At 50.4% G+C, this 70,150-nt stretch overlaps 1 protein-coding gene and 1 pseudogene across 8 annotated transcripts; one reads left to right on the top strand and one right to left on the bottom strand.

The window, feature by feature from the left end:
• The window catches only part of LOC150011874 (ferritin light chain pseudogene), a 7,758-nt pseudogene extending 803 nt beyond the window's left edge, over window positions 1–6,955 (bottom strand).
• Window positions 6,956–19,078: 12,123 nt separating this feature from the next.
• SMUG1 (single-strand-selective monofunctional uracil-DNA glycosylase 1) lies at window positions 19,079–69,887 on the top strand. Of its 8 annotated transcripts, none has more exons than XR_016510477.1 (7): window positions 25,726–25,781; window positions 29,352–29,653; window positions 30,691–30,810; window positions 58,948–59,032; window positions 65,870–66,017; window positions 68,541–68,631; window positions 69,371–69,887. XR_016510477.1 is itself a non-coding variant. In XM_090273302.1 (6 exons), exons 2-5 carry the CDS (start codon window positions 29,363–29,365, stop codon window positions 60,910–60,912), a joined length of 723 nt encoding a protein of 240 aa, XP_090129428.1. In that variant the 5' UTR covers window positions 25,726–25,781; window positions 29,352–29,362; the 3' UTR covers window positions 60,913–60,955; window positions 61,455–61,818. The 8 variants fall into 8 exon arrangements, 6 of the variants coding, with proteins under 6 accessions (XP_090129426.1, XP_090129428.1, XP_090129427.1 ...); XR_016510476.1 differs by having other exon boundaries at window positions 30,691–31,008; XM_090273302.1 differs by lacking the exons at window positions 65,870–66,017; window positions 68,541–68,631; window positions 69,371–69,887 and adding exons at window positions 60,884–60,955; window positions 61,455–61,818 and having other exon boundaries at window positions 30,691–31,008.
• The last annotated feature ends 263 nt before the right edge of the window (window positions 69,888–70,150 follow it).

Here is a 70,150-nt window from a genome sequence, read left to right as displayed (position 1 = left end):
GTCTGTTCCATCCAAACCCAGTTGAAGCAAGAGACAGATCCTAGGACCATGGAGAGCACTGTCAGAATCCAACTCTTTTTGACATATCGTAAGCATTTCGCGAACTATTCCATTCAATCATTGTGAAGCCCCTATTAAGTGGTAAATATTATTGCCATTTTACAGTTGAGGAAACAGCCTTAGAAAGAGGAACTTAATTTTTTCCCCAAAGGTCATACTGCCCTAGAGTTTGAACCCAAAAGAAATGGGAAGAGGAGCTCTCCTATGGGCTCACGGATGCCATGTAAAAGCTGCTTGGGACCAGCAGAGCCCTGAGTATCTTCTATATGTGTAGCCATACTCTGGCTGCCTGGGAAAATTGCAGCTTCATTAATTCATTCACTCCTTCAGTGTTTCATGTCCTGGTGCCAGACTCTGTGTCTGGGGACTGGGACACAACAACAAACAGACACGGTTCCCTGTCTTAACTGAGCAAGCTCCACAATCTGGTGGGTACAATTTACCAACCATTTATGCAGTAAGTGCTAATAGATACCGTTACAATTTGCCAGAGGTGAGAGAAATGAGGGAGCTCTCCCTAGAGAAGGGAATGCTTTAGCACTGATTTAAAAATGTGTTTGTCAAGCAGACAAGAGGGAGGGGCAATCCAGGTGGAAACAAGGTGCAGGTAAGGGCCAGAGGGAGAGAGCTTATTGGGAATTTAATGAATCTCCTGCAGTTTTGTGTAACTGAAGCACAGGCTGTGGTGTGCCTGGGTCTAGCTATGATGCAGGAGGTAAGACTAAAGATCAAGAAAAGAGGGATGCCGCCGATGTAAGGGGCTTTCCTTATAAGCTTTATTCTCAGGCCTTAGGGAGTCCACAAAGTTTTAAGCTGTTGAGAATAATTAAACCCGTTTTTTCAGCAAGGTACCCTCGGAGGCAGGACTACCACTTTATAGAGGGTATGCACTAGTCCTGGCAGGAAACTCTGACCAGAAATCTGGCCCGGTGGAGTCCAAGAGAGGCAGAGCAAAGGGGATACGGGGTTTCAGGTGAAGCCTGAGGCTGTGCAAGGCAGACCGATGCCCTGAAAGGTGGCGCGAGCCCGAGGGAGGCGGGGCACTCAGGGCAGTGCCTGTGGCTGCTCAGGGAGGCGTGAGAACCCGTCGGCACCCCGGGCGTGAACAGGCGCAGCGGCCCGAGGAGAGAGCGTCCGCCATGCGGACGCAGCCGCCTGCCATGAATTTATGGCCCAAAGCCGGATGCAGCTGTGCGCAGCTGGTTATGCAAATATATGCAAATTTGCGTTTCCTCGGCCAAGGTTTGGTCGATAGCTGCATCAAAGGGTGGGGGAAGGGGCGCAGCACTGTTAGTGCTCTTCCGCTCCCCAAAGATGTTCAGACAGGGAATGTGTGGGGTGCATCTTCTCTGTCCTGGCAGTCCCGCCTTGGGACCCTGACAGTCTATAACGACGAACGTGGAGCCCCTTCCTGTTCCGAATGATCTGTGCACTCTCACTCCCATCCAGCCTAAGGTGTGGGCAGAAGGACAGCCCGTGGCGCTGACACTACTTCAGCCCCCCTGTTGGTGAGAGCTTCCTTCCTACACTGTGAGAGGGAAAGAAGCCCCAAGACAGGGTCTGATGATCCCACACGTCCTCCCTCACCCCAGGCCCAGAGAAGTCTCTCTCCCCACCACCGGGGAAGAGGTGGGTTGGAAGGCCTGTCTTCTTTTTACCCCTTCATTGCCATCCTTCTTCGTGCTTCTCATCAGCTTCTAAAGAAGTACCTCCAGAAGTCTCACCAATTACACCTGCAGTTTCAGTTTTCCTTGCGGTTTGGCGAGAAGACTCTATTCTTGAAGTTCCTGTGGTTGAGTTCTGAGGGTATGGGAATGGGGCGAAGGATTTCTGGGCACAACTAGCCACCAAAGCCCCTTAGAGAAAAAGTTCCTATCCCAGGCAAGATCTTAGAAGGGAGTGTGGGCTGGGGGGACTGTCATCTCCCGACTCTGGCCCCCTTTCCTTGTTGGCTGTTCCCACAGCAACCACAAGGGGTCTTCCTTGCGCTAAGAATGGGAAATTCTGCGCCAGGTTAGAGTGCTGCGATGCAGGGGCCCCTGGCGCAATGTCCTCTCTGCGGTCACCGAGCACCCAGACCCGCCCTACCCCGGTGGCTTCACTCAGTTGCGGTCGACCTTCAGCTCTCTGACCCAGAGCTCCGGACTGGAGATTAGCACTCCTGGATGTTCCTCTAAACCTAGGGAGCAACCAGAGGGCTGGGAGTCGAGGGGAGGAACTCCGAGAGGACACATAATAGGCGCTCAATAAATGTTTTTGAGATGAATGAACGAGCGTGGCAGTGTCCTGTTCAGAAGCTGGGGGAGGGACGAGATGAACTAGAAGCGATGGAGCAGAAACCGCCCCCCCAAAACAGGGGGGCACCACAGGGGCGGTGCAACTCCCTACCAGGGAAACTAAGGCTATCTATGGGCCCAGACGTGGGAATTGGGTATCGGTACAGCTGGAAAGGTCCAGCAGTGAGGGGAAATTGGAAGAGAGGTGACGGCCAATCAGAAGACCATCTTGAATTACCTTGACTACAGAAGGAGGAGAAATGAAAGATGGGGACCCCTAAAGGGAGGTCTTGACAGGATGGAGAAGTGGGATATCAGCGTGAAAAAGGCGCTGGAGGTTTAGATTGCTTAGCCAAAAGAAGGAAAATTAAAGCAACCACTTTCTCCTGTGACACCAGAAAGGACTTACCCTTTGGAGTCAGACGGAGGTGGGGTGGGGTAGGGGATGATGTACGGGGGTGATGACGTAGTTCCCAGTGGCTGGAGGTGAATTACCTGAAACCCCTTTACCATGGAAACCTGTCAGGGGTGTTGTGAGCGGTAGAGATAATGTACATAGTTAAGGATTAGACACAGTTGGTGGAAGCCTAAGTAGAGGCGGCAGCCCTTCCCGCACGGAAGCGCCTGCGGGGTCCGAGGAGTAGGCAGCCTCAGACCAGCTGCTCTCACTTTGACCGCCCACTGGGAGAGACACCTGGGTGGCCCCGAGACACTGTTCCCCTTCCCCCACGCCAGGGCCTTAGGGGAGAGGGGTGGGGGAGGGTGGGGAGGGGAATCTCTCCCCAGCTGAATGGGGCTAGCTGCGTCTGGGTGCGTCCGAGTCCCAGACCGTACGCTGGCGGCACAGACCCCCTCGAAGATCATACGTGGGCTCTCACAGCAAGTCGCCCACCCGCACCGCACTTTGGCGTGTCCAGGGCACTTCCTGAAATGTTCTCCCTCTACCTTTCCGGAAGCTTGTCCCGCTCTCGCAGCAGCCGGCCTACCGGAGTCCTCTCGTTCCTTTATTAATAGTTTCCCTGGTGACCATTCACCTGTGAATAGGAACCACAGCTTGATTAGCATACAGTAGGGGCATCAATATAGCGTTGGGGTGGAGGCCTGGGTTTAATTCTTGCATTCACTAACTGTGTGACCTAGGTTTGAAGCCTCCATTTCCTCATCCTGTGAAATGGGGATTGTACTCCTGTCTTGTTAGGTTGAAAGGAGGACTGCGTGAAATAATGGAAATGAAAGCATTTTGTTTTATGCAAATGTGAGCTATGGGAGTTCGAGGCACGCAGACACACCCGCGTGCGTAGGCATAGGTACGCCCACATTTACACACATGTTAAGGCTCTTGGAGGGACCAAGTCCCTGTCCCTGGACGTGATCAAGCAAAAGCTGGAGAGCCAACTGTCACAGATGCCAGAGAGGGAACCCAAGAGTGCGACCGGTGGCCCCAGAACTGACTGTCCCAAACCAAGGATTTTCCAGGGCGGGTCCTTCATTCCCTATGGGATTCTGCGTGTAGCCCAGCGGGCTCGGATCCAGAAACCCGGAATGGGAGACCCGGCTGTGGGAGCCGCGAGTCCGGCCTTGCGGGGGCGGACCCCCAGCAGAGGGCGCCCAGGCCAGCGTAGCCTCCTCGCTACAGCCTTCGCAATAGCCTTCTCCAGGCCCGGCCCGCCTTCCGCGCGCCCTCTGCTGGCCACGGGGGGCACGGCCGCGCAGCTCCCTCCCCTGTCTACACCAATGGGCCGGTTTCTGTGCATCTGTGTTCTCCTGTCCACGCACCCCCGCAGAAGCTGGATGGAACCCAGACGTCTGACCCTCCAGCCAGATCTGGCTCTAACTCTCCCTATCCCTCAGCGCTGTGGGGTAGGGTCCAGCTCCTCGCCACCCTTCAGAAGTGTGGTGGATCAAAGTCCCAGGTTTCTTCTCCATCTCTGCACCCACGCTGGATGGTGGCAGGGTAGTTGGTGAGGAAAATCTCAGCAGCCTCGTGTGTAGAGTCTGTATCCACACACTTATGGAGGATTGAAATCCAGCCTCCCCACTCTCAGCTTCTTGGCCACCGCCAAGTCCCAAACTCTTCGTCCTTCAGGATCCTCAGCTCTGACAGATTTCAGCCTTCTGCCTGGAGCCCCTGACTACAATCTCTCCTCTGCACCGTCTCTTTCTCCTACTTAAATCTCTAAATCTCTAGTAGCTCCTCATTGCCTACAAGAAAAGGCCCAGACTCTGGCTTAGGTTACCTCCATCCTTTATGATCCGGTCTCCTGTCTCATCAGGTTGACTCCCTGCCTCCCTACTCACAGTTCTTCAGACATATCCAGCTCTTCTATGTGTTTGTGGCTTTACATGGAAAACTCCTATGCATTCCTCAAGGTTCAGTTCAAATGTCTCCTCTCTGTGATTTTTTTTTCTCTGACATTCTGGGCAGGCTGCTTCTGTGTTCCTGTGGACTTGATACACACCTCTTTTTTTATGGCACTTATGCTGGGGCATTATCTATTTACAAGTCTGTTTTCCTTCCACAATTACTTGAGCTCCTCTAGGGAAAGGTCTGATTCTTTTTCTTTTTTAATTCTTTTTCTTTTTGTTGAATTTGTTGGGATAACATTGGTTAATAAAATTATATAGGTTTCGGGTGAAGGCCCCATTCTTATTTGCCCTTGCACACATTGACAGTCTAATAGAGGTTTGCTCAGTGATTGACCAACTTGTACCTCAGCCTCAGTCAATGAGAATCAGTGTCTTATGTCTGTCTCTGGGCCTAGAACATGGCAGAGACCCCTGCCTGTTTAAAGACTGACAGGACATGCCAGTCATCTCCTTCGCTCTCCTCTGGGGCAGGCCTCAGCATTCTCCCACCCCCAGGAGATTATCTGTCCCCTCTTTCTCCCTGCTTTTCAATTTCAACCCTACTGGGAGGGGTTGGTTGCAGACCCTCTAGGTTCTAGAGACCCAAATCTAACTCCAGTTAGAGCTGTATTTCTCAAGATCCCAGAAACAGATGGTGGGGCAGCAGGGGGGACTTCTCCACCCTGCAGAGTTCTGGAGACACCCCCACTGATTCTTGGACCGCACCCAAAGTCAGCCCACCCCTTCACCAGAACTTACCTAGTCCTTGCCCATCTAGCCTGGGGCTTGGGGGCAAAATCATAAATCTGGGAGACAAGAGGTGAGATAAAGATCATTTGTTGAAAATGGTGTCATCAATCATTTGCTAGAGAGACTACATCCAAGAATTCCCCAACCATGGGTGCTTAGTTACCCCCACGCTCCCTGTTATGCTCTCCCCCACAAAAAAGCACACACCCCCATCTGGCCTTCCTGGCAGTTCCTTCCAGGACTTGAGGTTCCCTGATCAGTTAGTTTCAATTCTTCCCATTTTGTTCTTAGACCCCCAGGCCTTCTCCTCTTCTACCTTGGGAGGGTCTCAGGGTGAAGTCCCATCCCCCATCCTTCCCTACCCACATTAATGAGCACATGTTTGAAAGAGCCTGGAGGGGAGATTCCCAAACTCCTAGTTGTAGAGTTTCAGGCTAAGGATGAACAGATAAATAATGACTTGCCAAATTAATTAATTATTTTATTAGCCTGAGTAATTATTAATCAGGTCATTAATCACCCAGCTGTGTACTATGAATAGTAAATGAGTGGTGGTGGTGGGGAGCAGGGTGGAACAGGTTATGGCTCTAAGGTCTGGCAGCATCTGGACCCTCTCCTGGTCCTAGGCAAGTCTGGGAAAGTGTATAGGCCCCATTCCCCCCACCCCTCCCTGCTATGCTTAGGGATTAGGAGCAGAACAGGTCCACCTGGCCCATTTGCAAGGGCAAGTACCAATTTCGTCCTTCTCTTCCCGACTTCCAGAGTTTAGATAGATGTAGGATGCAGAGGCTGGAACATGCACACAGAGGTGAGAGGGAAATGAAGGGAATTTGCACTTGGGAGTGTGTGTGTGTGTATACAGCGTGAGAACAGGGCAGGACCCAGTGGGGAGAGGAAAAGACAGAGCCAGATGTCTAGATGTCCCCACAATGTCAGCCTGACCCATCAGTTGATATGTAAGAACAATACAGGGATTGACTCAGAGTTTTGCCTTTGAACCTGACATTTTGGGACTGTGTAGATGTAATCAGAGAGGAGGAGAAATAGAGGAGGTTAGGAGCCAGAAGAGTGGGGGAAATGACAGGATAAAATGGAGTGGAGGGCATTGGAGAAGAGGAGGGAGGGAAGGATGAACATGACTCTTCACCTTTGGATTTGGGACCCTGCCAATGCCAGAATTTCATATTTTTGTCTTGTTGTGGTGTCTGACAATTCCCTCCTGAGCCCTCTTTTCCACACATTCCACTCAGGGCCTCCTCTCTCCTGAGGTTTGGAGTGGGCCTCAGCTTCTGAATTTTTCCCCTTGGCTATCTCCTGGGAATCTATCCACTGCCCCGTGGGGTTGGAGGTAGGGGAGGCATGAGGATAAAAGAAGAAGGTGAAGTAGTGGCACATTACACTTGTCCTTGTCACCAGGAAGTCATTCTGTAAGTCTCACCTCCATCCTTCTTGCTGTTTGGAGGTCCCATCAACTTATTCTTGTGTGGTGCCTCTTCAGACAGCAGTAAGCTCTTGTCTCTCATGTTGCCCCTGTCCCCAGGCCTCCTTTTCTTTGGGCCAGGTTCTCCTGAGTGCCCTTCCCCTCACTGCTCACTTGGGGAAGGGCCAGTGATCATATCTTGACCACCCTGGTCCCTTTGTTATAGCCCTTTCACTTTCTGTTTATAGTGAATTTCACTCTTTATTTACAGTAGGTCTTGCTTTGTTTATGACCTGCTTGAGGTCAGTTTCATTGTGTATCTCCAGTTCCTCTCCCATGCACTGTGTTTATTTCTCCTCTTGGCGCCCTCTTTGCAGGCCTTTCCCCAAGACCCTGTTCTGATGGGGCACAGGGTAGGGGAAGGTCTGTGTCTGAGAACCTGGGCCCTGCAGCTTGAGGAGATGGTGGGTTGAGAGGGGGTTTGGGGTGGTGGTGGCTCCTACTCTTGGCCTGGGGAGGCTGAATGCAGGGATAGCTCCCCAGGGAGAGGAAGGAGTGGGAGGTGGCCGCTGCATCCTGAGGAGGCTTTGCAGGAGAAGAAGCCCACACATGCCTAGATACCTGTTTGGGGATCAGGCTCTGTGAGAATATGGACACCCACACTCCTCAGGTCCTGGCCCCTGCAGAGCCTGTCCACTGGGCATCCCTGTTCAGTGTATCCTCTCAGCAGAGCTCTGGGGGCAGGGCAGGGGGTCAGATGCAGGGGCAGCTTCTGACAAGACAGAGCCTGTCATGAGATAAACACAAACACAGGGCCTGGAACCCAGCCTCTTGTTTGGAATTCTTGACTGCAGCTGGGTAGGTGGGTGAGGAGGAGGGAGCAGTTGATGGGAAAGGGGTTGGAGAGGGGAGAGCAGACATACTAGAGGGTCTGGGGGTGCAGAAAGAGGGGACCGCAGCCCGAAGCCCTTGACATTGCTCAAGGACTTACTGCCAAGGACTATGAGAAAAGGTCTAGCATTGAAAGTCCCCTGAGACTGACCCAACTGCTTATGGAATCCCTTAGTGGTGGGCATGGGTAGGGGAGCAGAGGGTGGGGCGTTCTGCAAATTCTCTGTGTCTGGAGGTCAGGAAGGGGGATACAGCCTAGTTTTAGCCGTGGTTATAAGTTCTTCCTCTTGTCTGACTTCCATTCCTCTCTTTGTAAGGGACTGAGGGTGTAGGGAGGGAAGAGTGAGAGTGGAGGAGGCCAGATTCCTTGTTCTTCCATCCAGAATCTCCCAGGGAGTTGTTCATCTTCAGCCAGGTTCTGAGCGTTTTCTGGAAGACACTCCAGGGAACCGGCTTCAGCTCTGCCAGAGTCTTTATCTTGCCTGAAGACAGGCTCAATTAACCTCTTCCCATCCTTGGGGTATGTGGGGGCATCCTCCTCCACCCATAGTAGCCCCCCTTTCCCTGTGTCTCTGGGGCCATCACAGATATTTTTCCCTTCTCCTTGTCCTCTCTGCCCCCAGTCTTTGTCAGGCTGGGACATCTCTGGAAAGGAGGTATCTTATATTTTTCTGTTGCTCCCTTGTCCTGAACTCTCTCTCTCTCTCTGCCTCTCTGGGAAGTCCTTCTTCAAGGCCTTCCTGCATATCTCCTCTTCCATTCAGTTTCATCTACCCAAACTTTGTCTTCGAACACAGGTGGCCTAATCCCTGATTTCTACTCCAAAACCTCCCTGGGCCCTATTGCTCTTGGTCCTTTCCGGGATTCCATAGAGCTTTTCCCAGACTCTTGGAACCCTGGAGAGAACTTCCCCACCTTCCTGTGTCCCCTCTCCTTCCAAAGTCTCAGATTTCTAGGCTGCAGAGGGGAGAGGAGTATGCAGTTCTTCCCATTGACAGCAGAGGGCAACACACACAAGCCCAGGAGGAAGAGTGTTGGAGGCTGAGGGGCCTGGGTCAGGTGACTCTGGTGAGAGGTGGAACCGAAGAAGCTTGTAGCATAGGTGGTGGTTTGGGGGCTGAATTAGTAGAAAATTCCAGGACCACTAAATGGGGTTGAGATGTCTAGTTTTTTGCCTTATTTACGAACTCTCTAATAGCTAATAATATCACCTACATTTTGGGGCTAACACTTTATATAGGATGTCAAATTCTCAAGATGACCATGAGGTACTATTATTTTCACTTTACAGAAGGGTAAACTGAGACTGGAGAAGGTTAGATTATGTTGAAGCCTGTGTCCAAGGTCACACATCAAGGAATTGGCAGAAGTGGAATTCAGTGGTCATTATGAGGTGGCCTAAGCCTGGGGGGTCTTCCTCTTCCTCCCAGACACTCAGTAAGGAGCCTGGAAGGGGCCCTCTTGGCGCCCACCCAGCCCCCTCCTTCCGGCATCCAGCAGGGTTCAAAGGAGGGATTGGGAGGCTGGGCTGGGGACCCCTGCCCCCACAAGCCTCTCTCAGCTTGGCCAGATGCCTTTGGGGCCTGGAGACAAGGGCTGGAGAATGGGGCTACCATAAACAGTGTCCGGCTGCACTGCAAGGCTGTAAAACCAGCCCAGCAGAGGATGGAATGCGGCGGGATCCAGGAAGGATTTTCCGGTAGGGTCTGGCCTGATAGCATCTTTGGGGCCCTGGGGTCAAAGGGGAGCCCGCCTCCCTTCCCTCCCTCTCCTGGCCATCCTGCTGCTCTCTCCTGTCCTCTTCACTACCCCCTCCTCTCCCATGTTTGTGCCGTGTGTCTCTACCTCTACTTGGTTCTTCTCTGAGTGGTGGTACAGCCCCCATGTGAGCCCACTGGCTATGTAACCTTGGGATTTCTTTGCCTCATTCCTCTCATCTGTAAAATGGGGAATCATGTTAGTGTCTATCTCAAAGGCTAGAGGAGGTAATATTTGTAAAGAACTTAGGGCGGTGCCTAGCTCACATAAAGTGCTGTCTCATTGTCTGTTAATATAACAAGTATCAGTGTGTTTGTTTATTTCTTTTTCTTCCCCCTGCTGAGGGATCCGCGTTAGCCATGGGCTTTATTTCCCTGATTTCTTCCCACAACCTTCATCTGGATCCTGGAAGGGAAGTGACTGAGGAGGAGGATGGATCTAAGGACGGCGTGCATGTGGAATATCCTACCTCCCATCAGTCCAGGTTCCTAGACCTGGCTCTGTAGACCAGGCAGTCATCCCTCTTTTAGCCAGCAGGGGGCAGCAGATGCCCGGACTGTGATGAGCGGAAAGGGTGTGCCCCAGCTCACCTGGCCCTGCTGAGAAAAGGCGCCAAGCACTATGAGCAGAACCCAGTGATTGTGCATCTGTGGCAAGGCCAGGTTGATTCCCGGGTGACTGTCTCCTGCCCCTGTGCCTCTGTATGTGTGAGGGGATGTCCTGCCCTGTGGTTACCCAATGTTGTGATGTGTACAGGACAGGTGAATGTTTTAGAATAGCCCAGAACCAACAGAGCAGCATGTTAGAGACAGAAGGGACTCAGAGATTGTCTAACTGCCCAATCGTCTTCAGGTGAGGTGGCTGAGGACCAGAGAGGGCAAGCTGCTTGTTCGGGTTTGCACAGTGAGTTTACCACAGAGCTTTCAGGCTCCTACTCTGTTGCTCTTAGTGTGTGTCTGTGTGTCAGCATGATCTCAGTGTGTGTGCTGTTCCATTCAGAAGCTTGGGCTTCAGAAATGCCTGGTCGGTCCCCAGCCGCTGAGGCTGCCTCCTGGAAGTGGTCCTGTCTTCCTCTTCCCTGGTTCCCCTTGCTCTGCCCTGGCCTCTTCCTCATGGCCCAGCTGGAAGAAGGAGATTGCCTTCTGCCCTAGAATCTAGGTCTCTGGAGATCAGAGCTCTCATAATAACAACAGTAAAAACATTTGTAAAGTGGTTATTGCCTCATGCATCAGATCGCTTAATTACTTAATCCTTCAACAACTTTACAAGGGACACACTCTGATTATTCTTAATCTACACATGAGGAAATGGAGGCACAGAAAGGTGAAGGACCTTGCCCAAGGTCACACAGCCAGCAGGTAATCGGCTGTCCCAAGGAAGTTCTGAGCACTAAGTATAGGTATCAGTGGTGCAGGTTCTACCCCAGTAACCACTCCAACTGCTTACTGAGTGCTCACCTGTCTGGGCTCTAATTCTTAGGATAACCTTGCAAAGTGGGTTTGTTTTTTTTAAAGATTTTATTTATTTATTTTTTAGAGAGATTGGAAGGGAGGGAGAAAGAGAGGGAGAGAAACATCAATGTGTGGTTGTCTCTCGCACGCCCCCAACTGGGGACCTAGCCTGCAACCCAGGCATGTGCCCTGACTGGGAATGAAACTGGTGACCCTTTGGTTTGTAGACCGGTACTCTATCCACTGAGCCACACCAGCCAGGGCATGAAGTAGGTTTTATTGTCACTTTGCAGATGAGGAAAAGAAAGCTCAGTTAGTAAGCAGATGAGTCATACCTCTGTCTGGACTCTGTGTAAAACCCACACACTTAGCCATCTGCTGGCTTGGTGCTCTCAAACTTTACATCACCTGGGGATCTTATTAACATGCAGATTCTGTTCCAGTAGGTCTGGGGCAGGGCCTGGGATGCTGCATTTCCATAAGCTCCTTCTGGTGGTGCCAATGCTGCTGGTGCATGGGTCATGCTTTGAGCACTAAGGGTCTATGGCTCCTCCAGTCCTGGCATGATGGGCTTTCTCTGGGACTCAGTGTCTCCTAAGAGTCCAGATTCTCAATTCAGGCTCCCCCACCTCCTGCCTAATACCATCTCTCAGCACTTGGCTTCATGGTCTTTCCCAGTGGAAAATGAGGAGAAAATCTTAAGGACCTCCTTGTGTGCCCCCTATTTTTAAACAGCTGGGGAAAGTAAGGCCCTGGTAGGGGTGGGTCCTTTCTCAAAACCACAAAGCACATTTGTGGCAGATATGGAACTGGAACTCATATTTCTGACTTCCAGTCAGGTGTCCCATGCTTTTCCTGAAAGGGCCTTGTGTGCCCTAGGGATCCGCAGGGAGGCCCAACCACTGGGCAGTGGGAGGGCTGGGGGCTCCCACAGGAGGCTGCATGATGAGTCCTTGTTGCAAGCCAGTTGCCATCTTGGCATGGGTGCCATCCTGTCTCCTTTGGTGTCTCATTCCTCCCCTCCCTTCTTTGCTTCTTGCTGTACCTACTCTCTATGCCCTGGCGTCTCACCTTATCTCTGTGGCAATCTGGTTGACTCTATCCTGCTGGTTCCCAGCCTGCCAGCATTCAGAGTCACAGGTGTGACTTTGAATGGCATTGACCAGTTTGCACGGACAGCTCTGCTCTCCCTTTCTCCTGTTCAATCTGTCCTTCCCAAGATCTCTGCCCTTCTGGCCTTCTGCAGCAGAAGTTTGGGGCAGACAAACCTCCTGAGGCTGACAGAGGGGGCCTGCCTATCTGGGAGGCCTAGAGCAGGAAGGTGGGTCCCATCCTGGCTGGATGGGAACCCCCAGAACCTCACCCTGCATCCAGCAGCCATGTTCAGGTTGACCTCTTTCCTGGCCTTCTGCTGAGGGTACAGCAGAGCACCTATGAAGCTCAGTGTTTTCATGCCACCAACGCTGCCTGTCCTCCCAAGATATCTGCTGACCTCGTGTGTTTACCTGGAGAATGAGTAAACCAGCAAGGAAGCCCATAGCAGAGCTGGGTCCTGCAGCTCTCCTGGCCCCAGGTGGGGCTGGCTGAGGAAGGACTGGGATCCAAGGCATCTGGGTCCCAGCTCCCTATAGGACTCAGACTAGAGGAAACCAGAACATGCTGCTCTCCTCCTGGCTTTTCCCCAGGTACTCTAGGGAAGTTCCTGCCCCCCTGCCCCATCCCCCGACCCCAGGGTGGAGGTCAGGAGAGATTGACTGATGGAGTCATTCATTCTACAAATGCCTATTGAACACTTCCCACATGGTTGGGGCTGGGATGGACATCAGATTCTCAGGCCCAACTCAGTTTCTGGTGAAGAAAGAAGAGGGATTCTTACATGGGCCAAAGAAAGAGAGGGATGCCCCTGTCACATTAGAACTGAGAGGCAAGGCCAGGAAGACCTTTTCTGAAGCTGGGTACTGAGGAGGCATGCAGGAGAAGTAAGAAGCCTTCCATGCCTGCATGTGTGGGGTCCAGCGTGCAGATCGGGACCTGGGCAGGTTGCTCTGCTTCTCTGGGCCTAATTTCCCTCCCTGAAAAATGACAGCATGAAGCTAAGTCAACAGGTCCCTCCTGCCTCCTGCTCTGCTTCACTGGCTCACTGCTCTTGGGAGGAAGCCACTGTGTTGCCTTTCAACAGTGCCAGGCACTGAGATGCATTCATTTAGACCCTAGACAGGCACTGCTACCTCCATCTTAGAAAGGTAAATGAAGCCCAGAGCTGTTGTGCGGAACAATCCTGAGCTTTTTCTATTTTAGATCTTCACCACTTCAGGTCTATAATTTTTTTTCTCCATTCTCTCTGTGTTGGTTTCTCTTCTCTTTATGGGCAAGACACTTCCCCTTTCCATGTCCTGTCATCTTCCCTTCCTCTTTCTTTCCTCTCGCTTCCTGTCATCTCTAGTTTCTAACGTTGGAACGTATTTTCAGAGAATGTCCTCATCAACCCTTTTATGGGAGTCCTCCCTGACAACTGCCCCAAGTCCCTCCTCCAAGGGTAGTCCATATTCCCTGTCCCTCTCTCATGGATAGGAAGGGGAGAGGGGCCTAAACATCACCTTTCTGACTGTCACCTTCCTTACCCAACTCCCTCTTGCCTCCTGCTCCCTCCCTCTCATCTATTGCCAATTTTTGCCCCTCCTTCTTCTATTTGTTTGGTTTGCAACAGGGGCAAAAAAACCAGAGTAATCCCCAGGGAGAAATCCTCTCCGATCCCAGCAGGAAGGATTGAGATTACATGCTGGGAGAACTTTCAAAAAGACAAGGAGAGCAGTCCTGAAAGGAGGCCCTGGATCCCAGGGAAAAGCCTGGCCTCTGTCCAGGCTTGTGATCCTCTTCTTTTCCCTAGTTCCTCCTCTTCACACCTCCAAGCCCTGTCCTCAGACCTCTTCATGGGTGCTGGGGGAGGGGCCAGTGGTCATGGGCTCCTCAGGGCCCCACTGGTGCTGAAGGATGGGCTGAGGCACCCTCCACTCTGGCCGTGCCCGTCGCCCCTGCTCTGGTACCAGTGCCCTATCTACTCCAACTGTCCTTCCCCTTTTCAGGCCCTTCTAGTCTTTGTCCCCACCCTGCCCCTGGAGTCAGCTGGTGGGTGTGATGAGCTCTGGGCTGCTGATTGGGCCTCTCTCCCAAGGTAGGGCACAGAGGGCTACCTCTCCTGGGAGGGGCGGGGCTCCACCGCTCAGGGGGCTGGGGGCAGAGCTGCCTGTCTTGTCTCCATGTGGCCACAAGGAGGCACCGGGACCAGGTTTTTCTCCTTTCCGCTGGAGCTGCAAGGATTCCCAGCAGCCCCAGCACCCTGAACTTTTCTGGAAGTGCTGGCCATCCTCCTGCAGCTGCCACTGAAGGGTCTGTGCCAGGCTGGGAGGCCGCCGGAGGGGATGTAGCTTTTGCCCTTCATAATCCTATCCCAGAAGTAACTCTCTTCTCTGTCAGAAAGTCCTTCCAGCTGTCTACCCTCCATTTCTATTGCTACTAGGGGGAAGAGATGAGGCTGAGTGAGCTTCCCCTCCTCCTCCTCCTCTTATGCATTACCCTTTTTTCCTCCCCCGAGGCTTGAACTAAAGTATTTATTCTCTTCCATATCCCCTGGCAATAAAAGCTCAGACTTTGCTCTGCCATCACAGCTGAGGATTGGGTAGGCGGCAGCAGGAAAAATGTAAGCTATGCATTTCGGAGGGACTTCCTGACAGAGAAGGACAGGAACCACTGGGTTTGGCATCTGACACAGGGAAGGTGCCTGCTTATCTTGGATGGAGCTCTGGTTCTGTGTGTTAGGGAGAGGCCTCTGTGATCCACAGCCACCAGCTACACTTCCAGTGGTTAGAGAGGAGGGCTGGGCACAGTTACTTGCCACTTGCCCCTCCAAGCCTCAGAGAACCATGGGTGTTGCTGAATCCTTGGGCTTCAGGGATGGGAAGAGATCTGTGTGGGGCTTTTCAAAGAAAAATACCTCAGCCACTCCCTCCCCTGTCTGGTGATCACTGGCAGAGAGGGAAGGATGAAGTGACAGAGCACTTTTCTGGATCCATTTTAATGTCTCTTCGGAGCCCATTAGGTCGCTATATTCTTACTTTGAACATCATCAACCTACTAGGCGAAGACTAAGTTGAGGCGGGGCGGGAGGGGGGCCTTCCTGGAATGGGAGGTGACACCACAAGTTGACATTCCTCCACAGGGCGTAGAAGTGATTGATCCCCTTCTGCCCTCTGCACCTCAACTTTCCAAGTGGGATGTGAAATTTCATCTACCTTTTCTGGCCTGTCTTCAATGCTGAGAGGGCCCTGGGCTTGTGCGGAGAGAGGGGTTTTGCCCACCTCGTGGAGGCAAATGGCAGACCTCTCTGCCTCAGTCTCTACATCTGTAGGGTGGTAATAAAAACTCCTACCTCTCAGGTGAGCTTTGTGATGTAGGGTATGTGAAAGGATTTCAGGGCAGTCAGCCTGGCAGGTACTTCCATTTTCCATATCCCTCCCCAGCCTCACTTTTTCTTGGAGAAGGGAAGATGTGCCCATTTCCCAGACAGGAAAATGGGGGCAGGAACGATATTAAGGCCCAAGGCTGGGGTCTCTGTTGGACATGCTTGATGATCAAAAGTTTGGGTTCCTTCCTTTTCTTTGCTTCTGTTTCCTCCTTCCCTCTTTCCTCATTGCCTTTCTCTGACTCTTCTCCTTTCTGTCCCTCATTCCACCTCTTTAAAAAATATTTTATTTATTTATTTTTAGAGAGGGGGGAAGGGCAGGAGAAAGAAAAGGAGGAACATCAATGTGTGGTTGCCTCTTGTGTGCCCCCAACCGGGGACTCAGCCTGCAACCCAGGCTTGTGCCCTGACTGGGAATCAAACCAAGGACCCTTTGGTTCGCAGGCCGGCCCTCAACTCACTGAGCCACACCAGCCAGGACCTCACTCCACCTCTTCCTTCTTCTCCTTCTTCCCTTCAGTCTATTTCTCTGTTCCTCTACCTTCCTCTATTCATTCATTCATTCATTCATGTATTCAATCAGCATTAAGTTAGGTGAAAGGGATTCTTTAGAAAATTGAGAAATGCACATCCAGCACCCCTGGGCTGTCTCCTGGCATATTGGCCCAACTTCTTGGTCTTTGTTGACTTCCCCAGTAGGTTGATGCCACTCTTCCATGGGACGGGGTTGGGGAAGGAAGGTGGTAATGAAATTTGGTCCAATTAAACAATGTGTGCTCTGGCGAGAGAGCTGAGCAGGACATGATGGTCCCTGCCCTTGAAAAACTTGCAATAAAGGTGGGAGGCTGGGCTGTCAGCAGCAGTGTGATAAGTGCTGCCTTGGAGGCTTAAACATAGTACTGGGGGCCCAGGAGGAACATCAGGGAAGACTTTGGAGGAGGTGATAGTTGAGCTGGGTTTTGAGGAATGAGCTGGAGTATTCCCCATTCATAATGGGGTGCGAAGAAAGGCAGTCTTGTCAGAGGGACCACCAAGGGCAAAGACATGTTGCCAAGAAAGGGCAAGGAGAATTAGGGAACTTCCAGTAGTTCTGTGGGGCTGGAGCCCAGGGAAATTGTGGGAGACTAAAATCCCAATCCACAAGAAGTTAAGCAACAATGTTTTAATGGTTAGCTCACTGGCTGACAAGAGGGTTCAGAACAGGGCATTGCTCTTGGTCAAGTGAATGACAAGGAGAGGGTAGGACGAGAGACATTGAGAAGAGTGCCCCAGGCTTCCATTTTCTTCCTGCTTGTTGCTTATACTGTCCTGGGAAACTGCTTTACTGATATTGGGTCTCAGTTGCCTCATCTATAAAATGGGGATGGTGTTGCATCATCTACCTGAAGATAGATAAGGTAAGACAAAGTGTGGTTCCTTGAGGTGCCTTCCAGTGTTGAGAACTGTAGTTCTTTGATCACTCTGGGTTGTGTGGCCAGGGGAGTCTTCATGGAAGAGGAGGGCTTTGTGCCTGACCTTAAACTACATGAGTGTTGAAGTAAAACAGAGGGCTGGGAAAGGCTGGGGGAAATGTGGGGCAAAGGTCAGAGGTAGGACAGGGAAAGTGATGTCTGGAGGATGGTGTGTAGCTGGCACATGGAGGAGGGTTGGGAGGCTGGCTCTAGGAAGTGACCCTGGCAGGGCAGAAATGTGACCTGTGCTGGCAGGAGGTGTGGGAGAAAGACTCATGGACACCAGTGTGTGAATCCTGCCCTCACTCCTGACCCACCCTGTCTGCCTCCAAACACCCCCCCACCCGCCCCCCAGCCAGAATAAGCTGGAGGGAGCCCAGATTTGGAAACTGAGAATCAGGGACGTGCAAATGAAATGCAAACAGAATGCAAACTAGCCACTCGCAGCTAGACCGGCTGCTTGAGGTCCATAGGGTCTGAGGTTGAGTCACAGGAGGGTGGGGCAGAGAGTCCTTTTGCCTTCCCTGCTGGGGCTCCTCCTGGCTCATTGGCTGAGCCTGGACTGATGATAGGAGGACAGTCTTGCACTGCTCTTTCTCTTCTGCAGGCTTGGGAGCTGTCCCCTGAGCTGGAGCCCTTGTCCCTTCGGTCCATCCCTGGAGGATTGGCTGGGTTCCTGTGGGAGCCTCCCAAAGCCCACAGGAAGCGTCTGAATTTCCCTGAGGAGAGTGAAGGGCAGGTCGGAAAGATGGCCTGAGATGTAAGGAGTGGCTGAGATGGGAACACAGACAGGGAAATTGACAGGTAAGGGACAGGGCTTGGAGAACACAAATTCCCAGGAAAAAGGGTAGATTCAGGGCCAGTGAGTAAACAGCCCCAGAGACCCTGAGAGACACAGTCCAACAGAGACCCTGATTAACAGACACGGATAGAGCCCTACTCATGTGCCCAGCCTGGGACACACAGTACCAGTGCCTCTCTATCAGCTTCCTCTACTCTGTCTGCCTGTCCCTGGCTGATGGTCCCTTTGTCTGTCTAGCTGTTTGTTTGCCTGTCTCTCTCCCAGCTCCCTCTCTCTATCCCCCTGCTGCCTGTCTGTTAGTCCAGACCTCTGTATCTGCTGCAGCCCTCAGCTTTGGCCACCTCTCTCTAGGGAGAAAACTGCCCACTGGGATCGTGGGACCCCCGGGCTTTTGCCTCCCAGTCTTGGACAGATTCTTGCCTTTCTTTCTCCTGAATTTGTCTCAGTTTCCTCCTTTCTAGGTGGCTCATCCTCTGCCTCCTATCATGTTGATAAGACTCAGAAGTATGAGCAGGTGACTATATTTATAATTGCTCAGGCTTTGGAACAAAGAGTTTAATTCATTTGAGAAGCAATACTACATTTCAATCTTCTAAGGCCAAAGCAAGAAGAAAATAATAGCTGCAGCATGAGGCACACTGGTTAGGTATTCAGAGGGACTTCCCCGAAGGGAGGTATGAGTAATAGTACAATAGGTCAGCTAAAAGAGATAAATAACCACATTTATAATCTCCCATGGAGGCGCCCCACCGTGGGGGGTGGGGAGATGGGCAACATGACTATTCTTAGTCTGTGTAGTCTAATGATATTGTGAGGTAGCAGGGATGTGCAGGAAAAGGCTAGGGTCTCAAACCCTGCCATCACCTACCCTAGGGTCCCACCTGCACAACCTCAAAGGTAGCTGCGGAGACGGCCTGAGGGAAAAGGGGTGTGTGGAAGAAGTGCTATCTCCCCACCTCCATCCTGTTTCCTCACCATCTTCCCAAGCTCAGGACCACCCCGCCCCCCCTCCGACAATCCATGAGAGATGGCTGCTGGGGACGGAGTGATGTATGTAATGCAGATAAAATGTCAGCAATTCTAAATGGGTCCGGAGATGCAGCCGTGGGGGGTGGGGAGGGAGAGAAGGCGGAGCAGGGGGGAAAGAGGAAGGGAAAATGAGATGTGGGTCCTCACTGGACCACAGCAGGGGCAGACACCCCCCTCCCTCCAGCAAAGGCCAGAGGAGGGGTGGGCCAGGCACAGAAGCCCAAATGAGATTTTGAAGAGGGAGATGGAGGGTGGGGGGTGGAGGAGAGGAGGAAGCGGGCGGGGGCAGCGGGGCCGGAGCTGCTGATGTATAGCGGTTTCATAACTTCCTCAGTATTAAAGGCAGGTTCATGGGGAGGGCAGCGCCATTAATCACCAAGCTGAATGGGGCTGGGATTTGCTGAGAGGCGCGCTTGCTGTCTGCTGCGCCTGCCCGGCTCATGGCGGGAGGGGGCAGGCAAGGATGCCCCTCTTGAACTAGGGGTAAGACCCCAGGAATCTATTCTGGGTATTGGGCAAGTGGGTCCTTGCAGTAAGGAAGGGAGGGGGACGCTGTGGTCCCTGGCAGGAAGAAGGAAAAGGATGAGGGTTGTGACAGGGGCTAGGGGAAGTGGGATAGGGGCTGGGGAAATGATGGGGGCAGCAGCTGAGGGGATCATTGGGGAGAAAAACTGGGGAGGGAGGATTGTGCATTTGAACGTGAAATTGATCACATGTAACTATAATGCAAATGACATGCAAATGAGCACAGGATATCTCTTGGTCCATAGCTCAGGCGTTCTCTTTCTTGGACTGAGAATTGGGGCCAATTTGCATCCAGTTCCATGCCCACTGTCTTGTTTCTTCTTCTTAACATTATCAGAGGGAGAACTCAAAGTCTCACTTTTAAAGGTGATGTTGGAGCCAAGGTGGGCCTGGTTCTCTGGGCTCCCTGGGAAAGGGTGAGGCCACCCCTGGGAATGTAGGAAGCATCAGGAAAATTGACATGCCTGAGTGAGAGTGAGGGAGCTGAGTGGTAGGACTCCTGAGCTCTGTACCTGAATTTATGGGGGGTCAGAGAGGCAGAGGCTTAGCAGTGAGGCAGAAAGATGGAGACAGACAGACCCGCAGCTTCAGAGATAGATCCTGAGCAGATAAGATGAGGATGTGTCCCATGTCCTGTGAGGTAGGCATTGCCATCCTCTTCCAGATGAAGAATGAAATGACTAGCCCAAGGTTCAGAGAAGTAATGATATTTCTAAATTCATACTGCTGATAGGTGCCAGACCCCCATCTCCAAGTTTCCTTGAAAATTCAGTGTGCCTTTCAGCCTACCATAAGAGCGTGTCTGAATGAGATAAACAAAAATAGAGAGCAGATATTCATCTTGTCAGCAGGCATTTATTGAGCACCTAATAGATACAAGACAGTGGACTTGTGCTCAGGAGACTGAGTGTTGTTGACCTCTTAAAATACACGGTCTAGTAGGTGCCATAAGGCACTTTAGCAATTAGTGAAACACTTAACAGTTGGGGACAAGGGTCACAAAGGAGGCACAAGCAAAGGAAAGATGGTATTTGATGTGGGCTGGGGCGTGGGCAGAACATATTCAGTGGCAGAGATGAGAAGGCAAGAATGTACCAGGTAAGGGGGATGAGATGGGCCTTTGTGCAAAGGCAGGAGAGGATGAGGAAGTGGCGTTTTCCAATACGTTGGAGCGCAGAGCGTGTGGAGAGGTGTGAGGGAGGTCAAGCTGAGATGGTAAAGGTCAGGATATGAGAGGGTTGAGAGGCCAAGCCAGGGACGTGGATGTTACCTGGAGGTCAGCTGGAGGTAGAGAATAAGGTAAATCATACATTTGATCCTTGATTCAGTAAACAGGCATTTATTGTACACTAACCGCATGCCAGGGCTGCCCTAGTAGCTCGGGATGCGCAGATCAGATGCATCTCTCCTCCAGGGCATTCGGTCAGCAGCAGTGTCCTCATCAGTACATGGGGTACAAGAGTAGGTTTCTCACAGTGTTAGCATGAGGGTTAAGTGGGAGAATCCACATCAAGTACTTAGGGTGCTGTTTGATGTAGAGGAGCACTCAGTAAAGGTTAGCTATTGTTATCATCTTCACCCTTTTGAAAGGTGTGGAATGGAGGACAGAGGCAGGGAGAGCGATCAGCAGTCTGCTGGAAAACTTGGGGAGGGATAGAAATGGGGCAGTGTGCCTGGCTGGTGGGGCTCAGTGGATTAAGCGCTGGCCTGTGAACCAAGTGTCACCGGTTCGATTCCTAGTCAGGGCACATGCCTGGGTTACACACCAGGTCCCCAGTTGGAAGTGTGGGAGAGGCAACCACACAGTGATGTTTCTCTCCCTCTCTTTCTCCCTCCCTTCCCCTATCTCTAAAGATAAGTAAAATCTTAAAAAAAGAAAAAAAAAGAAGAAATGGGGCAGTGTGGGTGGGAAGGAGACAAGTGCAAGAGGGCTGCAGGGGCAAGGGCTGCAGGGGCAAGAGAAGGCAAGTGACAGAGCCTGAGCCAGGGGCAGAGAAAGTGTGGTCTGGGAGCACTGCAGGGCGTGGGGAGAGCAGGCCTGGAAAGACTCGTCCTTGGTCAAGGATGAGTTTGCTGGCAGCACAGGGTAGCGCCTGGGTGGTGGGTGGGTCGGCTGGAAGCTGGGTTTCTTGGGTCCTCATCCCACTTGGCTACTTGGCCTCCCTCCCAGACTCATCTTGACTCCTCTTCTCAGTTACATAATTTGGCTCAGTCTGTGGGAGATACTCCTTCCCACTCTGCCAAACATGTAACTTTCATCCTCCTGCTGCAGGATTGGGGACCACTCTGGTCTCTTTGGCTGTCTGTCTGTCTGATGTCTGTGTGGTCCCCTCAGCATAATTGCTCTGGATAACTCTAACACCACTCAGACAGATTGGCCAGCCTCCTGGCCCGACATCTCCCACCACTGCATCAAGCCAAATTACTCAGCCCCCCCAGCCCCGGGCTCTGGTGAAATCCGATTAGCAAGGAGAGAGCTGTGCTGAGCTGACAGCTCCTCCGATAATTGCTTCCCAAGTAAGCGATGCAAATCAGCCCATCCAGCCCATCCCTGCTCCTCTCCTGAGGACCCAGGCATCCAGGTTCCAGGAGGGGGAGAACAACTAAGTTGGAGAGACTTGGAAGCTGTCACCTGCCTCCAGCTAAGTGGTCATCAATCCATAAAGCTGGTCTGTGTTGCCTTGGGGTTGGAGATGGGGGTACTGGGGTGGTTAGGCTGGACTAGGGACTCCACTGGCTCTGCATTTCTGTCTTAACTGAGAGTGTCACTCTTCCTCTCATTCCCTCCCCTTGGACAAGAATCCTATGCACCCGTTACCCAGTAAGCTAGATGAAGGCAGAGATACAGAAGACACAGAGACAGGAGATGGTTGAACCTATTGAGGAACAAATGGTTGTATCCACAGCCTGGCTCTCCTGGTTTTCTAGTTCTAGGAGGGAGGTGAAAATGTGACCTGTAGAACTTACGGAGAGCTTTCTCCATTTGTAAGTCTGCTCTTTACCAGGCTGGGGGAAATACTTTGAGGGTTAAGTTCCCACAGAGCTAGGATAGGGCTGTGATACCATGTATCTTGGGAAGCTTGGGGAACCTGATCAAAGCTTGAGACTTCGTGTCTGTACTTGGATGCAGTGGCCCTTGCTCATCCCATACATCAGGGACTTCTCTCCACTTCCCTAAATTTAAGTCCTTTTACAGGCCTGTTAATGTCTCTTCCTTAACACCTTTCCTTTGTATATTTTTACCTCAAGATATCTAAAGATATCTAAAGATATCTTTATCTTTATTTCTTTCTTTGACTCTGTCATTCCATCTCTTGCTGATCTTGGAGACCTTAAAAGTATTTTCCTCAGCCCCAGCTGGTGTGGCTCACTGGATTGAGTGCAGGTCTGCAAACCAATGGGTCACTGGTTTAATTCCCAGTCAGGGCACATGCCTGGATTGTGGGCCAGGTCCCCAGTTGGGGGCATGTGAGAGGCAACCACACATTGATGTTTCTCTCCCTCTTTCTCTTCCCTTCCCCTCTCTCCAAAAATAAATAAATAAAATCCTTTTTTAAAAAAGTACTTTCCTTGCAGTCCTGAAAGTCCAGCCCCCAAGCCTAGCCCATAGGGGTCACTGTCTTTGTGGAAATAGCCAGGGATGAGTTGCCCAGTCTTGTCCTCTGTGCCCATGTATCTGATGTGGCTCTATGGCCTGGATCTTGAATCCTCAGATTAGCATCTGCCTGAGAACCTGGCACATACATGGTCATAACAACAACAATTAGCCTCATGGAGCATTAATTCTGTGCTAGACACCATACTAAGCACAGTATGTAGTTGAGTCATTTAATTATCACAAAAGAAGACACGGATTACTATAATTATCCCATTTAACAACTGAGTTAACTGAGGCACAGAGAAGTTAAGTAATTCGTCCATGGTCACCACTAGTAAATTGCCAAAGCTGGGATTCAAATCCAGACAGTCTGAGTCCAGAGCCCACACTGTAAAGGTCTCTGCTATGTTGCCTCTCCTCTTTAATGCTCTTTTCATGTTCATTGGGCTGACTCAGAAAGGGTAACCGCCCAGTGTAGTGGAACTGGGGGAGATGGTTACGCTGAAAGTCAAACAGGAAAATCTTTGGGGTTCCCAAGCCAGAAGTGGTGGGAGCTGACAAGGGTGACACCTGGTATTTGGGGAGGGGAAAATATGGCTCTTACTTCTCCAACCCCAAATATCTTTTTCTGCGTTGGAGCCAAGCCGCAGACAACTAACTCTTTCCTACTCTGAGAGCATGGGGGCAGGGGAAGGGCTGAAAGATCAGCCTAGAAGCCCGAGTTGGGAGTCAGAGCTATGACCTCCAGAGGCCGATAGATGGCGCTCATGGCCCAACACAGCCCAGCCAGCCCATGGAAACCAAAGGAAAACAAGCAAGCAGGTTAACCCCTTACCGCCTGGGCTCTGGCCCCAGGAGCAGGCTGGTAAGTGTCCGAGGGCCTTGACCCAAGACTGGCTGGCTCCTAGGGAGTGACCTAACTCTCTAGACTCTTTCCTGATTACAGTCTAAGTCTACTTCTGCTCACGCATCACAAGGCTCTATCCATAAATCAGTCAGCCAGCCCCTTGGAGACTTCCCAGAGGGCCAGGAGTCTAAGACATGGATGGACAAGGCAGGTTGGGAGGACACTGCCTCAGTCCAAGTTCATCTCTCAGGCTTTGCCTCTTGAAAGTTTATGGGTATCTGTTTCTAAGCAGTCCACACCATGGAGGCGTGGAGCTCCTCACTTCCATCTTCCCTTAGAGGGACTTGCTCCGTGGGGAGGAGCAGCATGGACTAAAGGCAGAGAAGGGCCCCAGACCCCTCTGGGGTCAGGTATAGGGACTCATTGTGGGTTTCCCAAGACTCACTTTCTTCCTGTGTCTGGACTCCCTACCTCTGGGCTCCCTGGGGTGAATGGGCTTTTGTGGACAGAAACAGTTATCCAACTCTTTCAGGAAGCTGAAATTAGGGCTGATGGTTTAGGAGGTCTCCTCCTGTTTGTCACTCATTCCTGTCCTGTCAGAAGCAGAACCGAAGTGGGGAGGGGTTGCCATGATGAAAAACTGAAAGTGCTTGGCAAGCAAGTGGCAGAGGGGTGGGGAGGGCAGGAGGGTTGTCTAAGGGGTGGTGAGGCTCCTAGAATTCTTAAACAGTGTGCCGCCTTCCACACTAATTTTTGTTCAGAGACACACAAGTACATAGATCTATAGAGATAGAGGAGCTTGAGGGGGATGTCAGTTCTAGAAGCTCAGGATATTCTTATTTCAGTCATTCCAGAGAAAGAAACAGAGACAGGAAAACATGTACACAGAGATTCAGAGACACACATGTTACAAGAGACTAGGGATAGAGATACATTTATATGGGGAGAGAAAGGCAAAGACATGGAGAGGGGGAGAATCTGGCACAAATGAAAGCTCAGGAAATAATGGACATTGTGAGATAGATGATTAAATCAGTTTCCAAAGTCTTGTAAGGGTGAGAGTGGTTTCTCACCTTTGGCATCAGAGGATCACAGCTCATAGTTCCCTGAAGCTTCTGCTGCACCCGTTAATTTTTTATCTATTGGTAGGAGAGCAACAGAAACTTGGGAAGGGGGTAGCATCCTTGTTCTCTCACTTCTTTCTATTTTGAGGTTTATTGGTCTCCTTCCTTACTTCATGCAGGGAGACCTTGCTTCTCCCTGATCTCAGTCATGGCTGTACTGACGTGTGCAGGGGGTGGGGATGGAGGAATTGAGAGGATAACTGATTTCAGGGGGTTCCAGACTAATGAAAACCTTATAGTCAGCACACAGAAACAGACCCAGAGAGAACAAGAACAAAACTAGGAGTGGTACAGCTTTGCACATTGATATTGGGTGGGGGAGGTGGGAGGGAATGGACTGTTAGGTGTAGCCATGGGATTGGAATGGGTTAGAGAAGGTGTCCTGGATATAGTGTATGACGGGGAGGATTGAGAATGATTGGAGATTATAGGGCTGGGCAAATAGAGTAGAGGAGGGAGAGAAGTCAGGGGCTGGAAGAGGCATTAGTAAGAGTTGTTAGGAGGTGACAGAAGTGCCTCTGTAGATGTTCTGTGTATATATATATATATATATATATATATATATATATATATATATATATATAGTCCTTGGAGGGCTGCAAAGGAGAGGTTTCGTACCTGGGGCAGCAGGAGGGCTACAGATGGTCTTTAGCCATTGTTAATACCCTCAGGTGAGTTGAGAGGTTGGGGATGATTGATGCTCCTTGATTCTTAATCCCTTTGGGAAAAGTGCTGTGGATGAGTTTCGGAAGGGCGATGCCCTCACTCACTTCTCAAGTCTTCTTGATTTTGCCCTGAAGGATTAAATAAACTACAACCCCCAGCGTCGCTTAGCGCTCATTTACCACGCTTTCCGGGGACTTGAGTATTTCCGGCGGAAGTGACCGGGGCTAGGCCAATCTCATTCCCTAAACAAAGTAGACTACGAGTCCCACGGTCCTCCGCGTCCGGGGGCGGGGTGAGGAATCGGAAACCGAATGGGGAGCTGGAGCAGGTGAGGAAGTAGGAGGCTGTGATCCTGGGGCACCAGGGGCTGGCTCAGGGCTCACGGGGGCTCTGGGACGGCGGCAGGTGGGAGTCGTGTTGTCTGTGTGTTGGGGCCCCTCGCTCTGTTTGTGGCTCGCCCCAGCGCAGCGGGCGCAGAGCCCAAGGAATCGCCCGGAGCACTGCGGGGACTAGACTTTCGGCGGAGCCCGTGGGCGGACGCGGGGGTTTCTTTTTTCTTTTTTTCTTTTCCTTCTTTCCTTCCTTCCTCCATTCCTCCCCTCTTCTCCTTCCCCTTCCCTTCCTTTCATTCTTAAGTAAGCTTTAATTTCCTTGTTTCACAAATACAGTTAGCTGAGTTGGTTGCTCGCGGAGGTTTCCTATGGAGCCTTAGTCGTCTGCCCCATTGGAATCAGGAGAAAGGATTAAGTGGTATTTTCAGTTCATGCTCTATTAGTATTATTATTTTTTTAAAGGATTTTCTGATTGTCCCTGGGTTCCTGGAGTACCCGTAAGGGACAGGTCGCTGTCCCTAAACTTCCTGGACTTGGTGTCATAAAGCCTAGGTCGCCAGACTTATCACTGGACCACCCTCTGCTTCCTCTGCACTTAATGTAATATGACACTAATTTATAAAGCATATATGTTTCTTACGTCTCTGGCTCTTGATGACTTTAGATAGGACTTTCAAATTCCTCTTCTGGACTCTTACTACAGTATTTTGTTCAGGACATTAAAGCTCGAATCACAGTGTATTACAGTTGTTTATTTGTTTTCTCAGTAGTTTATGAGCCTGGCCTACATTTTTTTTTCATTTTGGATTTCTTCCCCACCAAGAGGAAGACTATTATAGTACCTATCATGTAAGAGATTCATAAATATTGGAAAACATAAATGAGTTTACTGCTGGCAGGTGGAATTTCTCATTTTCATCTCATAGATAGGGGAGTTAAATGACTCTTTAAGAGTAAAATGACACCCAGCCAGTGGCTCTTGCTATCAGATCAGGTTTTGAAACCCCAAAACACTGAAAATAAGGCCTTGTTACTTTGTGTACCCTGAGCCTTGCTGTCTCCAGCATAGATCTCTAAAGATCAAAGGTAGGTCCAACTTAAGGTTTGAGAGAGAGAGTCCACATCTGGAGCAGCAGATCCACTAATGTTGATACTAATGGAGATGCAAAGCAAGGGCCCCTGAGACATTTGAGTTCTCTGCAGTTTGCTTCTCAATGTGTTTGAGTCCAATTGGCCCTGGGTAACCACCTGGATAGGTGAATTAAAAGACTTCTGAGATCAGCCTGGGAATGGGCTTCCTAAGTTTGGCTCCTAATTTTTTTTCCCCTCTTTTCCTCCAGGCTAGAGTCAGAGAACAGGTTGATGGATCAAGCTGTTTTGTCAATCCTGAGTTCCTAACTGGGTTATCCTTAACCTGGGCGAGGGGTTGACAGGGAGAAAGAACCATGGTCTTCCCTATGGGAGATCTGGACCTGATGCAATCATATCCTGAGCCTGGTAAGCCCTGGGAAGCAAGCAAACTACCATTGGGCAGCTCAGCCTTCAGTGAATCAGGATGTGTAGAAGTGGAGAGGAGTGCATCAGGAAAGGCTCCTTAGTAGAAGGTAGTTTTAATCAGGGATGGACAATGCTGAGTAGGTGTTGTTGACTACCTAATAAGAGCTAGGACCTTGGCTATAGGGAGGGAAATTGAACAATGACTGGCCTCTGATCTCAAGTATATTTGGGGTGAGGCGCAAGGTATGAATTCATGAAGAAGCCACTAACCATGGTGACACACAGTGGTTCTCAGCCTTCACCATCAGAAACACCTTGGGGAGCTTGTTCAAAATAGAGATTCCCAGGCCCCATGCCAGACCGACTCATGTGGCGTGAGGCTGGGAAGCTAGGGCAAATTCTGCAGTGTGTTGAGGAGGGAGGGCTTTATCAAAGGGGTGGTTTCCACTGCATTGTAAAAGTTGAGTAATTTGGGTGTCTGGAGAGTTGGGGAGTCACAGTCCTGGTTGACTCGGTGTTTGTAGAAATGGCATGTACAGAGTTTTGAGAGTTGGGGTAGGAAAGGCATTTTCAAAGTGTGAGTTTATGGTGAGGCTGAAATGCTGGGTTTTCAGGGGAGTAGTAAGATTGGAAAGATTGGAAGGAATGGCTTTTACAGGTTATAAAACTTGCTTGAGTGCTCCCTCTGCCTCCTTCCCCCTTCTTCCCTCTTTTTCTTTTCCTTTCCCTCTGTCCTCCCTCCCCCCTTACACATAACATCTCATTCTATCTCTTATACCAATATGTTTTTTATTTATATTATTCTTCTTTCTTATATCAATGTTTTTAATTACAGTTGACATACAATAATATATTCATTTCAGGTATACAACCCAGTGATTAGACATTTATATAACTCACAAAGTGATCATTCTGATAAATCTAGTACCCATCTGACACTATAGATAGTTATTAAAATATTATTGACCATATTTCCTATGTTGTACTTAACATCCCCATGACTACCAATTTGTACTTAATCCCTTCATCTTTTCCACCCATCTCCCCAAACTCCCTCTCATCTGGCAACTGTCAAAATGTTCTCTGTACCTATGAGTCTGTTTCTCTTCTGCTTATTCATTTATTTTGTTTTTTTAGGTTACACATATAAGTGAAACTGCCCTTATATCAAGGATATATTGTTAAGTGGATGTTATTATTTTTAGTATTTGGATGAGGAAACTGGAGACTCAGGCCATGGTTACATAGCTTGTAAGAGTCTATTCTGAGTCTAGTAGGCATCCTACTCACCACTAAGGATTCATGAATGTGGGCAAGAAGCTGGGCTGGGCTGGGGAGGTTGTAGAATTAGCAGGGTGACTGGTCAGACCATCTAAGGCAAGATGGTGTGCGTGATGAACAGCACAACCTTGAGTCAGATAGTTTAGCTTCAAATACCAGCTTCATGACTTGCTAACTGTGTGACCCTTGATCGTGCTAGCCTCAGTCTTCTCGCCTGTAACGTGGGAGCAATAAAACCTACCTCATGGGATTGTTGTGAGTTTCATTCTGGTGTATCTGGCACAGAGCACTTGCTTACCACCTGGAAGCTATTGTAATTAGCCCTCTGTAATTAGTCTCTAAGCTATGGCTTTGCACCTGCATCTCATTCTTCAGCACATTGGTTTCCACGACACAGCTCATTCTGGCTGGGCTTGTTTTATTAAGAGTGACATTAAAGGCTGAAATTTCACCACCAGTAAACATTTTTTGGAAGCTTACCATATGTTTGGCATGGTCTAGGAACTAGTGACTAAAGACCTGTGCCTGATGGAAAGGAGGTTTAGAGTGGGGGATGTTTGGTTATAGGTTAGCCTCACTGGGTGATGAATGAAGAGGAAGGATACTTAAAGCAGGGACAGAAGGGGTCCTTTCATTACCAAGAACTGAGATGAGCTCAGTCCTTCCTGGAGGTTGGGGGATGACTGATACAGTCTCTTCTGAGCCCAGGAAGTGGTAGTAGGGGCCCTGGAGAGCCTGGATCCCACCCACTCTAGGGCTGAGGGGGCCTCTGTCCATTTCTTTTCCAGGTGATGGTGACATGGCTATGCCCCAGGCTTTCCCACTGGAGCCCTTCCATGAGCCTGCAGGTGACCGGATGGAGCCCCAGCCCTGCCCTAGAAGCTTGGCTGAGGACTTCCTGGAGGAGGAGCTTCGGCTCAATGCTGAGCTGAGCCAGTTGCAGTTTTCTGAGCCTGTGGGCATTATCTACAATCCCGTGGAGTATGCATGGGAGCCACATCGCAACTATGTGACCCACTACTGCCAGGGCCCCAAGGAAGTGCTATTCCTGGGCATGAACCCTGGACCCTTCGGCATGGCCCAGACTGGGGTAAAGGGCTTGGCTGCCCCTGGCGGGTGGAGTGGGAAGCTCCAGGGTGGATGCTTGGCTGCATGTGCTATGGAGGAGGAGCATGTGCACGGCTGTGGACATGTGTAGATGTGTGGGGCTCCCATCCCCTCCCAACACAGACACTGGCTCCTGTGGGTCTCAGGTACTCTCCTGGTCTCGCTGCCCATAGTTAATCAAGAACATTAGTGGTAGTTCCATTTCCCTTGTGAGCTGTCCACTAATTGCCTCTGAGAGCCCTTCCTTCCGCCAGCCCCATCCTTACCTTACCTTGCCGGATCTGTCCTCTCCCTGGAATGTGGTTGGGATCAGGAGAGGGATCAGGACTACTGAGTCCTCAGGAGAGACTGTTTGGCAGGGTGGGTATGGAATTAATGCAGGGCATTCAGGCAACCTGGGTTCTGTTTCTTAGCTGAGGAGAGGTTCAGAACAGAGCCAGGCTCCAGGGCCTGCTTGCTTATCTTTCAGACCTCAGGATGAGTGACTGCCCCTCGGTGGGAGTGCTTGACAGGTGGGGGAGGGGAAGAGGCTTCAGGGCAGGAATCTCAATCGTTTTTATTGACCCCAACTTGGGGATGAAAGGTGATCAATGATGACCGATGGAAATGACAGCCTGAGGCTTGGGGCTGAGAGGGCACCCAGAGAGCAGTGGTCAGCCCTGTCCTTGTGCCTTCTCTACCCCTGGTGGCCCCTCTGCCTCAGACCACTGGTCTGTCCTCAGTACAACCCATCACACCCTGTGAAGGGCCGGATATCCCTGTGTACTCCCTGCACATGGTCCCAGAGGCAAACAAATAGATTCTTCTGGACCATGGCCCACAATGAAAAACTGGAGAAAGAGGGACAGGTTCAAACTACAGGACCAGGAATCCTTGTCTCAGGTCTTTGGGTGAAGATAGCAGGGTATATGTGTGGGGTGTTCAGGCTGGATCCTCATGGAGGGTGAAAAGGGCTCAGTTGGTGAGAGAACAGGTGTCAGTTCTTCAGTTTGAAGCCCTCATGTCTCTCCTTCCCCACAGGTACCCTTTGGGGAAGTGAGTGTAGTCCGGGACTGGTTGGGCATCAGGGGCACTGTGCTGACCCCTCCCCAAGAGCACCCTAAACGACCAGTGCTGGGACTGGAGTGCCCACAGTCTGAGGTGAGCGGTGCCCGGTTCTGGGGCTTTTTCCGGAACCTCTGTGGACAGCCCGAGGTCTTCTTCCATCACTGTTTTGTCCACAATTTGTGTCCTCTGCTCTTCCTGGCTCCCAGTGGGCGAAACCTCACCCCTGCTGACTTGCCTGCCAAGCAGCGAGAACAGCTTCTGGGACTCTGTGATGCTGCTCTCTGCCGGCAGGTGCAGTTACTGGGGGTGCGGCTGGTAGTGGGAGTGGGGCGGGTGGCGGAGCAGCGGGCACGGCGGGCTCTGGCTGGTTTGATGCCTGAGGTCCAGGTGGAGGGGCTGCTACATCCCTCACCTCGGAGCCCACAGGCTAACAGGGGCTGGGAGGCAATGGCCAAGGAGAGACTGAATGAACTAGGGCTGCTGCCGCTGTTATCAACAAAATAAGTGCTCCTGGGGCCCGGCATAGGACACATTCAAGGCTCCCCAAGTCCTTCGTGGGCAAGCAGATGACTACAGGCCTCCTGGAGTGGAGCAAGAAAGTCCACCTCACTGCCTGGTTGCTGGGATCTGCGGTTTTGGCAGTTTCGACACTACTCCTGCTTGTCCTGATTCCTGCTTTCTTCCCCTTACTCTGAGTGTTGCGTTTTTGGTCCTGTGGTACCTAACTCCACAGAGAGACAGCACCTGCAAACTGCTTAGTTTACTGTTTCCTTAGGAACCTCTGTTCAGCTGAGTGACCTCCAAGGCCATATTTGCTGTTTTAGAGAAAAGATCCTGCCAGGATTCCCACCCATTCTCATAGAATAGTGTCCTTCTGCTGACCCCTTTCCTCACAGGGACCAGGACAAAGCATGGGACATGGGTATTAAGAATGAACTTATGGAAGACTGAGGCTGGATCAGAGAAAGAATTCAATGTGGCGGAGTGGGAAGGGCTTGAAGATCTTTTGAGACTTGTGAACTTTATGACTTGGGGCAAGTTGATTAACCTCTCCAAGCCTCAGGATCCTCTTCTGTAAAATGGGGGTCCTCGTGGGGTTGGTATGGGGATTAACTGAGGTAACACTTAAAAGTGCCTTGTGTAGTGCCTGGCACATGGGTGCTCATTACACTTCTTTTTTCTTGTCTGGGTTGGGGAGTAACTGCACTACAAGGGCTGCCCTTGGTTGGGGAGATGTCTTAGCTTCTACCTATGGCTTGGGTGAAGGGCAGACTTGCCCTGCCAGAGCTGGACCAATGACTATGAAAAACCCAGCCTGTGATTTTTCAGTCTAAGCATTAAAAGCTCCTAAATCCTTTTGTGTTGGTGCTTTTTTCCCCCTCCTGCATGTCAGGAGTGGAAGGTGGTAGTTTAGATTTTTTCCCTTCTTACCTGTTCTCTACTTGGAAAGGATTCTCTTGGGCAGCTGGGGGATGATGTGAACAGATCTCCAATTGCCTTACCAAAGCAGCAGGGTCTCTGTTAGGGGCCTGCCCAGTGGCTTGTCTGCTACTTAGGGCACAGTAGCAGACCAGTGCCTCGGTGCGTGGGTGGGAGCCTTGGTATCTCTGGTTAACTCATTTCTTATAAGTCTGTTGCATGGCTGATTGATGTGCCCACTTGGTAAGGGCTTGGAAAGTGAGTTAGGTTGGAAGCAGAACAGGTCCTGAGACTATTGAGGAACACATGGACTCTCCTGGGACAGGTCATCTCCGGCTTTCAAAATTAAGGATTTTAAGTGTAAGTGTCTGAGTCCCCCCATTTCTCCCCACCTCACATTGTATAATAAAGAATTTGGTCTTTGTCCTTGGTCTTTTTTGGAGAGAGCCTCTAAATCCTTGGAATCTCCCAAGTGATAGGAATTTTTTTGTTATTCAGGGTGGATCACTCAGACTACTCCTGAGTTTTGATGACGTTTGACTCAGGATGAGAGTGACCATGTCAGAAAGACCAACCTTGTGATTAGAGGGTTGGGGCTTTGAGCCAGATGATATCAGCCTCCAGGGAAGCGAAGGGGGCTAGAGATTGAATTCAACCATGTGGTCAATGATTTCAATCAATTATGCCTACATAATGAAACACTAGTAAAAACTGGGCACTGAGGCTTTGGTGAGCTTCCTGGTTGATGAAGACATGGTTGTTTCAGAAAGGGGATGTGTCATGATTCCATGGGGAAAGGGCCCTAGATGTCTGTTCATTTGGCTGGTCTTGCTTGATTGGTATCCTTTGTAATAAAATTGTGATTGTAAGTAGGGTGCTTTACTGAGAAAATTACTGAACCTGAGGGGCTGCATTTGTAGCCAGTTAGAACTTTAGGTGACCTGGGGACCCCTGAACTTGCAGCTGGCATCTGAAATGAGGGCAGTCTTGTTTGGGGCTTTGCTCTTAAACCTGTGGAGTATGGGCTAACTCTGGGTAATTAGCATCAGAATTGTACTACAGCTTTGCACCCCCATGTGTCTTAGATGTCTCTTCTCTCTCTGCTGTCAGTACTATAGTGGTAAGTAGTCATTTCATTGCCCCATGTTGCAGAGGACTGGATTAGACACTGTGGAGTAACTTCACAGAGATAAGAGGTCATTGTCCCCTTATGAATTTAGCTGAGGCAGTCAGGGAAAGCTCTGGAGGTGGTGGCATTTCAAGTGGCCTTAGAGGGAAAGTTTTGGTGAGCTTAGAGAAAAACATTGTTATGTTCAAGGGCTGTCAAATAGATTAGCATTGACTTGGCACAGTTGGGAGGAAAAGCTGGAGGGGGAAGTAGGGGGAACAGCTTATAAAGGGTCTTGAATTCTAGACTAATCTTAGAGAATTTAAAGTCCAGTGGGGAAATGAGATGCACAGAAAATACTCAAAACACCCAACAATAAGTGGAAACCCACAGATGGGGACAAAGGGACATGCCATATAGCAGATAGTGTAGGTGGAAGGGGTCAGGAATGGAAAGGGAGGGGGTTTGTGTGTAGGGAGGAAGTCACAGGGGGATAGAAGAGTCTGCGTGAAAGCTTAAAATTGGGGTGAGAATTATGAGGTGGTGGGGTTGTGCAGTGCAGAAGCACTTGAACAGCAGTGACTAGGATGATGACTTGAAGACAGGTGTCACAGAATCAGTATTCTTGGGGTGCATCTTGTCAGCGAGAAGCTGATTAGGGTTCTGGCACTGCCTTTACCCAAGGGCACTGTGCTAGTCTGCTACCATAACAAAAATACCACAGTTGGAGTGGCTTAAACAACAAATTTATTTTCTCACAGTTCTGGAGGCTGGAAGTCCAAAATGCAGATGTCTGCAGGTTTGGTTTCTCCTAAGGCCGCTCTCCTTGGCTTGCCTTCATCCTGTGTTTTCTAATGGCCTGTTTTCTGTGCATGTACCTTCCTGATAGCTCTCTTCTTATAAGGACATCGGTCATATTGGATTAGGGTCCCACCTGTGACCTTTTTAACTTTTAATTCCCTCTTTAAAGGCCCTTTCTCCAATACAGTCACATTGGGGGTTAGGGCTTCAACGTATGATTTGGGGGGATACCCTTCATTCATAATAGGCACCTAAAGTCATGTCACTTCTTTTTCTGTCCCCCACCAATATCAATCTCTTAACAAAAGAGAGTACTCAGGAGTGCCTTTTCTCCACTCTAGGGGGTGGAGGCTGATGAAGTGGCTTAGCTAGCTGTTAGGACTTAATGCAGCAGACTGGCCCAGAGCCCCCAATTCATTCTAGAGCAGTTTCTTCAGTTCAAATAACAGTGTTCTTAGGGAAGTGAAGCTTATTGTTTTCTTCTGAGTCAAAGGGAATGGAGACTTAAGCTGCTACAGAAGTATTTTATATTTTTAAAAGGTTTTTATTTTTATTTATTTTTATAGAGAGGGAAAGGGAAGGAGAAAGAGAGGGAGAGAAACATTGATGTGTGACAGAACTCTTGATTGGTTGTCTCTTGCATGCCCCCAACTGGGGACCGGGCCACAACCCAGGCATGTTTCCTGACCAGGAATCGAACTGGTGACCCTTTGGTTTGCAAACCAGTGCTCAATCCACTGAATCACACCAGCCAGGGCTACAGAAGTATTTTAAAACCACAATGAGCTGATTTTGGATCATGTAGAGTTTTACAGTCTGATATAGTAGACATTGGCGACATGTGGCTGTTTAAATTTAAATTAATTAAAATAAGTAAAATAAAAAGGTCAGCCCTGGCTGGTGTGGCTCAGTGGATTGAGCACTGGCTTGCAAACCAAAGGGTCACCAGTTCAATTCCTGGTCAGGAAACATGCCTGGGTTGTGGCCCGGTCCCCAGTAGGGGGCGTGCAAGAGGCAACCACACATTGATGTTTCTCTCCCTCTTTCTCCCTTCTCCAATCTCTAAAAATAAACAAATAAAATCTTAAAAAGAAAAAAAGTTCAGGAGGAGGAGGGACTCGGCGGGAGTATGATAAAAAGCAACATGGCTTACTTCCACCCATAAAATTAATACTAATAAAAACAAGAAACAGACTTCTGGTCAAGATGGAGGCATAGGTAGACACGCTTCGCTTCCTTGCACAATGCAAGAAGGGATTAAGAAGCATAATTGGTAGGTACAAAATAGACGGGGATGTTAAGAATAGTATAGGAAATGGAGATGCCAAAGAACTTGTATGCACAACCCGTGGACACGAACTAAAGGGGAGGGATTGCTGGAGGGGAGGGGGGGTACCGGGTGGAGGAGGGCAAGGGGGAAAAATTGGGACAACTGTAATAGCATAATCAATAAAATATACTTAAAAAAATTTTTTTAAGTTCAATTCCTTAGTCACTAGCCATATTTCAAGTGCTCAATAGCCACACGTGGCTAGGGGTTACTGATTGGATGGCACAGATAGGAAACATTCCATCATTGCAGAGAGTTCTATTGGACAGCACTGATTTAAAGATCAGTGGCTTACAACCCTGCCTGTGAATCAATTCACCTGTGGAGGTTTTAAAAAAGGCAAGTGTCCCAGCTCCACTTAAGAGATTTTGATTTGGGAGGTCTGAAGTTCAACCTGATATCTATTTTTCTCTTTGTACTATGGACATGTAGCCAAGATTAAGACAGGATTGCACTGGTACCTTGAAGGCAAGAGTGGGTTTCTTCCTTTCCCCAGCATGTAACCCCACACTTGGCACAAAGGTGTTGTGGACAAATGTGCAAATAATACATGAATCTGGTTTTGGAGATACACCCCAAGGTGCCCGTGCAATAACATGAATGTCCCCCAGAGTCTATTGCTTTTTCCCAGTGATGATGACTCAAATTCTGGTTCAGATGAGTGATAGAGGTTTAAAAATCTGCACGTGCGTGCACACACATGCAGACACATATAACACTCAACTTGATAGAAGCCAAACTCTGCTTGGGGCAGAAGTGGTCCTGAGACTGAGGTACGGAGTGTGTTCGAGAAGAAAGAGACTTTTCCTCCTCTTTGTTTCCCTTACTGAAATGGAATGGCTTAAAGAAAGATTGTCCTGAATTTGACCACTGTGTGGACCTTCATTTTCCTTTTCAATTCAACAAACATGTATTGATGTCGGCTGAGTGCCATTCCCCATGCTAGGCACTGCAGGGAGTTACAGAGGTGAATTAGATGGTTCTTTGCCCTTACGTTGCTCGCTGTCTGGTGCTGGGAGATACAGGCATATAATTATAGTATAAATCAAATGGAAAACGTGTGTGAACAAGTTCTAAACACAGTGCTCTGGGCACACTGACTGAGGAAATGATTGGTCCTCAGAGTGTAGGCAGGAGGTGTGTGTGCCTGTGAGAACAGGATGGTGATTGGAGAGTTGGTCTCTCATCAATTGCTCAATCTTGCTACTTCCATGGAGTGGCTGTTCAGAAAGGGGGCCATGGTGTCTGATCTCTCCAAGAATTTCTCAGCCCAAACTGCAAGGGAATAGAAAACAGGATGAGGGTGAGAGGCTCTGGGGCCAGGAATTGGCAAGAATCAAAGATTGGGCATGGCTTTATGGGAGACAGGAAGCAGGGCTTCCTCTTTGATCTCTTGTTCTGTGAACCTCCAAGGATGGAAAACTGCAGCAGGTTGTATCAGGGGGTGTCCAAGTGCTAGAGCCAAAAAAGACCAGAAACTCCACCTGGGCATAGCTGGGCAGGAAAAATACATGGAATGGAGGAAGGGAATAGAGGTTGTGGCCCAGCACAGAGAGTGCCTCAGCTCTTCAAATATTCTTGTTTAGGAAGATGTAGGCTAGCTGTTTTTTTTTTTTTTGTTTGTTTTTTTTCCTAATACCCCGAAGAAAGAAATGTAATAATTTCAATTGCAGCTTGAGACATTGAGGTTAGACACATGGATAAACTTCCCAGCTATGACCATCAGGTGATGCAGAAATAAATTGCTTTAGGGGAAGCTGAATTGCTTTCTTCTACAGAAGTCTTAGTGCCAGCCTGGCCCCAGCCCAAGCTTACCAGTCAAGGTTGAATTATAATGTATTTGGGGAAACTTTCTCTCCCTCCCTGTTTTGACCCACATTCTGTCAAAAACAAAACAAAAACCAAACCAACAAAACAACTGCAATAAAAATTTCCTGCATATCTTCCTGCCCATTCTTCTGCCCCTACATCTAGCTCAAGAATATCAGTCTGATGTCAGTCTCTAGGCCCAGCTTGCAGAGGGGGTGGCTGAGAGCCCAGAACAGTCCTGCATGATAGCCAATGCCAAGTCGTGTTGCCATTTCCATTTTCGTTAATTGAAGCAGCTTGACCCTTATCATTTCAGGCCAGCAATTTCCTGTCTGCCAGTTGGGAGTGTGGGGAGGACATGCCTCTGCAGGTGATTCTGTCCTTCCATCCATCTTGATGGTGCTAACTAACTCCTAGTCCAGGCTGCAAAAATGGCTCTCCTATTGCAGTTGACAGAGAAGCTGGGTCTCACACAAATGCCCAGCTTCACCTCTTGGAATTTCAAACTTTCTTTTTTAGGAAGGCCTTCCTGGTGTCTACCCTCCAGTCTACCTGTTGTAATTTTGGTTCAGTTTGTTTCTTTGTTCAGTTTTAAGAAACTTGATGACTGATGCAGTTGCCTATCAGAACCTCAGCAGGTGGCACTTTCTGCTGTGGCCTGGGAAAAGAACAAGATGTCTTTGAAGGAAGGATTTGCCTTTCAACCCTGGCAAGGCACACAGTGGAACAATTGGGGTGTGATGGCTTTGCTCCTAGTGTGAGAGTGAATGTGTGTTTTGCTTTTTACCTAACTTTGAAGAAAGTCTATGCGTGACCCTGTAAGGTCACTGAGTTAACGTGATCTTGTTCCCCTGTGTGTGGTAGTGTTACTTTGTAAGAACCATTTTAAGGGTCAGGGTGATGTGTTCCCTCTGGAGTGTGAATCTCTATTGTCTTATATACATTTGTGTGCTTTCGTGATCCATGGGGATATTTTTTTGTCTCTGCATTTTAAAAAATCTCTCAGATGGACACTTGTATCATTTAGTTTTACCCATTTTTGCTGCTGTTGTGTCTTTGTAGTATTTTTGTGTGTGTCCTTTGCATTTTCATGCATCTTCAGGGGACTTGTGTCTTTCTGAGTGTCCTCTGGCTCATTGGGGAGGGGAGAACAGAAGAAGGAGCCCAGACACGAAGGGGAGCCGTCGGGGTGAGGGGAGGCGTGTTGAGTGGGGGGTGCACTGCAATCTGTGACTCGGAAAACAGATTTGCGGAGGAGGCGAGCAGCCCGGGCGTGCGGAGTATTCGGGGCGGGGGCGGGGGCGCTCTGGCCCCCAGCTCCTCCGCAATCCAATTAAATAACATTTAAATGCATAACCAGCCCGCTCGGCGATGAGGCTGGAGATTGGAGCGGGCGCGGCAGCGAGCCGCGCGGGCGGCGTTTTGTGGAGCTCAGCGATTCTGGCGGCAATTTCCCCGCTCCGCGCGGCTTTTACGAGCCGGCTCCCCGAGCCCGCCCGCTCCGCCGCGCCCGCCCCGTGCCCCCCGCTTCCCGCCACTCCCGCCTCCACTCTTTTTCTCTCCCTCGCCTTCTTTGCAGCCTTCTGGTCTGTCCGTCAGCGCGTCGCTCCCTTGGTGTATCTGTCGCTCCATCGCTTAGGGCAGCTTGTGCCCCCCCCCCCCCAGCCCCCCGTCTGGCTGCTCCTCTTCTATTTCTTCTGGTCGGCTTTTGATTCCCTCTGTCTCTCCGTCTGTCCGTCTGTCTCTCTCTGGGTGTCTGACTCGCTCTTGCACATCCTGTCTCTTGCTCTGCCATCTGTCAACGTTTGCTCCTCTCCCCGTTTCTGCCTCTGACTGTGACCCTTTTTCCTGGCTGATGGTCTCTCTGCTTCTTTCTCAGTCACCATTTCATCACAGCTTCTGTTTCTCTTTGCTTTAGTTTGGAGGGTGAGGGGGCTTTCTGACCTCTGCATCCTCCCACGCCCAAACCCACCGCCTCAAGTCCCCACAGCTCAGAGGCCTGCTGCTGGGCTGCTAACCACCTCTAGCCAGCCTTTACTCCTCAGCCTGCCTCCAAACGTGTGCTAATGGGACCAAGGAAGTGCGTGTTGGACCTGATGGGCTAGGCCCCAGTGGAGGGTGGTGGAAATAAAGGTGTCAGGAGTGCATGATTAGAAGAGACCTATCCTTCCTTACATCTGTTAGGAACTGAGCACATTCAGCTCCAGAGGATTGAGGTGTTTCTTTTTCAAGAGGTCTGGGAGAGTATGAGAGGGAAATGATGCTGTCATAGCTTGAGGCTCTTCCGAGGGTAGGATGGAGAGTGGGGTACTTCCTGAGGAACCAGGGTGGGGCAGGTCCCCCATAAGGAGGAAGACAGAGAAAGCAAAACAAGCCGTTTTGTTTCTTGTGTGGGATCAGACTCCATTGTCACTTCCTCCTCACTTCATTCTGTATCCCTGCTCAGTTCCCTCAACATGTGGAGCCTGCTATTCTGTCAGATGCTTCGTACCCATGCAGATTCTGGGAAGGAGGATTCCTGACAAAGAGAACAAGGGCAAAGGCCCTGATGTGAATGTGTCTCGTGTGTTCGAGGAACAGCTGTGAGGCTGATACACAGCTGGAGCAAAGAGAATAAGGGAAGAGAAGTGATAGGTCTAAAAGGTCAAGGTCATGGAAACCAGATCATGTACAGACTAATAAGTCACAGTGGGGTTTTAGCTTTCACTCTGAGTAAGATGGGGAGTCACTGGAGGATTTTGAGCAGGACAACGACATAATCCACCATATACTAGATTAAGAAAACAAGGGCAGAAGCAGGGAGACCATTTTGGAGCGTGTTGTAGTGCCAGGTAAGAGATGATGGTGGCCTGGACAGGGAGGTGACAGTGGAGGTGGTGGTGAGTAGTCAAATTCTGGATATACTTTGCAGAGAGATCCAAGGGATTTGCTGATGGTACAGATGGATGGTGTGTAAAAGAGAGTGGATTCAGGATGAGACCAAGTGATTTGGCCTGAGTGATCAGAACCATGGAGTTTCCATGAATTGATATGGGGAATATTGTGGGAGAAGTGTGGTTTTGGAGGAGTCAGTTTTGGACATGTAAGGTTTGAGATGCCTGTTAAGCATCCAAGTAGAAGTGTCCAGTAGGCAGATTGATACACAGGTCTGGAGTTTAATGTGAAGTCCAGGCTATAGATATAAATTTGAGAGTTATGAGTGGCACCAAATGAAACCCCTTAAGGAGTAAGCACAGAGAGAAAATAAAGGACATTTATTGACCAAGTCCAGACATTTCAATATTTAGAAGTTGTGGAGTTGCAAAACAAACAAACAAAAAAACAAGAAGAAGAAGAAGAAGAAGAAAAGAAAGAAAACCAAAAAATGCTGAGACATCACAGCAAGGAAGGTCTGAGAATGGGCTGTTGGGGAGGCTCTTGGATTGATCATTTCTCATTCCCAGCCACCCTGGTGGGCAGACCCTCATAGCCCAAATCTAGATGGTCCCAACACAGTGGGCCTTGGCTTTGTACTTCTCCAAACTCCACATACCAGACAGACTGACCTCTTCATGCCACCATGTTCAAGGACCTACATGGGCTCCTGAAGCTCAGCATCCCGATCTCAGACTGGGACAGAGAATTGGGGCGGAAAAGGACCTCAAGATCTGGTTTACCTTTACTGCTTTGCCAGTAGGGAAACTGATGTCCTGAGGACCCTCTACCAGTAGGTGGATAGGGCTCCCAAGACATAGTTGAGTGCTCTTTATATCACCCCACGCTGCCTTTTGGATCACTTCTCAACAAGCAACAAATGTTTACTGAATACCTGGAAACATGTATACTCTATGTGCAGAATAGCAATGGAGGACTCTTAAGGGGCACAGTGGAAACAATTCTTGCCCTCAAAAAGCTTGAACTAAGGACCCCTGAATCATTTTTCCATTTTTTCATTTTGATTCCTTGTGACTTTCCAACATGGGCTCTCTTCTTCCCCATTTTATGCCCTAGGTCTTTCCTTCTCTCCAAACCTTGCTCCAAACCTTTTTTCCAGGTCACCTGTATTACTCTAATCCATTAGGTAGCTCAGGCCCCACACCGAAGGGTGTTTAACTCTTTCCCTCATCTCTCATACTCAATCCATATGCAAATTCTATCAGCCCTGTCATCCAAATATATCCCAAATCTGACCACATCTCACAATCTCCACATATACAATCCTAGTCAAGACACGTTGTCTTGCTTGCCCTGTCGACCACAGGAATCCCCTGACAGCATCCTCTCCTTGTGCCTTTACAGTTCATTCTCCACACAGCAGTTACTTTCATTCACCTGAAGCCCCCACACTGTCTCCTGAGTCTGTGTGTTTTTTACTATTTCCGTGTCCTTCGAATTGGCCTTGGTCACATTTCCCCAAGCTGTGACCTATTCTCTCTCCTCTGAGCTCCTGGGGTGGAGGGTGCTGGAGGGACTGGGGCTGTCCTGCATTCATGGAGGTGCTGAGGATCCCTGTTGTGCCTGGAGTTGGGATGTGGGACATTGTGCTATTCTCATTTCCATGTTCTCTGTTTCTTCCTGTTCCATGTTTCCTCCCCTTGTTCTCATTATTTCTTCCCTCCTATCTCACTGTTTTTTGATTGGGGAGGGGGAGGAATCCCTTACCAGCATCAGGGTCTTGAGAGATTCTCCAGTCAAATGCATCCCTGTTCCTTATCCAAGCATCCCTCCAACTCAGGGGAGCTGGGCTGGGGCAACCAGATGGGGAACATGATCTTATCCTCTCCAGCCTGGTGTGATTATTCACCATTTTCTCTCCAATGCCTAGCATGGCACTTTGCAGTCAGTAGGTGCTTATTAAATATTATTTGAAAGGATGAATGAATGAATGAATGGGTGGATGTCTTAGGCATTCAGCTTCCCTGTTGGACCCCTGGCCTGTCCTTTCTCATTCTTTAAACTACTGCTTTCAAACTTGAATGTGTACATGAACCCCGGGACTCTGTGAAACTGGAGAATTGGATTGACCAGGTTGGACTGGGGCCTAAGAGTTTGCATTTCTAACATATTTCCAGGGATGCTGATGCTGCTGGTTCTCACATCACAGTTTGAGTAGCAAGGCTGTAAGGAGAGGTGTCTCTCAGGCAGAAGGACCCCCACCCACACCTAAAATTGAAAAAGAGAGTGATGAAGATTGAGAGGGACTGAGAGATAGTGAAAGAGAGGGAGCAGAGGAAGAAAGGAGACTGCCACCACTGGTTTAGTGCCCCCAAAGCCCCTCAGAAGTACCCATCCCCACGGTCTCAGGATTCTTGGAAGCCCCTGCAGTGTCTTCTACAGCAGCCTTGTCTTTCCAAGGCCTCACCGCTGACGTGGGGAATGGGGCTCTGTCCTGATTGGCCCCTTACTTCTGGGAACCCTGGGAGTCACAGAAAAGAAAGCTTGCCAGAGAACAGGTTTGGAGTTTTCCTTCAATTTCACAAAAATTCCCAGATACCTCTTAGCACCAGTGACACAAAGGCAAGAAGCCCATCCAGAGGCGAGGGGGACAACTTCCATGAGTGAAAGATGCTGGGATTTGAACGTCTTGGACGAGAATGGGGAGAGCTTTGATGAACATATGGGATTCCCAGGACCTGGTGGGGATTGCATTCTGGGAAAAATGGGCTGGAAACAGGATGGGTCAGCGTATGTTCCTTGAACCATAAGGGAGCCAGCAGTTGGGGACAGGGAGAGTGATGGAGGAAGAGCAAATTATAAGTGCTCAGTATGGGTGGGCGTGAAGGAGAGCTCTAAATGCCAGAATCAGTACTGTGGTGCGAGTGCAGGTTTATTCTGTGTGCATTAGGGAGCCATGAAGGGAGTTGCATGACGAAGTGTGTGTATTTGGAAGAGGTGTTTCTGGGAAAGGCCTTGCCTATTAGTCTACCTGACCTACCATGGAGGGCCCCTTCTCTGAGAGAGTTGTCTTGTCAGTCTGTCTGTTCTCACTGGAGGCTCAGTCAGGCTTTGAAGGTGAGAGGGTGGTGCCTGGGATTCGGACGAGTTGGGGTGGGTGTCTTTTTCCCCACTGTGGGAAAGAGCTAATTTTGTTATGTAAGAAGTTTTATGAACTTCTTTCTTAACTCCAGGTTCTTTTACCCAGGAGCCTCTGATGAGGACAATCTATGCCTCAGAAAAGAGAGCGGGAGGGAAAAATGAGATCAGTTTTTTATGGTGGCTGAGCAGGTAAAGCATGGTTGGTCCATATTGCTGGTTATTGCACCCACCTATCTGCTCAGGATTGTGCTTCAGTATTCAGTCCCACCAACCACTCAACCCCCCTGCTATGTGTTTCAAGACCTTGGTGTGGATGTCCTGAGCATATCACCAGTGCCATGTACTTGGAGTCTTTCCTGCTTAGATACCTCCAGTGCTACCAGGCCAGATGTTGGCCTTCCTAAAACCAGCTTTTAAGTTAACCTGTACATATTTCACACACAGCCATAGATGGTGTAGGTCTTTTCTGCCTGCTGCTGGAGAAGGGGCAGCTTTTTTGTGTGATTGTGGAAGGGAGCCTCTCAAGCAAATCTGGAGTTTTCCCCAAAGGAACCTATGTCTTTCCTCTATAGTATATTGCTGTCCTCTACCACTCTTTTAAAGGTTCTTGTTCCTCCGGCAGGCTGGAAATTGCGCCAGCTGGGAGGGAAGACATTGTTTCTGTGGAAAAGCATGGGATATTATTTTCATCTGATTTATTTTGGTTCCTGATGATCCCCATGCTGATGTGCTAACGAGCAGGAGCAGCCGTCACCAGCATGGCATGAAAGGTGGAGAGATTGAGGGGTAGGCAGGGACTTTGTTCCAAATGGACCATTCCGGTGTGGGAGGGCAGGTTAAAAGAGCTTGGGGGCAGGAAGCCAGCTTGAGCCTCAGTTTCTCCACTCTGGGACAACTTTGTGTGCGTCCTTCCTCACCCTGGGTCCCACGACCTCCCACCTTTACATTGCTCACTGCTCCTCAGCTCTTCAGCTCAGTGCCCCGTCATTTCTTCTACAGCAACTATGCCCAGCACATCTCAGGCAGAATCTCTTTGAACTTGTAGAGTGAGGAGAAAAGTCTGTGTCCTTGGTGTTGGTCACATCTTTGACGTGTGGCACATAGTAGGTGCTCAGTACAGAATCAGAGACAAAAAGAAGGAATTGCTGGTGTCAGTGAGGAAGTTTTTAGCCACTACCTGGTTTCAGTTATTTCCAGTGTTAACAAGCAGAGCACTAAGTTTGGGGTACCTCTGCAGTAACTACCCATCCTTTCTGGGGACATTTTCTCATCCTTATTTATCTGTCCTGCTCTTTCACAGACATTTTAATGGTTCTGTTATGTCTGCGTCTTATATGTTGGATTATCTCAGATCTTCTGGGGAGGGAGTGGGAAAAACAGCATCTCAGAAGATATTGTCATATTTTACTTCAGCTGCAGTATAATTTCTTTCTGGTTGCTGCCTTCCAGGTGGTGTCCAAATGAAGGGGTGCTGATCATATGCCATCACACCAGGTCTTGCTGGTCATGGGGGCAGTTCCCAGAGAGTTAACAGAAAGCCAACTTGAAGTTTGGTGAGGTAGCGTGGTTGAAAGAGGGGAATCAAGGGAACACAAGAGGAGAAGATGGGGGAATAGACAGAAGGTCAAGCAAAGACCGGGGAGAGCAGAGATGAGGCAAAGGGAGTGCCACAGAAACTAAGCTTCAGCTTGTCTCATCCGTAAAATGGGGATAACTGTTGTCATGAATAAGAGTTAACACATGTGAAGTGCTTGGCAGGCAATAAGTTTTATATAACTGCTTGATGTTAAAGATAATAAATGGGGGTGTTATTACCTGTATCACAAAGAGTGTTGTCAGACTCGGGACTTGTAAAACACTTTGTAAACTGCAAAATGCTAATGCTTTAGCTGTGTAATTATCATTCCAGTCTTGTAGGTCTTTGCCACTGTCCTATCTTCATGTGGATGAAGAGGGAGCTACCAGTAGGAGGCGTGGACCCCTGGGTTCTGTTCTTCTTGGGGACTGTTTCTTTCCTGTCCTTCTCACCCTCCCTGCTGCATCTCATGCCTTAGGGCATGGTGCTGAGAAAGTAGAGGCCGGCAGGAGGGGTGCAGAAGGGAGGTCGGGGGGAAGCCAAGCTGAAAATGGAAGCTGGGGAGGGGGCAGTGGGGCAGTGTAACAAGCTGCCCCAGCTTTGGCTTGCTGTTTTTCTGGATAGAGCTCTTCCTCCTCTGTCTCTCAGCCTGTATTCTGGTCTCTCCTTTTTTTCCTCCTAGCCACTTCTTATTTCCCTTGCTCTTCAATACTCCCCACAGCCTCCTTTATCCCCTTCCACTGCTCTGACCCCTGCTCTGAGACTCCATTCATTTTGTGCACCCCCCCACCCCCGTCTGCCTTCCAGTCCTTTCCCTGTAGGGTTCTCCTCTATCTCCCTTCTGCTTCCCCTAGCTCTCCCCAACCTCATCTCTGTGCCATTCCCTTTTCCCTCTTTCTGCCTTCAAGTCTCCCATCTTCCCCTACTGCCCTCTATTTTCCTTTTCTACTTTCTGGCTCCCTTTCCTTATTGGTCCCTCTTCCCCCTGCTCCCAGCCTTTACCCCTGCTCTCCTTCCTTTCTCTCCCTGTCAGCTTCACTGCTTGAATTTAGGGTCCACTGTGTAGTCCTCATTCACATGATGAAATAATAGTAATAATGAGACTAAAATCTAATGAGCACTTACTACAGACAAGGTACCTCTAAACACTTAAAATCTCATGTAATCTCCTCAATAAGACTGTGAGGTAAGTATTATCATCATCCCTGATTTATAGATGTGTACTGTCAGGTGTAGAGAAGTTAAATAACTTGCTGAAGGTCTCATAACTAATAAGTGTTAGAACTTGAATGCAGGCCACTCTGCCTAAGGAGCCTGAGCTCTTAACCACAGGAATCGATACTGGCCCTGAGAGAAGCTGTTCCTACTTTCTCTCCCAGTGAGGTTAAAAGAGCCCTCTTTCTTTAAACATCATCTTGGCACCCCCACATTCCTCCAAAGATCATTTGGTCCCTTCTTCTGGCTCTGCATAATACTAGTTGTAACTTACCTGTGGGAGCTCATTCTGTCTGGCAGTGCTACTAATCTTACATCAACAGGCACTGACCTAAGCACTCACTGTCTGCATAGCATCTCATTTAACCATCACAATAGCTGTGCGAAGTAGCTACTCTTCTCGTTCCCATTTTACAGATCAAGAAACGAAGGCACAGGGAAGTAAGTAACTGGCTCACGGTCACACAGTTAGTAAGGGGCAGAGCCAGAATTTGAGCCCAAGCATTTTGGCTCTGGAGAACCAGGCCTCCCTAACCACGATGTTGCTTCACCTGTCTCCTGGGAAACAGGTTTCACTCTCCTACTCATTACTACTAGCCCAGCTGCTTTGAGAAGTTCTCATGGACCATCCCATCCCTCAGCTGCAGCCTGTTTTTGTGCCACTGCTGTGGTGGTGTAATCTCTGCCACCAGCCCTCCAGATCTGGTCAGACTGCCAGCCCTAATCGGTGCCTGAGGGGATTTATTGGCTGCTGCCCCCTGGGAGCAGGGACAAGTGTTTTCCTCTCCAGCCCTGCTGTGCTGCCTCCCAGCCTGACAGCTCCCAGCTCCCAGGTTCTGGCCCATTGTGGCAACTGAGTTACCTCTGTGGCTGGGGGATTTAGCTGCTGCCTTAGCTCCTACTATAAATCCCTGGGCAAATAACTGACTTCTGCATCAAGGAGGCCAACAGGGGAGCAAGCCAGGAGCAGATGGGCTCTTTTGCCATGGGGTGGGAATGGCAGGGGCAGACGAAGGCTCCAAGGCTTTTTTGTGCACCCCCCGGCCACAAGGCCAGGCTGCACCTTGCTTAGGCCCATGGGGTTTCCCTTAACTTTTAGATGATTAAACTGCCCCATCCTAGCATCTCCTGACCCTTAGCTCCAGCGGGTTCTGGTTAAAGTTGAGTCTTATCCCTGCTGCCCCATCTGAAGTCTATTTGCCTGACGTGGCTGCAGAAGGAGAGAACTGACTGCCTGCCACCCCTGGGTTTGATTATGCTTCAAAGAGTCAAGTGTTGCTTGGCTTCCTAGCGCCCCGTACAGCACATTTTGGATGTAAGTTCTGCCCTCCCAAGAGAGGCTCACACTGAAGCAGGAAATCGTAAGAACTTCCCAGTGGGAAGGGATAAAAGATTCCCAAATGCAGGTGACTTAGGGTGGGGGCTGAGGGAGACCTCCAAAACATGTGCCTGAGTCAGGCTGGGTGACCTCCCAAAGAGTAGAAGTACTTCCTAAAAGGGAAGGAGGGAGGGTTGTGGTAGCCAGAGTCAAGATCCCAAAATCTTCCACTCTGTGGCCTGGACTCAGGAGCACAATATGGCTGTTTTGGAGTCCACACTGAAACTGGGAATGGGTGGGACTGGGTAGGGTCATCCTTCTATGCCCCTTGTTGTTTTAGTTTCCTCTGACCCTCTTTCTCTGAGTCCTTCGACCCCTTTTCCCTTCCCTGCCACCCCTGCCTGGTCCCCTCTGTTCCTTTCCATTTGCCTTATCTTTCCCATGGGGTTGGCTCTCTGTACCCAGAAAGCACGTCTGTCACTCGACTGACCAGCCAGAGGTGGTAGGGTTGAGCTGAAGCTTGGGGCTCTGGTTTTACTCCCTGCAACCTCACTCTGCCTGGAGCCTGTCCCTGGTGTACGTGCCATTTTGTTCTTATACTCCTCATCCATCTTCCCAGAACCACCCCCCCCACCCCCCCGCTCCACCACGGCTGCCTCTGCCTGGGAGATTACAGACACTGAATCAGCAGCCAGCATCACATTCTGCTGACAGGGGACTTTCTGCCTCTGAGGGTTTCTTGGTGGGTTCAGGGCCCCTCCTGGGGCCTGGGGATTCAGGGTTGGGGGGTAGGAAGGGCTGGGAGGAGAACAGGTGGGTAAAAAGGAGAGGTGATGAGCAGAAGGTAAAGGAGAATGGAGAGATAGAGGTGATAAAAGCAATTTGGAAAAAGAAACTATAGGAAAAGATGAAAGAACAGTGTGGGATGGGGAGAGAGAAGCAGATGATGGGGAGGTGGGAAACAGGGTGCAAGAGGGAGAGAGGAAGGGTATGGAAATTATGTGGGGACGAGCCCTGTTCACCAGCCTGCAAGCCCAGACCTGCTTTCTCCACTCCCCTAGTGCCCACCCAGGAAGGCCCCTTGGAGGCCACGTTCATTGGTACTAGGCAGAGGGGTGCAGGTTGGGGCCCACAGGCCCTGGGTCTGGGGCTCTGCCTTGCACCTCCCTCCCCCCCCCTCTCATGTGGTGGTTTGTACTTCATCTTGTTTGCGGGGCTGCTGGGCCTGCTCTCGGGGTTTAATGATCTGTGCCATTATTTATAGCTTTGCGCGCCGAGAAACACACTGAATTTATCGCTTGCTTCTATAAATAACCCTGGCAAACGGGTGCCCAGGGAGGAGGACGGGAGGGGGAAGGAGAAATGAAGAAAGGAGAGGTGGGGGGTAGGGCAGGGGAGGTCTCTGTAGACTCTGTCCCCAAAATGGGGTAACATGAGTGCTCAAGGACAGCAGAGGCTGGCAGGACTGTTTTGAGTGTCGGTGTGTCTAAACTCAAGTTAATACAAATGGGACGGTGTGTGTCCCTGTAATGAGGGGAGTGATTGCATGTTTGAGAGCATGTGTGAATTGTGTGTGTGTTTGTATTTGTCTCTGGTGCCACGTTGGTGGCAGTGAGGTTGGAAAAGCACAAGGCAGCCCCAAGGAATAGCTAGTCTATAAATGGATGTGCAATGGGGCTGAGAGGCAGTAGCAACTAGAATCAGACTCCTTTCTCTATGATTGGTGTGACAGAAAAACACTACAATGAGACTTTCTCAGGGTTTGGTGGCAGAGGTGGCAGAAGGAACAAGTGAGTCATAGGAAGCAGGCTGTATATTAGTCTGTCTGTGTGTCAGGCTGGGCCTGAGGAGGCTCCTAGTGTCTTATGGAGCAGGGACCAGGGTCACCTACTCCAAGATCCAGAGGAACCCTGGCTTTGGGTTTGGTGGATAGAGAGGTAGTGGCAGGGGTTGTGCACTTCCCTGCAATGCTCCTTAAAGGACCCAGCTGGCAGGTCTTAACTCAGGATGGGGGTAGGGGCCTCTTAGGCCTGTCTGCGCAAGCAAAGCCAAGTCCCAGTGCTGTGCCCTGCTGATCGGTCTGTGCCTGCTCCTTATCCCCACCACCCGGACTGTCCAGGACAGATTTGGGAATGAGCCCTGGGACTGCTCAGCCAGAAGGCAATGGTCCTGCCTCCTCCCTCTCCTGCAGCCCGCAGTCTCTTTCTGCTCAGCACTTCCACACACAAATGGCTGCAGCAGCCATTAGCTTCGGTAAGTGCTCTGCATCTCTAATAAGGATATTTGCATATATAACGAAGAACCTTCACAGGTGTTGGAGAAGCACCCCTCCTCTCCTCTCTTTCTCCTCTCCTGCCAGCTGCCACCTGACCTGTGGCTCTGGGGGAGGGAGTAGTCCCTGCCCACTCAGCTGGGAGATGTACTGAGGGGTCAAAGGAGCAGGCAGGTTAGGAGGGTTCCCCTTTCTGGGTCAGAAACAGGCAATGTGAAAGCCCATGTGTCAGCGTGCCTGAGCAAACCCAGTGACATGTATACATATATGAATATGAGCCTGTGTACAAGCACAGAATAGAAGGTCAAGGTCAACACGTCCATCTTTGCCCAAGTGCACTGCAGCACATGGCAATGTACCCAGGTCAGTACAAGTATGTAAAACACATCCCGTGCTGCGCCCATGCAATGGACCATGCACACGGCTGCCACACACGCACCTTCACTTTCATGCCCTGGCACCAACACAGACAATTAGAGAAAAACGCACCTGCACCAACACTTCTCCATCCTAACAGGGACACTCCCTCCTTCTTTTTCTTTACAAACCGAAGCGTCTCTCATGGAGTCACCAACAGTTATTTAGGCCAAAAAACTACCCACCTTCCACAGTTATACAGGCCTATTAAGCACCAAGAGACTATTTTTTTATTTTAAAAAAATGAGTAAGAAGGGCCCTTATACCCTAGATAAGTGGCATTGAAGGGGAAGAGAAAATGCCAAGGCCAGGGTGGCTGGTAGGGCTAGGGTTAGGAACTGGGGGATGGAAGGGTGTCTAACGGGGTGCAGAGACTGGAGGCTAAAGTCACTACAAGGTCATTCTCAGGTTATCCCCTGCAGCCCTGACTCTCCAGCTGCAGACTAGCCAGTCCCCAGCCTGAGGCCTCCTCCCACCCTCCTGTTGGTCCTGCTGAGCCACGTGACTGTTCCTCTCTCTGGCAGCTGCCCCCGATAATGGATGCAGCTGTTCAGCTGTACCTGTTCGGGGACGGATTGCACAGCTCCTAATGACCTCCTTCTCAGGCTGGGGCTGGGGCTGGGGCTGGGGGCTGGGCTGTACCATGGCGCTCCCTTGCTCCACTGGGGCTGGGGCTGACATCAGGTATCTAGAGCTGAGCCTGGAGGCAGACATCCCCTGAGCTGCTTTGGAGTGCTATGGTGTAGGGGCACTGGCCTGGGGTGTGGAGAGGGGAAGTGCTTCTGGAAGGCTGAAAGGGAGAACAAAGCACATCAGTGACCTGGGAAGCTGGGACAGGACTTTAAATAAATGCCTTTTCTCCAAGTCCTTTCCACCCAGGGCAAAATTTAGGTTAAATGTCAAGGAGAACTTCCTGCAGACATACTGGAGCAAAAGACAGAAATGTGGATGAAGACGTTTGGAAGATTTCTTAGCAGGCGATTCAGATCACTGCCCGGCGATGGGAGGCTCAGGGCAAACAGCTACAGAAGAAGTCAGCTGGAGCTAGTAGAGGAGCATGGAGTGAGGGTGAACTGGGAATGGTTTCCTGGAGAGGTGGGGTTGGATGACCCTGAATGGGCATTTGAGGAGGTTGTCACAGATCAGTGCGGGAGGCTGTCTGGGCTGGCTTGGGGAGGGATAGGGAAGATCGCAGGACTGTAAAGATGGCAGAACCCCAGACTTCTCCACTTGGGCACCAAGGACTTGAGGGCAGACACACGCATTCAACAATTCACCAGTGCTGTGGATGCCTGGGGGTTATGAGTGCCCAGGCTGGAGGAGGGCAGAAATGGTGATGAGGAATGAGATCTCTCTACAAGTTTTATTCTGACTCCAAGATCCTATGAATCCCCAGATTAGGATTCTCCATGGGTCGTAAGAACAGAAAGCAGGGCAGGGTGAGCAGATGACTGGTGAAAAGCCCCAGGAATTCTGACCACCGGCTCCCTTTCCCTGGGACAATGGACATGATGGTGTGGCTGTGATAATTGCTAATCACTATTCATTGATACTGTGGGTCACAGTAACAACAGCTCTAGCAGAAACACATTAGTTGCAGTGCCACCATCTTTGGGGGTCTCTTGTCTGAGGGAAGAGCGAAAGGGTGGCCTGAGCCCCTTGGTACCCTGGGTCCCAAAGGAGGACAAAATAAAACAGCTATCCTGGTAAGGCAGGTCTCCCTGTTACTTCTGTCAGTGCTTGTAGTGTGAAGGGTAGTGGGCAGAGGGAGGCGAGGGGCAGGTGGGTTCCTAATGGCCTCTAGCAACCCTTCTTCTGAATGGTTCCCCCGCCTCAACTCTTGTCTCAATACATTTTCTTCTCCGTTTTTATATGGGTCTGGGTTGGTTGAACTGTCTTCACAACAGCGCCCCCTATCTCCCACCACTGGACTTGCTGCCTGTCTGAGCAGGAGGGATGGATGCTCCGCCCTCCCCTACTTTTCACAGCGTCCTGGGTGTCCTTCACCACTGCCATGAGATTTGGGAGACGTGTCAGGTGAGGAGATGCTCCCTCTGTTCTGGGTGTGTGTGTGTCTCTGCCTTTAGGAGGGTTTCTTCATGTGCATGCTGGGGTGCAGGCCCACAGAATGTCTGTGGGGAGGGATGTGTGGCAACGCTCTTATCTATTCAGGGAGGTTATGAGAGGGAAACAGAAGGGTGGGGAGCTGGCTATCCATCAACTTGCCCCGCCCCCCCCCCCCCCAGCAGACCAGGGCGGTTTTGTGAAACCAGGCTCTCCTGATCTTAGTATCATGCTTACATATGAGTGCATACATGCATACACACATATGGGGGGGAACCCCTCAAAAACCGGAATTATCTTCTGGAGGCGGGCCCCTTATAATACAGGCTTCCTCCGCTAGGAGAGTGTTCTTCCTAGAACCCATCTACGTATATCAGTGTATCAGCTGCCATTGTTGTGAGAGGCTGTGTTTGGCTTCAGTGAATGTTTTTTGAAAACTCTTTCAACACGTTTGCCCATTTTATGATGGGTGACTTATGTGCACACCTGCACACACCGTGCTAAGTATTCAGCAATTGTTGACCCAAAATGGCACAACCCCTATGCCCCACCCTCCCTATTGACCTGATCATGCCCCAAGTGGCTTTTTTTCCCCCCAGATGAAAAAGGTCCTCAAAAAGAAATGGTTTGCTGATGTGGAAGAGGAAAAACAAAAAGCGACAGAAGCACTAAAAGGCATCAAAATTGATGAGTTCAAAAACTGTTTTGAGCAGTGGAAAAAAACGACATGATAAGTGTAGTGCATCAAATAGAGAGTACTTTGGAGGTGACAAGTTTAAACATGTAAGAGTAAATACACAATTTTTTATAAATAAATTCCAGGGTTTTTGGGTCCCCCCTCATACATACACACATGTACACACACACATACACCACACACAATACACACACTCATCCCTAGAGATAGCACACTGATACTCAAGCTGACATGCTGGGTGCCTCAGGTTTTCTCTTAGGCAGTCTGCCCTGTGAGCTACTTCCAGGGCAGATTTTCTAATAAACCTCTTTACATGGGTTCTCCTCCTACCACAGATAAAAGCCTCCCTCCCATGACTCCCTAGTGCCCCTGGGTTATCTCAGACTCCGTAGCCTTGCATTCAAGGGGATCTGATCTGGTCCCAACCTGACTTCTCCTATAATCCTCCAATAGGAGTATCTTCCTCAATAAGATGAGTCGTGTGCACTTATATTTCCTCTTCCTGCATGGGTCACCGGAGTGGTGCCCTCTCCCCACTCACATCTCTATTGGGTTAGGCCCACCTCCTCAAGGAGGCCTATTTGACTGTTTCATCTTACAGCAACTTCTTCCTTAGTTTGGTCCTTGACATTTGGAGAATGTCTTCCTAGAGGTTGGCTGGGAGGACCCATTCTCCCCATTTTGAGCCTCTCAAGGCGGGGTCCTTATATATTCATCTTTACTTTCCTGGTGCCAACACAGTGCCTGGCTTCTGTATGTGTAAATAGCTGAGAGGCTCTCTGGGAAGAACATCCATCTGGATTAGATCAAGTCCCTGTTCTGGCTTTTCCTGGCTGTGTGATCCTGACTGAGCAAGCAGCTTACACTCTGTGGGCCTCAGTTTTCCAATGACACCATGAGGAGGCTAGATGTCCCTACTCTAAGATTCTGTGTTTTGGTGGTGGTGAGGATGGAGATGGAAATGCACATACCGTTCCTTTCACCATAGATGGTGAGGAGGCTGGGGGTGGTAACTAGGTCAATGACAGTTAAACTTAGGGGTCTGGAGAGTCCTCCCCACCACACCAGGAGATTGGTGTCAGGTCTAGACAGATCCATGTGGTCTTAGACCACTTCCTTTACCTCTTGTGCCCTCAGATTATTTATATAAAAACTAAGATTAATGTTGAAGCCTTCTTTGGGGCATTAGAAAAGATTCAGTAGGTAAAAGCTTAATTATGCGTGTAATCCATATAGGGACTCAGTTATTTGGGGAGTTATGCCCAGGTCCCCTTCCCTTCTTCTTTCTCTTCATGTAGGCTCTGCTCTGTCTCTTTTCTCTTTCATTATTCCCTGGGAGAACCCATCCCCAGCTCTCCTTCAGTCAGTACAAGAGGGTGGCATCAGATCTTAGTGAGGTCTTGATCTGCAGCCTGCTAGGAGAGCCTGGGCCGCAGAAAGCCTCAGTGAGCTTCCAGTTAGTTCCTCTGCTGGAGTCTCCTGTGCAAATGCTGCTCCGCAGGAATCACGGAATTTCTCACCACCCTAGGTTCCCATAGTCTGCAACTCCCCTGCCTCCCGGACATCCTGCCCGCCATCTGACCCTGACCTCTGGGGTCTCTCCCAGCCTGAGACATGTCCCCTTTGCCTCATCATGCTTCCCTTGGAACACTGAAGCTGAAATTGTCAACAGAGGCCAGGAAACTTCCTCAGAAGGGTGAGGAGGGGGAGTCTTCAGTAAAGGGAGGCCCTTATCCTATATTATGGCCTCTGGCTCCCCTTTGCTTCCCATGTCACCCCTGGAGAGGGTTGGATCAAGGCCCCAGAGCATATCCCTAAGTCCCTGTGCCTCCAGCCTCCATAAGACTTCAGAGGCAGGAAACTTTCTTTGTAGGGAGCTGAAGGGGACCTGGAACATGTTCAGGGGACCCTGGGTCTGTCTCCCTAGCTCTTCTTCAGTCTGTAATCTCCAAGGACTTCAGTGCATCCAGACTGGGGAGCAGTTGCTTTGTTTATGGTGTGGGAGTTTTATCCCACTGACGCCTCTCAGCCCAGGGCTCTTGAGGGAAGAGGGGCTGGACTGTGGGAAAGTCGAGGGAAAGGAACCAAGCCCAATTTTGGAAGGAGGAGTGTTGGTGACTTTTCCCTTCCTTGGAGCAGCTGGGAGGATCTAAAACAATCTAGCACTGTCTTCTAGGGAAGAAGGACCCTCACAAACAGGTGAAGAGGGGATTGAGGGAGGAAACTGAGGACAGAGAAGGGTCAGCAGTCTGTGTGGGCGGGAAGGGGTGCAAAGCTGCTGGAAGTGTGAGTTAAAGAAAGCCAAGAGCAGAAAATGCCAGCCAGAACTCCGTGAAATTGGTTTGGCTGTGAATATGAGTATCCGGGTCACTGTGAATAAGTGTGTGAGGGCCCTTGAGGCTGGGGCTGAGTCACAGTGTTTCATTTTTATGACCGGGACTGGCCTCTGCTTGCGGGAGGCCAAGAGAGGAGGCAGGGCTGGGCAAAGTAACACAGCCCTTGCCTCTGACCCAGGGCTGTCCTATCCTGACTTTCTCTTGCTCTTAGTTTCCCAGCCACTCTGGATCTAATTGAAAAATATATATTCTCCACTCTCCACAACCTCCCATGCTCTCTCCAACCCTATTTCCCCTAAGTAGTTATGTATGAACTTTGACCCTGGGAATCCGCTTGGGGGGGAGCAGTTTGGGAAAACATGATAGTAGAGCCTCATAAAGAATTCCAACAGCTTGCAAACAGCCAGTGCTAAATTGTCCCTTCAAGTGAAAATTAAAGCAAATGTCTGTTTTATGGCCATGTTTTCTTGGGCTGCAGTTATGGTGGGAGTGCAGGCGGCTCAGAGCTGGGAAGCTTGTGAGGGTGGAGGCATGCAGGGTGGTGTGTACCTGGGCAGGCCATACGCAGCTGTAACTGGAGGCCCTCTGGTCCACTCCATGCATCCCTCCCTCCTCTGCCCTTTTCTGTGCAGAGAGAGCGTGGAAGCAATGCTAGCCCCAGAAAGTCTCTCTTCAGATCTTCCTTCTCTTCCAGTGTGATTTTGGAGAGCTCTTGCTCTTTGTGGGACCCCAGCTTCCTAGGGTGCCTGTGACTGAAGCCCTGGGGTCATCCTGGCCAGTGGCTTGACCCAGAGTCTGTGACACCCCTAGTTTCTTTAGTGGGCCTCTGGTAGCTGCTAGGGCAGGGGGAGGGGCTGCTGCTCAGGCTCCAGACTACCAGCTGCCCTTGCACTGTTTTCTCCAGACTTCTACATATTAGGATTCTGAGTTGAGGCTGGTTTGAAAAGAGGTTCTAAGGCGATGATAGTGATGGTGGTGATGGTGGTAGTAGTGGTAAAGGAAACAACCGACCTACTCTAATCCCTTCATTGTGCAAGTGAAGAAACTGAGGCCCAGAGGGAACATGCTAGGGAAGATTCTTGGATTAGGTGAAAGGAAATCGGGACCCTGATTTTGACTCAAGTCATTCCCCCTCTCTGGGCCTCAGTTTCCTCGTTTATAAAACTAGATAATCAGAGTTCATGAACTTCAGGGTCCTTTTCAGGCCTGTGAAATCCTAGATAAGTACATAATAATGACAACAATAGCCCATGTTTGTTGACCCCTAGGATGTACCAGGTTTTAAGTGCTATGCATTTTCCATGGGTCATCCCATTTAAGATTTAATAACTTTATGAGGTATCATTATTCCTGTGAGTACCCTAAGGCACAGAGAAGTTAAATAACTTGGCTGAGGTCCTTCCATGGCAAAGAGGGAATTTGAACCCTAGCAGTCCCTCTTCAGGGCCTGGGCACTCAGTCACTACTCACACAAGTACTGGATCCAGGTCACCCAACTGGGGATTGGGTCCCCAGCCCCACTGACCTACAGGCCAGTGTTCCTTCCCCTGACCAGGCTTCCTCTCCAGCTTCAGGCTGTCTGGAGGCTGCTGGAGGCTGTTGTACTTGGGGTCTTGAGGCATATTGCTCAGGGCACATCTTGAGAGACTTCAGGAAGCTACGAGGTTTCTTGATCAGGGGACAACTGTACAATATTATAAAAAATCCCCTCCCTTACCCTCACCCATTGGCTGCCCACCTAGGAAGACCTCCTGCAATATAGTAGCTAGGCTGGCCCAGCCTGCAATACCACTCAGTGAACCCACCACCCCCTGGCCCGCAGTGCTTGTCACTTCCATCCTGGCTATTCCAGCCTCTTCTCAGGGGCTTCACTGAACAGGATGTTGGATCTGGCTTGCCTCTCAGAAGACAATTTATGGCGACATGTCGGAGACTCTGTTTTAATGAAGTTGCAAAAGTAGGTTAATAGGCTGTGGGTGTTTTTCATTTCCCTCCCCCTGCCCCATCTCTTTCCCTGAGAGAATGAATGATGCCTCTCCCAGCATGATACAGAGTCAGGCTGAGGATCCGGCATAGACTCATCCACTCATATCTCTTCCTTAGCCTCTGCTCACCTCTTCGGCACTCTTCCTCCCTGATGCTGGGAAGGTGCTCAGAGTGTTCAGCCCCATTCTTTCTGCTACCGCTGTGGCCCAGAAGTTGCTCCAAAGTCAGGAAAAAGAGCAGGATATATTTGAGTGGTAGGGACCGGGGTGGGGCTGGAGCAGGGGTGGAACCCTGCTGAAGAAGGAAGCTAGAATTACAGGTAATAGACTTCTTCTGGATTGGAGAGGCCTGGAGGTAGAAGCTTAGCTAGCAGAGACCTGGATAACTCTGCAAGTCTGAGGGGAGGAACTGAGTTTCTGGAAGCCTCTCCAGTTGCTGCCCCTGCCTCTCTAATTTATCTGTATGTCTCCTGTTGCCGTGCCTGATACATGGCTGCCTTTGTAAATGTTTGCTGAGTGAATGATGGATACAAGAGTGAATGACTCTTCTTTCCTTACCCAAAATCTCTGGGGCTAGAACTCACCCTCATCCATGCTCACCTCTAAATGGCTCTGTTCCTGCTTGGGATCCCCTCCCTTCCCACCTCTTTGCTCAACCCTTGCTCCATGCATTCATCTCTTAGAAAGTGTTCCAAGATTAAGATGCAAGAACAATTCTCCATTTGCTTGCATGGGTCCAAAATGAGGGTCTGTCATCTCTGGAAGATAACAGGAGAAGGGCGTATACGTTTTTCCTCCAGATTCTTCCCTGCCTCAGCAACACCCAGGCAGGGCTCCAAGACTGAGGTGGGAGCTCAGAGCCTAGTTGTTGGGAACACACACTGAGGAGTAGCACACTGCTGCCTAGGCCCTTCTCCCCAGTCCTTCCTCCCTACAGAAAGCCAGGGGCATACACAGTATCTGGCCTTCACTCCCTAAGGAGCAAGGGTCCTTCCACACTCCCAACCCCTCCCTGTCAGTAAATGACACTGATGACCAGGTTTTGGGACCTGAATACCAAGATGGGGTGGAGCAGGGCCTTGCTGCCCTGTAACCTCAGATTATTCCCCTCTTCTGGGAACCTGGGTCACCTCTATCATCCTCCCAGCCCCTGGCTTTCTTTTGCACCTTAGTTTCCTCCCCATTCTGGGCCCAGGCAGAAGCACAGGCTTGTGGGCTTTTAGACTGACCCTAAAGAAATCCCAGAGAAACACTACTATAAAGCCCAGAACACTCCACCAAAATCCCCAGGGCAACTCCTCAGAAATCCCCAAACCCTACATCAGCATCCAGAACGTACAGTTATACCCCAAAGCCCTATGGTAACAGGCGAGTGCACAAGGCTAGATATGGGTTGGTGGAAGCACGGAGGATGTCCATCCAGGTCCAGTAGAGGGACCCAGTTATCTGCCACTTCGTCAGGATGTCTGAGGAGCTCAAATGGGAGACCAGGAGGTTAGACCTTGGAAGACCCTCCCTGAATCAGTTGGGTCCAAGGGCTTCAGATCAGAAGAGCTTAACGCAGGAGGACAGTAGGCATCAGAATTGGAAAAGAGGAGAGGAGCAGAGTTAGGGAGGGCTCTGGTTGGTGATTCCACAGCTCTACGGGGGGCAAAGGCCATGAGTTCAACCTGCATTCACTGGAAGTTAAGACTCTCTGGGTGTAAAATTGTAAATGAAATGTAGAGTCAGGAGGCGAAGGGACTCCAGGCTCTGCCCTCAACCCTTGACCTTGAGCAATTTACACCCATGTCTACTGTCTTCTTTCTCTAACCTTAGGGGATACAAACATCAAGCATTCTCGATTTCATAAAAACCTTTTCTGACAGGTGACAGAACCACTGGGAGGAGGCTCTCTGGGCCCACGATTTACTAGAGGAAAGCAGTGTCAGTCTCTCCCTGGTTTGGGCGGAGGTGAGTTCCAATGTTGGGCTTGGACAGCATTCCAGTCCCAACTCTGCTGCTAGCCCATCCTTCCTACAGGCCTCAGTTCCCCTCTCTGCAAAACAAGGGGAGTTGCTCTGGCTGATCACTCAGAGCCTCACCTTTCATCAGATACTTGTTTAATAAATGTCAAGTTCCTTAAAAGAATCAAATGAGATAATGAATGCTGAGAAGGTTTGCCATAATCTAACTCATGCTCTCAGCTTGAGGGGCTGAGGGGCTGGGGAAAGGTGCTTGGAGGTGGGCCATCAGGGCGGGGACCCCTGCTGAGGCAGGGGCAGGCAGCCAGGCTCAGGTTGATGGTACCCACTTCCCACCACCATGCCTCCCACTGCCCAGCCCAGCCTGGGCTCTGGAGACCAAGCCCTGCTCATGCTGTGGGTGGGGTTCCCAGGGGCAGGGGCAGAGGAGGTGGGAGCCTCCCTCTCGAGTGGCTCCGAGCTGGAGCACAGCAATTACGCGGGAGGATTTATGTCCCTTTGCCTTTAATCGGAAACTCCGTGTCAAGAAGAAAAATCTGCACTGTCCTCCGGCCCGGCTTCCTGCTTTATCATTATTATTGGAGGAAGGTTGATTTGGAAACTTAAAGAAAAGTGGGGCCGGGGGTGGGAGCCATGAGGGAAGGGGAGGTATGGGGCAGAAGGGTGGTCTTCCTACTGTTTGTCCTGGTTTGTCATAAGAAGGGGACAAAGGGCAGGACAGGGGCTGGGGGTCCGGGAGGGCAGGTGAGAAGAGACTCGAGGGACACTAAGGGAAATGTAGGGACTGGGGGATCGTGGAAAGAAGCAGTGTTCAGAAGCTGGGGTGACACCAGGAGCAAGGGAAAGGGTGGGCAACCATAGGGGACAACCAGAAGCTGAAGCAACTTGGAGAGAGAGGAAGAAGAGAACTAGGACTCACGGTGGAGGGAAAGGCAGCCAGATACTGGACAGACATTGTGGGGGAGGAGAGAATGGAGTAATTGGAGGGGGGCAGGAGCTCTCAGGGGGATGCTGGAGAGGGAGAGTATGGAGGTACCAGAGGGGACAAGGGTGGGGGGAAGCAGAGGGCTGGGGGTCATGGAAGGAAGAGGCAACCAGGGGCTGGAAGAAGGAGGAGGTAACCAGAGGGATAGCCAGGGGCTGGGGCTTGTGGCAGGGTTGGGCCAGGGACCCAGGGACTGTGGCTATTTTAGCCTGTACCTGCTGACCTGTCCCTGAGAAGGCCTCTCCTCCCCGGCCCACCTAAGACCTGCTGCCTCCTGGTCTCCTGGGTGGAGGGCCTGACCTCCCAGTAAGCCCCAGGTTTTCCCCTTCCACTTTGGGAGCTGTTTCTCTGGGTAATGGGATACAGTGACTGGGAATATGCTGAGGGAACTCCTTGATGCTCGGGCCCTTAAAGGACTGAAACAGAAGTACCCAAGGGGGAGAGGCCTGTGCTCTGGGGAAGGGGAGGGATCCAGGACAGAAGCCCTCTGTCCTAGCATCCCCGCATCTTTGACGGAAGTCCCCCTAGTGCCTTACTTGTTATCTGTCCTGTTGCCAGGATTTCATTCTGATGTGTGGAAAGGCACCAGCTCTGGAGTCAGTCCCTGACACTGACACCCATGTGCACTTCTGTGAACCTTAGGTTCTGTGTCTGTAGCATGGAAACAGTAATATCTACATGTTGTCAAGATTGGAGACAACTAGGTAAAAGACACCATGCCCATCTGGGGGCAGTGCCCAATGTATGCGACTTCTTTTGTTGACAAAGCACTGATTAAATCTCTATGCCTTTCCTCACTTGATCGTCATGACAGCTTAATGAGGGAGCCTGGGTAGGTGTCATTTTCTTCACTAGTGATGGGAACCGTGGTACAGAGCACCTGAGTGACTTGCCCAAGACCACACAGCACATCACTGGGACAGCCAGGTGAGACATCCCCATAATACCGCGCGAGGGGCTTGAAGACCTTCCCCTGGTTCTCCTTCCTCCCTCCTTCCCCCAGGGCCCCACCCCCAGCCCCTCATCCCTGGGACCTGGGTTGAGTTTGGGGTACTCAGTGGAGTGGCTGTGCTGCTTGTCCTCCTGCAGCCTGGGCCGTGCCCACCCTCACGCGCCTCCTCCCCAGCTCAACTAAGAGGTTTTATAGCCGTTTACGAGCAATTTCTGTCCATATATCACCGGAGATATATAGCCAGGCAAATATTAGGGACCCAAGCGGAGGTTTTAGAGGCGAGTTTTACTGCTGCTGAAAGAAGGCGTGATGGACAGCCTGTGGAGACCCACCTCCCTCTCGCAGGCGGCCGGGCGGTGGCAGCATGGACTAGCGTTCAGCCAGGAAAACTGTGTGAAGCTTGAGTGTCATGCTGGCACGGAGGGGTGCCCTGGTGGAGGATAATGATCCAAGGATGGGCTCTGTTCTTCACAGATCCATGCGAATGGGTGGGGAGGAGACCAGAAGTCGCAGGCTGACTTGGACAGGACATCCTCTACAAACCCGAGCAGGAAGACACGGAATTCCAGTGGATTCGATCCACAGAAAGATGGATTGAAATGAGATGCCAGGAAAGTGCTGCCCTACATGGGCCGCTGGAAGAAACTGCCACGTGGTTTTCTGCTGGGAGTCTTTAAAAACTGGATCTGAATGAGGGAACCCCTGGCTGGAGTCAGAGGGCTGGACAACGTGGCCTCTTCAACTCTTGGGTCTTCCCCAGTGATGAAGTTGTGTAGAGGGGGGCATGCTTGCTCTGTTCTGCCTCTCTGTCCCAAGCCGCAGCCCTCCTGGCCCCTGGCCCCTGGCCCCTGTGGGCCGCTGGGCTTGGGTGGGTGCAGAGGGGTGAGGAGAGCCTTCTTGGCTTGTGGCATATGGTGAGAAGATGTCCCGGGGAATCCTCGTTCCTGATTTAAGCGGCTCCGACAGCTTTATGGCGCCTCCTTGAGTGCGCCCCCAACGTTGGCCGTTTAACTTTTTAGCGTCGTTTAACGCTTAGGCTCCAGCGGACAGGCAGGCCCCTCAGCCCCAGAGGCAGCAGCACTAAATCAGGACACTCTGAGGCCCCGATAAATAATTTTTACAGGGCACGAAGCCCATAGATCACCAGTGGGGGTGGGGGGGGGGAGAGTGGCTGTGATATTTCAACTGATTGTCATATATGACTACCCCGTGCTCTGATCCAGGTCATCCACATGGCAGCCGGCTTCATAACCACAGTCAGCCCCAGGGTCCTTGATACAGGGCATGGGAGGGGTGGTGAGGAGATGGTGCCCCCAATAGCCCCACAGCCAGCAGATGGTCCGGGAACACACGGTCTGCTCAACCTGCCCTAGTCTGTAGAGGTCCAGTGAAAGAGGGCTGTAGGCAGGATGGGAGGAGAGAGAGAGAAAAAGCTTTCTGTAGCCAAAAAAATCACTTTTTAGACCACCTTCCTGGTTCTCCAAACAGCAGCAAAGCTGAGGGCCTGTGAGAGAACAGGTACTGTGCGCGGAGCCAGAGGGAGGGCAGTGCTAACTAAAGGCCGGAGGGAACAGGAACGTCTAGGGAAAGAGAGAGAGCAGCAAGGAGACAGAGAGGTGGGGAGGCGAGGGACAGAAAAATGAAGATGGAAAGACCCAGGAAGACTTAGAGAGAAGCAGGGGGAGACAGACAGAAACCCACCTAGAAAGGACACTCCAACAGAGTCTTTTCCTAAAGCCTGGTACCAAGTCAAAGAGAGTGTTCTGGACAGGCCCGGGGTTGGGGTGGTATCCATGCCAGGCTGGGACTCCCGCGCCCTCTGAGCATGCCGTCCGACTGGCCGCAGGCCTGTGTCTCTGCGCCAGCTCCACGCTGTTCCCGCCCACCCCTCCCTTCAGTGCCCTTGCCCCGTCCCTCATCTGTAAGATCCTGGGATTTGCAGGGACACTTAATCCATATGGAGCTGATTCATTCCCATCTAAATCATCTCCATGAGCCTCCCTAAGAGCCCTCTGATGTGCCAGCCGCCATTCCTCTCCCCTGATGGTGGCGGGCTGGGGGCTGCCAGTAAACAAACCTCAACCGCCATCCATCCATCCCGGCATCGTCCATCAGTCCAGCCGGGACCATTCATCTCTCCACCCTGCTCCCCCCACCCTGGGGGTCCATCAGTCTGTCAGTCCCTCTGAGTGTCCCCTCCTCCTCATGCCCCTCTACACTGCTCTGCCTTGTTTTGGGTGGGATCTTGAGGGGTCATCTCTGCCACCCATCTGCTTGCAGACAGGAGTCTTACCTCTCCCCTGGCACAGCAAGACGGGGGCTCTCCTGGTTCTTGGCTTTCCCAGAAGAGAGGCCTTCTGGTGATCTCACTGTACATCATTGACAATCCCTCTCAGGGAAGTTATTTCTCCTGTCTAGCTTGTGTGTCTGAGATTCACATACGATCACGTGTCTGGATGTGGATGAGGGTAAGATTATGGGGTTCTGTGTAGGCATGAGAGTCTCCAGCATTTGTAATATGTACCTCTAAGGGTTAGTGTGGTATATGGAGTGCAAGCAGTAAAACAGCCCTTCTTCATGTCTCCCTCAGCAGAGTCCAGCCTAGCACATAATGGGTGTTCCATGTTAATAGATTGCTGACCATGATCTTCTTTATCAGCTCTAATGTGTCCAGTGGCCTCACATACATCCCAGGGAAGTTTTCAGTGGGATGATCCCATGGGTCTGATGCAGGACTCAGATCATGGCTCTTCTAGCCTGGCAGGGTTTGCAGGAAACCCTAAGGAGAGTCTCTCACTTCTGCCCTCTCACCCGAACTTCTTAGCCCAGACCTGGGGGTTGAATTTTCCCAAACAACTGTGTCTTGGCAATAATGGGGTGGAGGAGGAGGAGGAGCAGGTGCTGGTGGGGCCTTCTGTAGCACTGAAGCAGAACCATCACATCTGGGGACGCTCTCATGCACTAATAAGGAGGGAGCACTGCTGCCCCAGCCCCAGCTTTATGCATAATGTCTCTTTCCCTCTCATGTCTTCATGTCAGCTTGGGAGTGGTGGTTCTGGGAAAAAGCTAGGACTCTGCTAGGAGAGAAGATGGGCAGTTTCTGGTCCCATCTCAGTTTCTCCACCACAGTGCCAGTTGGGGAACAAGTTCATCTCTGGAGTAGAGAGTTCGGGTTAGATGGTAGTTAGCCTGCGGAGGGAAGACTTGGGCATGAGTTTAAGGGTTTAGGGTGGTGGAAGTGGAGTCACAGGGAGGGATGAGGGCAGCACATGCGGCAGGCATGTCTTCACTTGGATTCCACAGTAATGGCAAGTGGGAGGGGCAGAGGAGAGGGAGATGGCACCCTATCACAGCCAGCCCCTCCCCAAGACCCAGAACACCTTGAGCATCTGACCCACCCCCTAGATCAGACAAGACCAGGTATTGAATCCCACTGTGTGAGTCCCAGCCCTCCCTCACTCTCCCCACTTCCCACATGATTTCCCAGCACCTTTTCCTTTTGTCATTGGTCCCCTCCAGGGAGCCACTGTGAGTGCACAGAACAGGTGGGGCTCTCCAGCTGCCATCCAGCTGTGAGGATCCCTGACCTCAACTCAGGTTGGAGAGAAGTCTCTAATTCTAGTCTGAAAGATGAGAAGGACTGGGTGAGGGGGAGAGGGGCTGGAGGAGGGCATGGGGAAGCTAACCACTCACGCATGTGGGTGGGGAGCGCCCTACAGGTGGCAAGGCCCAGCTTAAGAGTGATAAAATGCTTCTTGGTTCTGTGAGCTAGAGACATATGGGGTATATAAGGCCAAGCAAAATTAGAAATTATTGCCTAAGAGAGGACATGAGGGAATAAGAAAAAATTCAGGTCAGGGAGATCCAGTGCCACCCGCCCTCATCACTATGGTGACAACCCATCTGTGCTTGACTGGATCAAAGTCCAAGAGGAAGAAGAGTCCTGAGAACCAACTCTCAGGACCTCCAGGGGAAAAACTGATCCCCAAAACGTGCATTTCCCTAATGTTGCACAGAGCAAGGGGAGCAGGACACAGCTGCTCAAATGCTCTGGGTGGGACAGCTGGTGGAGCTTTTCCCATCTTCCTCCTTCCTCTCTCCCCATCGCTCACCTCTCTCTAGTCCATTGGGGAGCCAATGCTCTCTTCTCCCATTGGCCTGCAGTTCACAGTTCTCCCCAGCCTCCTGCACTCAGTGGCTCCTACCCTCTCTTGCCCCCTTTGAAACTTCCCTTCTTGCAAGAAGCCTCCCAGACTTTTCTTACACAGCCCCAACCCCCAAATAAAAAATATAAGAAATGTCCACTTACCCAAACTTGTGGCTGATACAAGTCCTTTAGGATCTACTTGTAGGCTGGCACCCTTGTCCAGCATGTTTGAAGTCTGTTTTGTCTGTCTGTCCTCTATCACTCAGTATATCCATGTGTCCAGATTTGGCTGTGACCTCCACAATGCAGACCTCCACGAGGGTTTATGTAGTCAGCATCAGATCTCCAGGAGCAACCTGACTTTTGATACAGTTGACAGTCTTTCTTCTGATTTCTCGAGGCGGAAGTGTCTTGAAGGATGCCGAAGGGCCTAAGAGGGCCATTGAGTGTGGCAGATGCTCTTCCCCTGGGGAAGCCACCTCTTGCTACAGCAAGCTGTGACTATGGCTGGACAGCAGGAACTTCTCACTGTTCTTAGGTTAAAGGAAAGGTTTCCAGGTTTCAGTGAAAACTTTGAGGAGGGATGACCTTGACCTTTCTAAGCTCTGAGAGAGCAGAGGGTGTCAGTTTGGAGGGGTTTACTTCCACCCTTGTAAGACTGACTGAAAAAAGTGAGGGCCACTTCCTCTTTTAAGAGCTCTGATTCATTCACTCTCAGTGTGTCCCATTCACACTTTCTTAGGTGATTGTTTTTTGGCCAATAGGACTCCCTGTCCTATTCTTCTCATGATCTGGGAACCACCTTGGGGAACCAACTCCAGCTCCATCTGATGGAGTCAGAAAAACAGAGTAAGAGTCATTTCTGGACAGTGATGCAGCAAACCAACCAGGTACTGGGACTGCCCTCGTCTCTTCTTTGAATGTAAGGAAAAGGATGTGATCCTGGAGGAAAGGCGGGGGGTGGGGGTGGGGGCAATTGGAGAGAGCAAGGTGTGGTATCAGCTAGAAGAGGACCCCCTCCCAGCTGACCAGACCCAAATGTGCACAGATGGAAATGTCTTCACAGCCAAGGGCCCCTTCCTCCCAAGTAGAAAATCCCACAAGTGGGGAACATCTGGATCAAACCACAGCCATGAAAGCCCAACATCAAACGAGGGTTTCCGAGCAACCCTCCCCACAGGCCTTGCTCCAAGAGAAATTGCAGATCTTCCTGCTTGAAGCTTTTAAGTGTCACTGAACTCCTCAAGTTTGGGATCGCTCCTTATTCACAGAGACAGATGTCCCCGAGTGAGCCGGTTGGCTTTGATTACCCCCAGCGGGAGAGGGTGTATGTGACTGGATCCTGGCTGTGTTGGGGGCTAGCCTGGGATTTAAAGTTGTGATGAGGGGCTTCAGCAGTTCAGGCTGGGGGCTGGGGGAGAGCTGGGACAGGTGGGCCTTTTAAAACGTGCCTACATCAAAGGTTTGAGTAGGCTCCCTTCCCAGCATTGGCGCCTCGGGGCAGGAAAGCAGTGATTTCACCACATAACTGCACGTAGGATGGATCTCAGTCTGAGAACTTCTGGGGAATGTGGAGAGGGGAGGGAGGGGTGCTCCCCAGAGGGGAGGAAAGGGCTAAGGGGGTTTCTCATTTCCAAAATAGCCTGCTTAGGCCAAGGAAAATGGGGCCATATGCTGCCTCCCTCCCACTCTGCCCCTGTGGAGGGAGAGCTGAAGGGAGGGGCACTCTCTTCCAAGGCGGGGAGGAGGGAGCAGCTGCAGCAATGGGAGGTGGGAGCAGGATCTGGATGGAGAATGAAGGGGAAGCAGTAGTGTCTCCCCCAAAGGCAGGAGGAAAGCCGCAGAACAGTTCCTCCCTGCTCCCCAGGCTCCTTCCAGGTCTAGGAGTCAGAAAGCACAGCCATGGGCCATCGTGCCAGCAGGCATCATGGACAGTGTTGGACGGCTTGGGGAGGAGCCCGGGGCCAGCTGGAATCCCAGTTCACATTTGAGTAATCTACCTGGGGAATGGGTGGGAGTGCTGGCATACTGACACTCCACGGCGAGCTTGGTTTAAGAAGCCAGTGGTTTATTTTTGAGATGGAAGGTGACCTTCAGTTGGGAGAGGTGTGGGGAGAAGAAGAGGTACGATTTACTTACTAGTTTACATTAGCCTCCCCCTTTAGGATGCCCTCCTGTCCCTCTTCCCTCCCCTTTCCCCAGAGAGGTTTGTGGGTGTGCATGGTGCTCTATGATGCCTGGGTGAACCTCCAGTGATGGTCCATCCCACACTGCTTTATAAAGACCTATTTATGGGTTCTTTCCCTGTCTAGACTGCCAGCGTCTTGAAGGCATGGACTTCCTTACTCTCCCTGTGTCCCTAGTGCTGACAGTGCCTGGCAGAGAGGAAGTGCTCAGCCATGCTCCCTGCTCCGTCTCCCTGCTGGAGCTTATTCTCCCATGGCCAATGTTCTGGGGGAACAAAGGACAACCCATATGATGATTCCTCAGAAGCCTGCAGGCCTCTGAGGGGCTACAGGGGCAACTCTAGTTGACCTTCTCTGGGAGTCTTGGGAGGACCATACTTAACAGCACTTTCTCCCACTTCTGAAGTTTAGGGTGCTTAAGGTTCACCTTCATGGTCAGGTTTATTATTATTTTAAAAATCTGGGATGGATTTTTTTGGGTCACATGAGACCCTATGCTCTTTGGGACCAGACTCTTTTACCCATACTCTTTCCATGGCCCCAGCACAAAGGAAGAGTTTAGTCAAGGAGTTCAACAAGGCTATTTACTGGCTAACCCTCTCCTCCGAGAGCTGGAGTGCCAGTATTTGATGGAGTGGCTTGTGGTTGGTCTGGGGCTCTGATGGCTGAGCATCCAGGAGCTGTTGAGTTGGGGATGTCATGGCATGATGGGGTGAATACGATCCATGAAGGAGCCCCTGTCCCAGTGAGGTGAGGACACCAGGAGGGGTGAATGACTCTACAGACTGAGAGGAATATTGAGGAGGGGGCTGTGGAAATGGCAGAGGCCAGCGGGTTTTATTCAGAAAGGCTCTTGGGGAGAGGAAAGTATGAAAGAGATTGAAAGGAGAGAAGGGAAGGGGTGGACAGAGGATGAAGGACAGTATCCAGCTGGGATAGACTTGGCAGAGGCTGAGGAGGCTAAAGTCGCTTTGCCTGTAACTGAGGGCCCAGGTGTGAGCCTGGCAAGCCTTGTGCCCAGGAGGGGTCCTGGCAATGGTGAGCATTCACTCTGTACTCTGAGGACTATGCCCACCCTGCCATTACCCATTCCCATCTCCCCCCAAACTCTAGGCCAGATGGGATCATATGTCTCACTATGACTTCTAGGCCCAGCCTGACCTGTGCTCCAGCAGCATCACCTGACACCAAGCTCAGGTCAGATCAGCTTTTCTCCACACCCCCAAGGTCCTCCCAGGGGCTGGAGCTGCCTTTGAAGTTGTTGGAGAGAAGATTGGTGAGCTGTGTGCTGAGCCTAGATCTCCCAGCCGTCAATGAGGTGGGGAGGATATCCACTTTGAGCCCTTTTTCAAGGGCTGAGGTGTTGACACTTTAGCTGTCACAACTTAGCTTTTTCACCCTTGAATGCTGTGTGAGGCTGACTAAACTACCAGGCATCTCTGGGCTGTAGGGTTGCAGCAATGCTTAGTTCTGGGAACCACTTTTCACTGCACTCCTAGAGCACAACTCTAGGTGGTGCCATTCACATAGAATTCAGTGTGCATGGCAGCCCTCGTCCTCCACCCTAGTTGTGTGACAGTGGGCTGCCATCAAGCTCTTTTTGGGTCAGGTTCTGTTTACTAGCCCCAACTGGTCAACTTGAGAACCAGGAATATTCAAGTGACGCTTTGCCCAGAGACAGAGATGGACAAAATGATCTCCAGAGTTAAGTCCTCATGAGAAGTGGGGTTGTCCTGGAACCAGGACCAGGGAGCAGTATGCAGTCTTAGACTAGGTAGCAGGAAAAAGAAAGGACACATTCCATCCATCTGGGAAGGAATACTGCCTTAAACCCCCAGATTGAGCACCCAGGAGGGGTGGCACTTAGTAGGTCTGCAGTTAATATGAGGAAATGAGAATCAGTGGGTACATTCCAGTCTCTGGAATTGGGGTTCTTGGAAGCAGAAAGGCATGGGAATTTGCTGAAATCTGAAATGGAAGCCTGACCCAGATGGGGGTCAGGAATTCGTTTCCTTCCCTTTTTCTCCTTCTTATGGAAAGCTCCGTTCACTGTTTAGGATGAAAAATAACAACCAGATGAATGAAAGCAGGATCATCAGGAATGATAAATAATACACTCCAGATGTGGCTTCGGAGCACTGCGTCTGAACGAGCACTGCTGCCTTCATGCAGTCACCTTGTGGGGAGATTCCTTATTCCACAGGCTGCAATGACACAGGCTTTTGTAGCTCCTCTTTTGGAATAGTCTTCAGGATATATGACTCAATTTTTAAATGTCCTTATTGGTGACAAATCTTCATCCGTTGCTTTTTGTGAATCAGTCAAAAAAAATAATTCATAGTTAACAACGGATATCTTGACTATTTTGTAAAATGGCTATCAAGTCCATTTTTAAGGGAGACTGTAGAAATGTTTTAATCAATAGAGGTACCTAGGGGATAAGTGTATGTCCTCCTAAGGTGACATATTATTTTGAAGGACAACCCTGATTTGTCCTCCCATTTTTGTTTCAAGAAGCTAATCACAGATATATAGCCCATATTGTATTCTATATAATAAAATAATGTATTACAATGTTGAATGCTATATGCTAACAACTTCCTTCTTCTCCTGCTGCTATTATGAATTAATACTTCTGACAATGTAAAATGCACTTGCTTTTGCCAAGGAAGGGAGGGAATAGAGGCACAGGGCAGAGCCAAATGAAGAATTGGTACAATTATCCAGGGTGAAAGTTTAGATCTCCATCTACATTTAAGAGTTGCCTAACTCTGCATTTCTCCCTGGACTAGCTCCATATTCATTCTTCAAAAGGATCTGGTCAGCTGGACAGTGTG

The sequence above is a fragment of the Furipterus horrens genome, unplaced genomic scaffold (genome assembly GCF_987537825.1).
Source record: "Furipterus horrens unplaced genomic scaffold, mFurHor1.1.pri manual_scaffold_4, whole genome shotgun sequence".
Classification (NCBI taxonomy): Eukaryota; Metazoa; Chordata; class Mammalia; order Chiroptera; family Furipteridae; genus Furipterus; species Furipterus horrens.
Note: the sequence above shows the minus strand (reverse complement) of the source record. Positions and strands in the feature narration are given on the sequence as shown.

Coding starts and splice junctions, on each gene's coding strand:
- SMUG1 (XM_090273300.1), top strand. CDS start 29,363: ATGGCTATGCCCCAGGCTTTCCCACTGGAGCCCTTCCATGAGCCTGCA. Junction 29,654..30,690: donor TCGGCATGGCCCAGACTGGG/GTAAAGGGCTTG, acceptor CCTTCCCCACAG/GTACCCTTTGGGGAAGTGAG.